This window comes from Rhinopithecus roxellana, chromosome 12 (genome assembly GCF_007565055.1).
Source record: "Rhinopithecus roxellana isolate Shanxi Qingling chromosome 12, ASM756505v1, whole genome shotgun sequence".
In the NCBI taxonomy this organism is placed as follows: Eukaryota; Metazoa; Chordata; class Mammalia; order Primates; family Cercopithecidae; genus Rhinopithecus; species Rhinopithecus roxellana.
The window spans coordinates 33,202,008-33,274,096 of record NC_044560.1 but is presented as its reverse complement, the minus strand read 5'-3'; the positions used below and the strand labels follow the sequence as shown (position 1 = coordinate 33,274,096).

At 42.2% G+C, this 72,089-nt stretch overlaps 1 protein-coding gene across 2 annotated transcripts; it reads left to right on the top strand.

Moving 5' to 3' along the window:
- The first annotated feature begins 29,043 nt into the window (after window positions 1-29,043).
- LOC104676315 (pregnancy-specific beta-1-glycoprotein 3-like) lies at window positions 29,044-47,263 on the top strand. 2 transcript variants are annotated; one of them, XM_030912987.1, is made up of 7 exons: window positions 29,044-29,166; window positions 30,391-30,750; window positions 36,342-36,620; window positions 39,339-39,617; window positions 39,998-40,252; window positions 45,243-45,327; window positions 47,191-47,263. In XM_030912987.1, exons 1-6 carry the CDS (start codon window positions 29,103-29,105, stop codon window positions 45,275-45,277), a joined length of 1,272 nt encoding a protein of 423 aa, XP_030768847.1. In that variant the 5' UTR covers window positions 29,044-29,102; the 3' UTR covers window positions 45,278-45,327; window positions 47,191-47,263. The 2 variants fall into 2 exon arrangements, with proteins under 2 accessions (XP_030768847.1, XP_010379390.2); XM_010381088.2 differs by lacking the exons at window positions 45,243-45,327; window positions 47,191-47,263 and adding an exon at window positions 43,698-43,765.
- Window positions 47,264-72,089: the final 24,826 nt, after the last annotated feature.

The window sequence follows — 72,089 nt, the reverse complement described above, 5'->3', positions numbered from 1 at the left end:
GTTCATAGCTCTGGGAATGGAATGCAACCCTTGTTGAAAGCCTATAAATGAACACATGAGGGACGCCTGTTCATATGGATAAGATAGGGTTATAAACGCACTTACCTTGCCATGGCTCTTCTAGGTCTCTTTAGGGTTTAGGCATATTCCCTTCTGAGAATGTTTTGGTTTAACCGGTTGTCTAGCTTCACGTCCTGTTTCCATTGATTGTTTGCAATCAGCTTTTCCTGCATCTGTTATTGCTGATTAATATCTTGCTAATCGTAGGATATGGATGGACTGTGTTTCTGTTTCACGGCTCTGTTACAAATAGCTGACACCCACACTATGTTGTAAATTCTTATCTCTGTATACTGTACTTCTGCATACTGGTGTTATGTTAAAGAATTACTTCATCCCCATGTGACCATCTCGCCTCATAATCAAACGAGCCTAAATCCCTCAGTAACCTACCCTGGCCCTCACTAAACTTAATAATAAATGCTGGTATATCCAGTGCATTGGTCGCATCACAGGACCAGAAGGCAATGACCCCCCCGGACCCAGCTTTCACTATCACTATGTGTGTGTGTGTTTTATTTCTTGACCTGCCAATCTGCCTGGGAACAAAGAAAGAGGACTATTGCAATGTGGGCTGCTGGCCAGATCCCGCAATATAATCCCAGCTACTTTGGATGCTGAGGTGGGAGAATCACTTGAACCCGGAAGATGGAGACTGCAGTGAGCCAAGATCGTGTCACTGTGATACAGCCTGTACCACAGAGTGAGACCTCATTTAAAAAATGAAAAGGGGGGTGGTGCCAAGATGGCCAATAGGAACAGCACCAGCCTCCACCTCCCACCATGAGCAACACAGAAGATGCGTGATTTCTGCATTTCCAACAGAGGCTCTGGGTTCATCTCACTGGGGCATTTTGGACAGTGGATGCAGGACATTGGGTGCAGCCCAATGAATGAGAGCAGAAACAGGGTGAGGCATTGTCTCATCCGGGATGCACAAGGGGGAAGGGAATTCCCTTTCCTAGCCAAGGGAAACTGTGACACACAACACCTGGAAAATCAGGTCACTCCCATCCTAGTACTGTACTTTACCAAGGGTCTTAGCAAATGGCACACCAGGAGATCATATCCTGCACCTGGCTCAGAGGGTCCCATGCCCACGGAGGCTCCCTCAATGCTAGCACAGCAGTCTGAGATCTAATTGCAAGGTGGCAGCGAGGCTGGGGGAGGGGCGCCTGTCATTGCTGAGGTTTAAGTAGGTAAACAAAGCATCCAGGAAGCTTGAACTAGGTGGAGCCCACTGCAGCTCAAGGAGGCCTGCCTGCCTCTGTAGACTCCACCTCTGGGGACAGGGCATAGCCAAACAAAAGGCAGCAGAAACCACTGCACATGTAAATGTCCCTATCTGACAGTTTTGAAGAGAGTAGTGGTTCTCCTAGCACGGAGTTTGGGATCTGAGAACAGACAGACTGCCTGCTCAAGTCGGTCCCTGACTCCTGAGTAGCCTAATTGGGAGACATCCCCACTAAGGACACACTGACACCGCACAACTCACATGGCCAGGTACACCTCTGAGATGAAGCTTCCAGAGGAATGATCTGAGAGCAACATTGGCTGCTCAGCAATATTCACTCTTCTGTAGCTTCCGCTGCTGATACCCAGGCAATAAGGGTCTGGAGTGGACCTCAAGCAAGCTCCAAGAGACCTACAGCTGAGCGTCCTGACTGTTAGAAGGGAAACTAACAAACAGAAAGGACATCCACACCAAAACCCCATCTGTACATCACCATCATCAAAGACCAACAGTAGATAAAACCACAAAGATGAGGAAAAAGCAGTGCAGAAATGCTGAAAATTCTAAAAATCAGAGTACCTCTCCCCCTCCAAAGGAACGCAGCTCCTTGCTAGCAACGGAACAAAGCTGGACAGAGAATGACTTTGACGAGTTGAGAGAAGAAGGCTTCAGACAATCAAACTTCTCCGAGTTAAAGGAGGAAGTACAAACCAAGTGCAATGAAACTAAAAACCTTGAAAAAAGATTTGACGAATGACTAACTAGAATAACCCATGTGGAGAAGTCCTTAAACGACCTGATAGAAATGAAAACCATGAAATGAGAACTACGTGACAAAGGCACAGGCTTCAGTAACCAACTCAATCAACTGGTAGAAAGGGTATCAGTTATTGAAGGTCAAATGAATGAGATGAAGCGAGGAGAGAAGTTTAGAGAAAAAAGAGTAAAAAGAAATGAACAAAGGCTCCAGAAAATTTGGGACTATGTGAAAAGACCAAATCTACATCTGATTTGTGTACCTGAAAGTGACTAGGAGAATGGAACAAGTTGGAAAACACTCTGGAGGGTATTATCCAGGAGAACTTCCCCAACCTAGCAAGGTAGACCAACATTCAAATTCAGGAAATACAGAGAACGCCACAAAGACACTCCTGGAGAAGACACATAATTGTCAGATTCACCAAAGTTGAAATGAAGGAAACAATGTTAAGGGCAGTCAGAGAGAAAGTTCGGGTTACCCACAAAAGGAAGCCATCAGATTAACAGCAGATCTCTCGGCAGAAACTCTACAAGCCAGAAGAGAGTGGGGGCAATATTCAACATTCTTAAAGAAAACAATTTTCATCCCAGAATTTCTTATCCAGCCAAACTAAGCTTCATAAATGAAGGAGAAATAAAATCCTTTACAGACAAGCAAATGCTGAGAGATTTTGTCACCAACAGGCCTGCCCTACAAGAGCTCCTGAATGAAGCCCTAGACATGGAAAGGAACAATCAGTATCAGTCACTGCAAAAACATGCCAAATGTAAAGGCCATTGATGCTAGGAGGAAACTACATCAACTAACGAGCAAAATAACCAGCTAAGATCACAATGAAAGGATCAAGTTCACACATAACAATATTAACCTTAAATGCAAATGGGCTAAATCATCCAATTAAAAGACACAGACAGGAAAATTGGATAAAGAGTCAAGACCCATCAGCATGCTGTATTCAGAAGACCCAGCTCAAGTGCAGAGACACACATATTTATAATCCCAAAGGATTATAAATCATGCTGCTATACAGACACATGCACACATATATTTATTGTGGCGTTATTCACAATAGGAAAGACTTGGAACCAACCCAAATGTCTATCAATGACAGACTGGATTAAGAAAATGTGGCACATATACACCATGGAATACTATGCAGCCATAAAAAAGGATGAGTTCGTGTCCTTTGTAGGGACATGGATGCAGCTGGAAACCATCATTCTCAGCAAACTATCGTAAGAACAGAAAACCAAATACCACATGTTCTCACTCATAGGTGGGAATTGAACAATGAGATCACTTGTACACAGGAAGGGGATCATCACACACTGGGGCCTATTATGCGGAGGGGGGAGTGGGGAGGGATAGCATTAGGAGATATGCCTAATGAAAATGACGAGTTAATGGGTGCAGCACACCAACATGGCACATGTATACATATGTAACAAACCTACACATTGTGCACAGGTACCCTAGAACTTAAAGTATATATATTAAAAAAAGGATGGGTTCATGTCCTTTGTAGGGACATGGATGCAGCTGGAAACCATCATTCTCAGCAAGCTATCACAAGAACAGAAAACCAAATACCACATGTTCTCATTCATAGGTGGGAATTGAACAATGAGAACACTTTGACACACGACGGGGAACATCACACACCGGGGTCTGTTGTGGGGTGGGTTAAGGGGGAGGGATAGCATTAGGAGATACATTAGGTAAATGACGAGTTAACGGGTGCATCACACCAACATGGCACATGTATATACATGTAACAAACCTGCACGTTGCACACATGTACCCTAGAACATGAAGTATAAAAAAAATTTTTTAAAGACAAAGGAAATTAAAACACAAAAAAAAAAAAAAAAAAGAAAAGAAATGATAGAAGCTCAAAATTACGGTAATTGAGACTAATGATAATTCTTTAAGTTTTGGTCATATTCTCACCTAAGTGAGAGTACAGACACTCCAAAAAAGAACGACACATGCTAGATGTCATATACTCCCACTGAAAACTTCAGGAAGCAGATAGCTCTCAAAACAGATCATATTTTTCTGTAAAAAGAAGATCCCAGTCTACATGAGTGAGCATAATAAGGAAGTCCCCTCTGCTTTAATGTTTACCAAAAAAAAAAAATGACCTGAAGCACTCTGATGTTAACCAATTGATTTATTTCTATGGCTTTGTTTACTGATCCGCATTTGACAAAACCCACTGTTTTGTTATTGTATTGCCCAGGGGGAGTCATCACTGTATCTGTAGAGGGAGAGCTGCCACAAATCATAAATGACAAATAAAAGCCAATTACATATATAACTAAATTAGTTATAATTTTGTCTTGTCACACATGTTCACAGCAAGCAATGGCCAGAGGAGTCTCTCAGGCTGTATCATTCTCACCCTGACCCTCAAGCCTTTTTCTTTCACTTACAAGGACCTTTATGATGACATTGGGAGGCACCCAGATAATCCAGAATAAGTTTTCCATCTCGAGATACTCAACTACATCACCGTTGAACAGTGCTTTTTCCAAGAAACTAAATGTATGTGTTTCAAGTGTTACGATGTGGATCTTTTTTTTTTTTTTAAGAGAGAGTTTCACTCATGTTGCCCCAGCTGGAGTACAGTGGGGTGATCGCAGCTCACTGCAACTTCCACCTTTCAGGCTCAAATGATTCTCCTGCCTTGCCCCCCCAACTAGCTGGGATTACAGGTACCTGCCACCACGCTCAGCTAATTTTTGCATTTATTTATTTATTTATTTATTTATTTTTTTGAGACGGAGTCTCACTCTGTCACCTAGGCTGGAGTGCAGTGGCCGGATCTCAGCTCACTGCAAGCTCCGCCTTCCAGATTTATGCCATTCTCCTGCCTCAGCCTCCCCAGTAGCCGTGATTACAGGCGTCTGCCACCTCGCCCGGCTAGTTTTTTGTATTTTTTAGTAGAGACGGGGTTTCACAGCGTTAGCCAGGATGGTCTCAATCTCCTGACCTTGTGATCCGCCCGTCTCGGCCTCCCAAAGTGCTGGGATTACAGGCTTGAGCCACTGTGCCCGGCCTAATTTTTGCATTTTTAGTAGAAACAGGGTTTCACCATGTTGGCAAAGCTGGTCTCAAACTCCTGACCTCATGATTTGCCTATCTCATTTTCCCAAAGTGCTGGGATTAAAGGCGTGAGCCACTGCACCCAGCCCAGATGTGGACATTTTTAAGAGGCCATTATTCTGTCTCATACAGGTCACTTTCATAAACATCACCCACAACAAAAATATGTTTTGCCTTCCTTCCATGTCTCATTTTTCTGTCTGCACAAACCACAGTGAAACATACTAGTTCTGCTAAGAAGTGGCTGGATGACCCTAGGACACTCGTTTGACCTCCCTCAGCTTCTCTCCTCATCTGTGGTGTAAGGCTGACTCTTACTGCATCAGAAAAAGGCAGTGGAAGAGTAAATTGACATGTGTAAGACATTAGTCACAGAGCCTGGTATCTGATGAGCCCTGGGTAAACATTCCTTTCAGTCCTTTCCTTTCATCATCCCATTTTTTTGCCGTCACCCATTTTCTCCTTCAACTCCTTTCTCTTTAGTAACTTTCTCAGTCTAACCTGCCAATTAAAGAAGCCACACTATCCATTCTCTCATGACACTGATGGTGTGTTCTTGTGATAGAGTCTGCTATCCACTCAAGGCAATGAGTATTATTTATATAAAGAGGTCTGCTTGCAACAAGAAATCCTTTTTATGTTTGCACAAAATGTATACACGATTTCTCCTAACTTACACATACCAGTATCAATTCAACCCTGTTATTTCATACATGAACTTCATTATTTTATTCTTCGGTCTTTCTCTGTACACCTTAAAAATTAGGACAGTATAAAAACAAAAATAATGGCCTGGGCCAGAAGAGGGTAAACCTTTAGCAAGGTGAATGTTTTCTTTTTCAAGATGAATGTTATCTGAAAGGCAGCCCTGAAGCCCATTTCTGGGTTTGGCTTACATCAAAGCCATTCAACTCTAATACACATTCTTAGATTCCCAGGATATAATCATTGTCACGGAAGCCACACCCACTCTGAGCATTCCTACTGTTGGGTAAAGGAATGTTTACAGAATGTTGTGCATGAGTACTCCTTCTAAATTCTTCTACTTCTGGAAGTTAAACTTCCCCACTAACAAGCTTTATCTCCAGCTGGCCTGCCATGACGCTGACTGGAAAGTACCTCCACAGTCTGGATGGCCAAGGTGGCACTTTTGCCTATTCCCATAATTATAATAGCTCACACTGATGCAGCACTCCCTATGCAACAGGCACTATCCTAAGAGATTTTCATGTAGCTACAGTCCTGACAAAAAATCTTAAGAGCCACCATCTCCATTTTTACAGATTAAAAACCCAACAACAACAACAAAAAAAAACTGTGGCAGAGAAGTATTGCCCACTGTCACCTAACTCCATAATTTAACCTCATCCTCCACTTCATCTGGTAAGAGGGCACTCTAAGATTTACAAGGTCTCCTGAGTGACATCCACCTTCAAAAATGATTTTTGTTGCATTTACTTTCAGGATTTGACAGCCAGCATTTTGTTTTCTGTCTCATCCTTCACTTATGCGCCTGTTCCCTAACACTACACTCACAACTGCACAGCCTTGCATAAAAACTAGCTTTTAGAAACCTCAATCTTTTTTGGAAAAAAGAAAGGCCAGGTACCAAGTCTCACAAAAGGTCATTTTTTATTTTATTGTCAACTATTTGCATGGACATTCTCTGGTCATAAACAACTGTACTAGAAACAGAAAATGTAAAGAGAAGAAAGTAGGAGGAGGGTGAGTTTCTAGATAGACACACAGGGAAAAGATTCCAAATCCAGAAAAATTCATAAAATGGACCCAGGGAGTGTGACTTTGAGTGATGACAGTGCCACTTGTCACGTTCCATGGCTGTTAATCTCTTCCTTCTCAACCTGCCCTTCCTAGTCTTGCTTTCTTAGACCAAAACAAACAACCTGGGAGCTGGGGTCAGATCAGAGCACACAGCACTGAATGGTAGGGTTGGGAAAGGCAGAAATGGAAGAAGAGTGTTTGACTCATGAAGACCTGACTCACCTAGGTACACATTAACTAGGCAGGCAACAGATTATTGAAGGGCTTTACAGGACTCATGGTGGTTATCCAGAATGACTGACTGAGGCAAGGGTCTTGAACGATCGAGTTTTAGTGAGCCAGAGCTTGACGCTGCACCCTGGGAAAACATGAGTATCAAAAAACCTCAGTGGCTTGTGTTCTCTCTGAAGAGGTTTCAGGAGGCTTAGTATTTATACATTTGATTAAAAGAGAGAGGGCAGATAGGAAGAGATGGAGTGGGCAGGAAAACAACTGATCTAATCTTGTCTTTCTTCTGTGCCTCAGAAAATATTATCAGAATGAGAGTTAAAATAATTCAGTTTAAGGGCTAGATTTTGATTGCTCACCTAAAGTTACAATCAGCATGTCTTTCTTTTACAAAGAAATATATATCTTGAAAGGTTTGAAGCCAAGAAAAAACAATTTGTTCAGGCAATCATCCGGAGATGCCTGAGATCTTTGACTGTCCTCCTGTTTACCCATTCTTTTTTCCCTTCTTCTTCTTCTTCTTTTTTTTTTAAGAGACACAATCTTGCTCTGTCGCCTAGACTAGAGTGTACCCACTGCAGCCTTGAACTCCTGGACTGAAGCGGTCCTCCTACTTTAGCCTCCAAAGTGACTGAGATTATAGGCATGCAACACTGCACCTGGCTAATTTGATTTATTTTGTTTTGTAAAGATGTGGTCTCCCTTTGTTGCTTAGGCTGGTCTTAAACTCCTGGTTTCAAGTGGTCCTCCTGCCTTGGACTCTCAGGCTGGGATTACAGGCCTGTGCAAGCACCCCTGGTGCCACAATTCTTCAAAAGTTCTCAGAGAAAGCATTGTAGAAGTCCCCTGAGGCTGTATGTTTCATCTGATCCTACATGACTAGGAAGACTCATTCTTAAGAAACCATGTCCTATGGATAATGGATGAAGACAAATCAGAAAAAGGGAAAGGGAAGTCACAGTAACAAAGGGACAGTATAGTCTTGGAACCTTATTAAAGTCACACAACTGCTGCTTCAATTAGAGCAATTTGCTTGGCAAACATCGCTCTAACTCTGTCAGGTGTATGTTGGCTCACCTGTAATGTCTGGAGCAGTGTATAGACTAGGTTTCCTAGAGTTTCTGAAGCACCTTCCAATTGCAATGGCAATCTGACACAATTTTCTGAATTGCAGTCTGAACCCAGTGTTCATATGCACCTTTTGTATAATCTACTCATCAGCAGGCACAAAGGTTGTCTATGTATAAATTGCTATGATTTCTCCAGAGGTTTACATAAGTTGTCTAGTTTCAGCTTGCAAAGTTTAATCTACACATCTGACAAAACGCTAATATCCAGAATCTACAAGAAACTTAAACGAATTTACAAGAAAAAAAAAAACCATCAAAAAGTGGGCAAAGCAGATTAACAGACACTTCTCAAAATAAGACGTTTATGTGACCAACAAACAAATGAAAAAAAAAGGTCATCATCACTGGTCATTAGAGACATGCAAATCAAAATCACAGTGAGATACCATCTCACACCAGTTAGAGTGGTGATCATTAAAAGGTCAGGAAACAACAGATGCTGGAGAGGATATGGAGAAATAGGAGCTTTTCTGTGCAGCTGGAGAGGATATGGAGAAACAGCAGCTTTTACACTGCTGGTGGGAGTGTAAATTAGTTCAACCATTGTGAAAGACAGTGTGGTGATTCCTCAAGGATCTAGAAGAAGAAATACCATTTGACCCAGTAATCCCATTACTGGGTATATATTCAAAAGATTAAAGATCATTCGACTATAAAGACACATGCACACATATGTTTATTGTGACACTATTCACAATAGCAAAGAATTGGAACCAACCGAAATGCCTATCAATGATAGACTGAATAAAGAAAACATGGTACATATACACCATGGCTTTTGATGAAGCCATAATAAAGGATGAGTTCATGTCCTTTGCAGGGACATGGATGAAGCTGGAAACTATCATTCTCAGCAAACTAACACAGGAACAGAAAACTAAACACCACATGTTCTCACTCATAAGTGGGAGTTGAACAATGAGAACACGTGGACACACGGAGGGGAACATCATACACTGGGGCCTGTTGAGGGGTGCGGGGCTGGGGAGGGATTGCATTAGGAAAAATACCTAATGTAGATGATGGGCTAATGGGTGCAGCAAAACACCATGGCACGTGTATACCTATGTAACAAACCTGCAGGTTCTGCACATGTATCCCAGAACTTAAAAGTGCAATCTTAAAAAAAGATACAAATTTTCAAACCAATCCCAATGATCTTTTCCCCCAGCTCAACAAAATAAAATATGTACTCTCAGGAATAGGCTTAGGAAAGCAAAAGGCTCTTGTTGCCAGTGCCCTATCCAAGCAATAAGACTTGGGATGGCAAAAGTCCATGATGGATGGGACTTCTTATGACAAGCCCTCCTGGGAGCTTAACACATTTGGAAAACAAAAGAAAAAATAAAAAACCCTCAGGTTCTCAGCCATGTTAAGGCTGGTCAACTAATGTGACTCAAAAATGATTCCTCCTCCTGATAGTGGAGACCAAGAGTGAGTGCTCTGACTCCATCACAAATCAAGCCCTCAAGGACATATGACAAGATGAGAGAAAAGTTTATCCAGTACCTCCCTTTATGAACAACACTGAAAGAAAGAGATAAAGGAAAAGACTATTCCTGGGGGGAAATAGATTAAGCAATCAAAATATTCATATCCCAACATCGCTAAAAAGTACACCAGAATTACTACACCAGGACTAGTCCAACACAAATCTTCTCCCATTGATCAAAATTTGGTGGAGGAAACAGTGATTTTTATCCTCCAACTTGAAAGAATGCACAGAAAGAAGCCAGGAAACTTGAGACTAATACATTTTTACCCTTTAGCTGGCTGATTATTTTTCTGCATTACTGCATGTCCAAAACGAGGTTATGGCAGTAAATCACGTTTTAGTGGTAATACAGGTCATGGGAGAAAGAAAGGAAGTTCAGTTAGCAAAGCTGGTCTTGTGTCAGTGAAACCTTACAGGTAGCAGCCCTCAGAGAAAAATCAATGCTAAATTTTTTTATCTTTAAAGTATCAGATTCAGTCCATTTCTCTCAGATCCAGATAAGGGAAGACATGCCTGCATTACTAATGATTCTCTATGATGTAGATTTTTTTCCACAAAAGGCAACTGTGCAGGGCCACTTCTATTTGCTGGCCCTCTGACAGACATGTCAAAATTTGTCAAAGGAATATATCGTGGCTTAAAAATATTTTTATTTTCTTCAACTAACTGGTGTTTCTAGAAGTGGAATTGGATGTTCTGCTGTTACAGAACTTTAGCCAATTTAAAGGCCTGCTTCACCATAAGGTAGAGCTCCTGTTAGATTTGGATTTGACCAAGTGAAAGGGTTTTGGACATTAGACAGGGTGAAGAGTTGGTCAAATCCAAAGGAAGAATGATAAAAACCAAAAACAACAAATAGCGATTGCACTATTTACATACTGTTGAACACTCAAAGCATAAGGAGAGGTTACAATGAAGTCGTAATAAGCCTTATCCTGCAGCTACCAAATTCTAAAACAAAGCCCCAAACTAGCTCCTTAGTTGAGCAGGCAAAGCTGTACTCTGCTATCCATTGTGACAGGAGCAGGAAGCTCATGTTCCTTTTAGGAAGTGAGCAAAGCTCCATAAGGAGAGGAGTTCCATGAAAAAACAAAACTCATATCTCAAACAAAAAAATTGGAGAAAGCAGGGACCTCAAGAAAAACTACAATCCAATTCTCCGAAAGTCACACAATTGGTCAGAACTAAAGCTCTATAGATGGTACTTAGCATGAACAATAGAAGAAGCCCTGCAGGTCAAAGGTTCTAAACTCCATTAAGAGGACCCCTTCATGGTTGGTAAAATGTTAACTAAATTGAGTGCCTGATTCAAGTTTCTGAATCAATTGAGGTTTATTGGACCAGAGCTTGAGGGCATACCCTGGAAAAACACAAGTTGTAGAAACCCTCTATGGCTTGTTATGTCTTTGTGGAGGTTTTCAGGATGCCTGGCATTTATATGTGTTCTCAAAGGAGGGAAGACAGGTAGGAAGAGACAAGTAGGGGAAAGAATATTTGGTCTCATCTTGTCTTTATTCTGTACATAGAAAGAAAATGTATTATCAGTGTAAAATCTAACAGACTTCAGTTTTAGGAACTAGACTTAGATTGCACACCTCAAGTTACAGTTGATGTGACCTTGTTTTATGAGAGAATGTACATCTGAAGATGAAGATGAAAATGAAGAGGAAAAACCTGTTATGCCCTGGGGACCTTTTTGTTTGTACCTCATATAATGCTCACAATGACCCTTTAATCAGTTACTATTATCCCTCTATCCCAAAACATCGAAGAACTTGTCCTTTATCTCAGAGCCCATTAACGGTGGAACCAGGACTCAGACTCACATATGTTTGAATCTAAAACTCATGCTTCCAGCAAAAGAAACTATCAACGAGTGAACAGACAACCTAAGAAATGAGAGAAAATATTTAGAAACTATGCATCTGACAAAGGTCTGATATCCAGTATCTATACGAAACTTATAACATGCTGGCAAAGTTGCAGAGAAAATGGAATGCTTGTACACTGTTGGTGGCAGTGTCAATTAGTTCAACCATTGTGGAAAGCAGTGTGACAATTCCTCAAAGAGCTAAAAACAGAACTACCATTTGACCCAGCAATCTCATTACTGGTTATATACCCAGAGGAATATAAATCATTCTACCATAAAGACGCATGCACACAAATTTTCATTGCAGCACTATTTGCTAGAGAAAAGACATAGAATCAACCTAAATGTCAATCAATGGAACCTGGATTTTTTTAATGTGGTACATATACACCATGGAATGCTATGTATCCATAAAAAAAATGAGATCTTGACTATTGCAGGAACATAAATGAAGCTAGAGGATAATATCCTTAGCAAATTAATGCAAGAACCAAAAACGAAATATTGTATATATAAGTTGGCCCTAAATAATGAGAACACATGGACGAGATGGGAGCAACACACATCAGGACCCACTAGAGGGTGGAGGGTGGGAGACAAAACAAGAGAAGAAGAAATAATTATTGAATATTAGGCTTAGTACCTAATTGATGATATAATCTGTACATCAAACCCCCGTGACATGGGTTTACCTACATAACAGAACTACACGTGTACCCCTGAAACTAAAATAAGCTTTTTTTAAAAAAAAAAAAACACAATGAATTTCAAACATCAACAATTTATTCTCTAATCCTTCTCCAATCAAAACTTTAAGATTTGTTTTGACAAGAAAACTTTTAATGAGGAGAATATATTAGTTTCTTTTATCTAAAATAATAATAAAATAAAACTCATATTTCACTCTACACAATTGTACCTACCAGAATTCAAAGAAAGGAAAGTTGGCTGCTTCTAACAGAAATCACCATACAGATGTCAATGAAGAGACAGGGTCTGAAATGGGCCTTAGGACAAAAACAATTAAGGAGGTTGAGTGTCTCAGTTCGACCAGCAGACACTGACCCAGTGACGGATGAACAAATATACCCAGACACAAATATCCTGGGCTGGGCTAGGAGCCACTCACCCATACCCAGAAAGTTCCTGAAAAGAGTTAGCAGCAGTGGCCCCAATCAGCCAGCTAAGTTTGCATTTATTTAGTACAGATTAAATGACAAACGTCTTGAGTCAACACCACTAGAGGGTAATTGACATTGCCGACCTCCTGAAGATAATCAAAGGTTGTTCTTAAGATCACCTGAATACACTCCTCTACAATCCTAACTATCTACACTTTTTAAGAGAATTCAGCTGCCTTCAGCCAACTCTTTTACTGAAGCTATGCAACCTCCCTGGCCTTCCAAGAAGGTTTGTGACTATTTCCTATAACTATCTTTATAATTTTTCCTCTAAAATCGTTACCACCACCCTGACTGAACTCCCACATCTCCAGCTTTCCTGTTTCTTGTATCTGTCTCAAACAACAACAACAACAAAAAGATTTCTTCCCACTTGTTCCCAAAGCTCTATGTCTCACTTACCATTTTTGGGAACCATGGGTTAAGTGATACAATTTGCATTAGGTCCCTTTATTGAGCCTGCAAAACCGAGGTTCCAGTGGCTTTAAGCACCTGTTTGAACACTTTTAGATACTGCTCCTGTTGTGCTGATAACTGTTGTCCTGTGATAAAAGCCTACCCTGAACAATTCCCTCGAAATTGGAGATCCCAAGCAGGCACCGATGACCTATTGACTTACTGAATTATCGACTTACTAGCTTGCCAACGGCACAGTCTTCTCCTTAGTTTTCAAAGTTTCTGTCATGATTATTTCCAGGTATACCTCAGACCTGGGAACCAACATGCCAGGTCCTCACACAGGGCACCAACTCTCTGGCTCTAACCAGCAGACCCTGACCCAGCAATGGATGAACAAATACACTCGAATACAAATATCCAGTGAAAGAGCAGGCTAGGTGGCCAAGTCACTCATGGATACCTAGAAGGGTCAGGTAAAGAGTTAACAGCAGTGGCCCTGATCAGCCAGTGAAGTTCGCATTTATTTAGTACAGATTAAATGGCAAAGTTCTTGAGTAAGCACCACTACAAGGTAACTGACATTGCTGACCTCCTCAAGAGTAGTTCCCCCAGCACAAGGTTAAATGTTGGTTTTAGGACCCCTGAGGAAACAAGCTATTTAGATAAACTCCTCTACATTCCTATGTATCAATGCTCTAAGCTTTTAAGATAATTCAGCTGCCTTCAGCCAAACATTTTACTGAACCACTGCAAACCCCTAGACTTCCAAGAAGTTTTGTGACTATTTCCTATAACTATCTTTACAATTTTTCTTCTAAAATATTTCCCACCACCTTGACTGAAGTCCCACAGTTGAGAAGACAGGGAAGGGCATCAGACAAGCAAGAAAAATTTGAACAAGTTTGGCCATAAGAAAGTAAAATGTTGGTCAGGTCTTTCAACACAGATCAAAAAAAAGGAGAGATTCGGGCCATGCTATGAGGACACTGAATGGCAGCCTACGTAATGGGAACTTCATCCTACAGATAAGAAAAGTCACTGGAAAGCTTTGAGAAGGTCACAAACATGACAAACAGCATTTCCAGGAAAATTACTCTGACCAGTAGTAGGCAAGAGAAGTTGGGAAATGATCTTCAACTTTGGACACTTAATAGAAATATCTAAAAGATGTATATTTCTTTTCTTTGCTTTTCATGTTTAATTTTGAAATAATTTCAGACTTTCTAAAGTGTTCCAAAAATAGGCAAAGTCCTCATATGCTTTTCATTCAACTTCCCCAAATATTAACGTTATAGATATACACCTAATAATCAAAATCAATAAATGATTATTAACACTGTAAAATGAATGCCTGTACAGACCTTATCCAAATCCCCTCGATGTTCTAATGTCCTTTTTCTGGACCAGGATCCAATCTAGTATCACACAATGCTCTTCATTGTACTTTTCTCTCAGTCTCCTTTAATCTGGGAAAGTTAGGATTGACCTTTAAGAGCTTTACATTTTTGAAGAGTATTGGTTACTTATTTTGTAGCATGACCCTCAGTTTGGACTTTTCTAATATTTTCTCATGATTAAACTCAGGTTATACAGTTTGTAGAAGAATACCACAGGGATGATGCTACACATTCTCCATCCATTATAATAGAATGCCCTAAGATGTCATTGCAGCAGTACGAGGGGCAGAGAAAACTCCTCAGACACCGAGTTACAGAAGGAAGGGTTTTATTCAGCCAGGGCCATTGGCAAGACTTCAGTCTCAAGAGCCGAGCTCCCTGAGTAATCAATTCCTGTCCATTTTAAGGGCTCACAACTCTATGGGGGTACATGTGAGAGGGTCGTGATTGATTGAGCAAGCAGGGAGTATGTAACTGGGGCTGTTTGCACTAGTAATTAGATTGGAACAAAACAAGATAGGGATTTTCACAGTGCAGTTCTATACAATGTCTGTAATCTATAAGATAACAGAACCAATTAGGTCAGGGGTCGATCTTTACCAGTCCCAGGGTGCGGTGCTGGGCTGTCTGCCTGTGGATTTCATTTCTGCCTTTTAGTTTTTACTTCTTCTTTCTTTGGAGGCAGAAACTGAACATAAGACAATATGAGAGGTGGTCTCCTCTCTTATTCCCCCCTTTTGAGACTCTCACTCATTTTGTTAGTGGGAGTTCTCACTTCCATTTTCACTACCCATGTCTTCTTGCAAGACAGATCAATAGTGATTCATATAGTAGATTTGTGCTGAGGCATTTTGGTGAACTAAGGTAGCAATGAAACTTTTTATCATTCAAAGAAGTACAGGCATCAAACAAGGGAGCAGTAGGCAGGTTCCTATTATTATTATAACTCCTATTATAAGAGTTTTAAATCCTCCTAGCTCTGGGAACCATTTTCCAAACATGGCCCCAGGGTCAAATCCATGCCACACTTGCATGGGACATGTGCCAGAGTTTTGTCATATCTCTAACTATGTCTTCAACTACTTGCCCTTGATTATCTATGTGGAGGCAGCAATTAGTAAGGTTAAATTTCCTGCAGATCTCTCCTTCAGCTGGTAGCAAGTAGTTGAAAATTAATCTATTTTGATAGACAGCATTTCTCATCAGAGTTTCTTGCCAGGCCATAATAGTCAAGTCACTGCCGGTTTTATCAGTGATTATTTCTAAGACAGCTTGTAACGGTATGATTCAGTTGATTATGTAAATGGGGTCCAGTATCCCCATGAGCCGTCTTGTGCAGGCCCATAATATTGTGATTCTCTCAGGGGGCCATTCATCATCTTTCCAATTTCCTATACCTTTGCTTCTCTTTCCATGGGAAGCCTAGACAGGGAAGCCCAGGAGTTTGACTGTTTTTATGGGCAGAAGGAAGAAAGATGGTTTAATAGTGCCAATAACACAACTATCTGCCCACTGGTCAGGTAATTTGGCATAAGCTCAATGCCCACATATCCAATACAATCTAGTAGGGGCTGTCCAGTCCCGGTGGGACTCCAGGTGGGTCCATACAGTTTGCAACTTTGGGAATTTGCTAAATGGATTCCTCTCTATTTGATTTGAACTCCACCAAGTGACTGTTTTTGTGGTACCATTATATGGTTTCTGTCCCAGACAACTAAGTCGTCCTACAGGGTGAGTGAATTCTTTTCCTTCTCTAGCTATCAAATAATTGAGGATTTTAGGACCCAGAAATTATCACGGTGATTCTTTTGAGCTGGAAATTCATCAGGAACTAGGTCTGTAGGCACTAATTCTTGGGTTTCCCATGGCCATTGATCTCCCATTACAGTTACTCCACATACATGACACGAAGTGACATTGAGAGACTGGGCTACATGCTCAGCTAATTGCAAAAACAAATTTCTTGTTTTTTTCAGGAATTTCTGGTACTGGTACATTTGGTTCATCATAGAAAGTTTGAAACACTGGCTCAGGAGAACGTTTGTAAACTTCTCCTCAAACCAATATATTTACTCGAGGATCCAATCTGGCCCTGTCAATTCCTAAGGTCACACACTTCTCTTTTTTCCAACAAGGATCAAGAGTATTGGTTATTACTAGCTCTAGGGGGTTACATTGTCCCTTAGTACAGGAAGGGCCATTTTTTCCTTTCTGAAAGTAGACTGGATCCTTTTCATCATTATTTTTTTCTTTTATCCAAGTGACCTAAGTGACACAAGACCAGTATTTACATTTATTTCCACACAGTCCTAATTTATGACAGATGTACTTATTTTCTGCCATATAGCCTCTTTTCTAATTAAGACAACCACACCTTATTCCTAACTTATTACTATTAATGATAGCACAGGTATCAAATTTTAAGGTGACTTGTTTGGGCACCCTTTTTTTTCTTCTGTTTTGGCTAACACTTTACTCATATCGCTTATGAGTCCCCACCAGTCCTCAGTCCTTAATCTTATTTTAAAAACTGTGGTCATGGGAGGGTCAGATGGGTCATAACACACATCAGGTTTGTCATTTCCTGGGCTACATACCTTGTATAGAATAACATTATACAAACAAGTTCTTTTTAGAGTTCCAGTACACTTATAATAACTGTAAAATAACAGGACCTTAGCAATCTTTTGTCCTACCTCAGTGCTTTGATGTATACACTGGGAGCAGCCCTCAGTCTGAGGAAGGTCAGTTGAAGTCCTTACTGTACAAGTCCAAATTTTAAGGAAAATGAGTCCCGCGATGAGTTTCCTCATGCTTCGGCTGTGCATGGACCAGCCAGCTTCCGGGTGTGACTGGAAGAGGGCTTGTCATCTTCTTCAGAGTCACTTTGCAGGGGTTGGGAAAGCTGCTCCCGTCCACGTACCACTTACAGTCTACTGATGTTTAAAGATGGTCTCAGAGTTTGGGCCTGCTGGAATAAACTGAGTCCAATACCTCTACACAGTTATGTTCAACTGAGCTCTCTGATACAGGGAACAAGGTGGTGGGGTTTAGGGTGTTGCAAACTTCAACAGTTACGTGGGGATTTTCACATAGCAAGCTTTGGTACTTGGTTAATCTAGCATTTTTTAACCAATGATGTCCTTTGGTATTTACTAAAGTTACCACAGCATGGGGGGGCTTCATATTCAGGTTTTGCCTAAGGGTTAGTTTATCTGCTTCTTGTGCTAACGGGGCCTTTGCTGCTAGGGCCCTTAGACCTGGGGGCCAGCCTTTGTTAACTCTGTCTAGTTGTTTTGAGAGATAGGCCACTGGCCTTGGCCAGGCCCCACAGTCTGGGTTAAAACTCCAACTGCCACTTTTTCTCTTTCTGACACATAGAGTGTAAAGAATTTTGTCAGGTCAGGTAGCCTCAGGGCTGGGGCTGACTTGAGTTTTTCTTTTAACTCATGAAAAGCTTGTTGCTATTGGTTGTAATAGATGTAGTTTATCTAATCTACATTTTTATTAACTGTCACCTACTAAAATATTGACTCAAATTCTGCAGCTATTTGATTTCAAACTTTAAATTGATCTGGTATTCCTCTTGGGACTCCAATTGTGTCTAAATAGACATGAAAGTTGAAAGACCCATAAAGGGCTTCTCTCACTTTATGATGTCTTATTATTATTATTATTTTTCCTTCTGGTTGATGAAATGCCAGGGTGAAAGGGATAGCCAATTGGACTAAAGTACAAGTGCCACTCCAGTTATTCAGCAGAGTGCCTAGTAAAGGTCCACCACAATACCACCACACATCCCCTCAGGGATGAACAAGGGCTAACTGATTGATAAGCTCTTGATAATTCTTAAGCTCACTGCATCCTTTCAAGTCCCCAAGGAATGCTAAGTTTCCTCCCTGTCATGAGAGACATGAAGTGAACTTAGTGCTGGGAGACAGAAGCTGGATAGCCCTCAGGGGCTGACCCGCAGGGTCTTTGGGATATAGCAGAGAGAGCTTGGCATGACTTATTACTCCAGGCTGTAGAATCCTGGAAAAGAGCTATCATGCAACCTACGCCTGGTCGACTGGAGGACCACCTTAGTGGAAGGGGGACAATCTGGGCCTCTGGCCTGCCATGTGCACAAGCATAACAATTGTTTTTGTTTAATGTGCAGATGGAATATTTGACCCGTTTTAACCAGGTATTTGCATCTTGGTATCCTGTCTTAATTGCTAAAGATTTTTTTAAGTCTTTAACTTCTATGATCCTCTAGTAAAATGAATGTGTGGTTTTAGGGAAATTACAAAAACCAGTTGGGGCAGTCCATCCTTGCTCTTTAGTGGTCCACAGAACATTGGACCAACTATGACATGAAAGCTGTACATCGGGGGCAACACTCCTGGTTGGCACTGGGGTCTTTATGGAAATCTCCCCAAATTAAATGGTCCTAGTTTACTAATGTCTAGTCTGAGGAGAGTCAGGAGGGACAGAAGTACTTTTCTGAAGTAGAAAGCTGTCTTTGACTTGACAAGTCCTCACAGGGTGTAACAAAGCAAGCATTAAATGCAGTAGTTTGAGGCGAAATTGACTTGGTTATATTGTTAACTAGATGGTCAGCAATAGAACGAGGAAAGAAGAAAGAGTAATAGAATAGATGGAAATAGTTAAATTTTTCTTAGCTTTAGTTTGGTAGGGTTTTCATCAGGCCTCTGAGCCCAAGCCTAGCCATCGCATCGCCTGTGACTTGCACTTGTACACCCAGATGGCCTGAAGTAACTGAAGAATCACAAAAGAAGTGAAAATGCCCTGCCCTGCCTTAACTGATGACATTCTACCACAAAAGAAGTGAAAATGGCCGGTCCTTGTCTTAAGTGATGACATTATCTTGTGTAATTCCTTTTCCTGGCTCTTCCTTTCTCAAAAAGCTCCCCCACTGAGCACCTTGTGACTGCCACTCCTGGCCACCAGAGAACAACCACCCTTTGATTGTAATTTTCCTTTACGTACCCAAATCATATAAAACAGCCCCACCCTTATCTCCCTTCGCGGATTCTCTTTTCGGGCTCAGCCCGCCAGCACCCAGGTGAAATAAACAGCTTTATTGCTCACACAAAGCGTGTTTGGTGGTCTCTTCACACGGACGCGCATGACAGTTTTCCCCTGGGACTATGGCCGACGACTCTGGAGGGGTTGGCGCTTTCTTTACTCGCGTGTGATGAGTCCATCCTTTTTTTTTTTTTTTTTTTTTTTTTCTGTATGAACAGCAGTCTTGGTGGTTAGCATCACAAGGTAGGGTCTTTCCCAGGCTGGCTCGAGTTTTTTTTCTTTCCACCTTTCGATGAGAATGTGATCTTCAGGCTGGTGTTGGTTTACTGGAAATTCTAGGGGTGGTAGATGTGCTAAAAGACTTCTAGGTTTTCTTTTTTGTGTGTGAGAAAGGAAAGTGGAAGATAAATCAAGTATATAATTTCTAAGAAATTGACCTTTTGTTTTAAATGTGGCGACCTTGGCAGTGGACTTTATAGTCCTTAGTGCCTTTTTACTGAGAAATTTCCTTTAGCACCTATTTTTATTAGTTTTTAAACCAAAGAAAGCCAAATACCATTTTACATTTAACAATGCTTCTCGTATGATTTTTATACTAGATAAGCTAAATTTTATCTTTATATTAGTGTGTTATTAATGTTAAAACTAATTTTAATAAAACCTTGTAGACATATTTATTTAATTTTTAATGTTTGACCATAAGGTAAGATTTTATAGACTCTTTTTAATCTTTTATAATTTTTGCTAAAGAGCAGGCTGGTGCTTTAAGGAAAACTTGCTATGCTTTTACTTTAGTGTCCAGTTCACAGAAAACCTAGATGATACTTCTTTAACTTTAGCTAATATATTTACACAATGTTCTTTACAATTAACGTTTTAAAACTTGCTTAAACTTTCAAAACAATAATTTTTAACTTTTTAATGTAGGTAAAAATGTACATTTCTTGTACCTCCTTATAATCCTTTTACCAAAGATATATTTTGCCTTTCTTATACACCTTGCACATAAACTGGTTTTTTTTTTTATTTAACAGTTTTACATTCAGGGGACTACTTTTAAATTATACAATATTTTTGCATAAATTCTTTTCTTAACACACTTTTTTTTATAACCTTCCTTTTTTTTTTCCCACGACTTTTACAGGAAAATTTTTTTTTTACATGCCTTCACTTTCAGACTTGTTACAAACATTTCTTTCTTACTTTAAACAACCAGTTAATTTATTTGAGAACAAGAGTTTACCATATAACACTCTTTTTATATAAATTCCGCCCCACCTTTTTTTCTTTTTTTTTTTTTCCTGAAGATGATAACCATTCCTTTCCAAAGTGAACCTTTTTTTTTTTTTTTTTTTATGTCTGTGGACTAGACCGTCTAAGGCCACAAGATTAGAAGTTACTATAATACATGTCACACTGTTAACTTTTAGCAAACTTTACTTTTGTTGAAAACCTTGTAAGTTTGGGATTTTAATTATCCTTTGCTATTAATAAGACCTTGTTTTGTCCAAATTACAATTGCTATGATGGCTTTTAAAGGAACAGGGTACACTTTTTTTTGTAACTACTTATGTATCTCTCTCTTTCTTTCTTTCTTTCTCTCTTTGACTTTCCTTTTGCCTCTCTCTCTTCCTCTCTCTGCCTCTCTCTCTCTCTCTCTCTTTCTCTCTCTCTCTCTCTCTCCTTGACTCCCTTTTTGTCTGTCTCTTCCTCTCTCTCTCTTTGCCTCTTTTCCTCTCTGTCTCTTTCCTTTCTCTCTCTCTGCTGGTCTTTCCTTGCCTCTGCCAGCCGCTTATGCTGCTCTTCTCTCAACCACTGTGTGTTGGGGGCGGGGGATCTAAAATAAGCTGGTTTGGGTTCCCTGGCTTACAGGTTACTTTGTGCCATATCTTTGAAACAAGGGACCTGTCCAGGCTTCCTTCTAATGGCCAACCTACCTCTAATGCTGGCCAGTCTATCTTACACAAAGTTTTAAGTTTTCCTGGTGTCAGAGTACTCCACAGTCTCCCTTAAATCCTTTTTTTTTGAAATGTTTCAACATGATTCCTAGTGCGGTGGGCTTACTTTGTGCCTCACCCATGTTTCCTCTAGGCAAAACACCATGCTCACAACACACGCACACCACAAAACAAAAAATGGGTAAAATGGGCACACACACTTTTGTAGTTTACACCAAATCAAAATCAAAACCAAAATCTGAGTATCCAGAAATCCAAGCCAGGTCAAAATCAAACCAAAGTGTCAAGCAATACAAGTCAAATCAAAAACAAAAGCCAAAGTGTTGGTACAGGCACACCGTGGGTGATCAGGCCACGCTTCCACTCAAATGGAGTGGGCAAGTTCCCAAGACCAGTCCTGTCAAGCAATTCAAACCAAGTCAAAACCAAAACCAAAAACAAAGGGCCGATAAAGGCAGGCCATGGGTGATGAGGCCAGGCTTCCACTCAAATGGAGTGGGCAAGTTCCCAAGACTGGTCCTGTCAAGCAATTCAAACCAAATCAAAACCAAAACCAAAGTGCCAATAAAGGCACACCACGGGTGATCAGGCCACGCTTCCACTCAAATGGAGTGGGCAAGTTTCAAAAATAGTCTTAACAAGTTTTAGATGTCCAGACTCCAAGTGCCCCTTCCTTTCAGGTGTTTAGCGACTGCGTTGATCCTCCTTGGGGGCCTGCCACACACTGCTCTGACAAGGCATCCCACCAGGGCAAATGCCTACCCAGGAGAGCTCTCAGGATCCGTGTGGAACGGGCTGGTCGGAGTCCTCCGCAGGCATGTTCCACAGGGCAGGCTTAAGCCACCTAAGGAGCTGCCTACACCATCCACCATTCACCTTGCTTCCCGGTCAGGGAACCAAGATATGTAGCAGGATGAGCGGCAGACAAAACTCCTCAGACACCGAGTTACAGAAGGAAGGGATTTATTCGGCTGGGGGCATCAGCAAGACTTCAGTCTCAAGAGCCGAGCTCCCTGAGTAACAATTCCTGTCCCTTTTAAGGGCTCACAACTCTAAGGGGGTGCATGTGAGAGGGTCATGATTGATTGAGCAAGCAGAGGGTACGTGACTGGGGGCTTCAAAATCTATGGAAATGACTTTCACTTAATCAGCAATTGGATGCCCCAGAAGGCATGTTTAGAGGTGACACCACATACCTGCCTGTACCTCACAGCAGAAAGGGTGTGGGTTTTCCAAGGGTCTTAACCATGAACTGGAAACGTCTGTAACTGTGAAAGGGAATGACACCCACTAGGTTACATTAAAAAATTGATGTAGGGAATTCTGTAGATATTGGGAGAAAAAAATACACAATGTAAACCCAAACCCCATTCTGATTCCCTCATCATCTTAGGGCCATCTTGTCTATCTATGAATGGTAGTATAGAGATTTTTGTATATTTTCAAAATTGTATACTGTTGGATCATTTTTAAAATAGAAATAAATCCCAAACTGGATGAGGTAACTGGACACTGCTGGAGTCTCACTTTTGGTCAGGAGAGCTGAAAACATTCTGCTCCCCCTGACCTGGATACTGTGTGACCTAGGGACCTAAATGCTCTCTTATTACGGAGAAAGAAGATGTTTTGAACATTCTCATCATTCACCCATTCACCTCTCACACCCGTTGACCTCTCAAACCTCTTCCCCACTCCTGGATTTCATTCTCAATTTACTGAGCTCCATTTCTGTCCCTCATGCATTCCAACATGTGGTGGGTCCAGGTGGTGGCTTCTGCCCATGGTTTTGTAAAAAACAAAAAACAAATAAACAAACAAAAACAATGATAAAGACTTTCAAAATTGCTTTGCCTGAATCCTCCTTAAACTAACCTTCACCTGCAGCACCATGATCATACCAGCAGAATTTGGACACGCTTTCTGGTAATCAGATGCTTTCCATCTCTCATTAGGAAATGTGACTCTCTCCACCCTGCATAAAAATTTCCCAGTAGAACTCAACACAGAGATACTGCCTGTGTGTTCCCAAAGGAAATGGATTCTATAAGAACATGTGAAAGCTGCAATTATAGAAAAGACCATGTAAAACATACATTATGTAGATGATTCTCACCATTCCTTTAAGAGATACATTGTAAAACATGACATTAATAATTATTCTAGAAGAATAAAGCATGCATACTGTTTTCTTAAATTAATTTTAATAATATCGTTCCTCCCATGTGCCCAGGCTGGGCCTCTGAACAAAATTCTCCATCTTCAGTGCCAATGCCTGAGAGGATGACATGGACTTAGGCCTGATATACAGCCATTGCTGTCCACCCTGCCCTTGCTGCAGGACAGTATCAGCCCAGGGCCCAAATTTCCTGCTGAAGAGCTGAGAGAGAAAATGGAATATCCAAAGCCTCTTACCTTTCTCCAGTCCACTGGAATGGGTACCAGTGCAGTCCATTTGACCCTGAGGACACCCACCTGCTGGTCTTTGGCTTCTAAGAGTCAGACCTCACTGGCTTCTCTGGGTCCCAGCTGCTTTCACTCTGCTGAGCCCTGCTCTTTCCCATGGGGGTCACTCCCCTTCCAGGCTTGTCCTCCAGCTCCAGCTGACAGGTCAGCCAAACCAGAGCCAAGAGAATGAACAAAGATTTCAATATCTAGTATATGCAGCAGAGATCTAAACTGTACAAGAAAATAAAGAAGTAGAGATGCACACAGCTCCCCTGACAACATTGTGTCCCAAAGCAATGTCTTTTGTGCCCCTCATTAAGGAGCTCAGTGTCCCTCACCACATAGGCAAGTGCTTCCAGCGTCTCTCAATTCCTCCACGGGAGGCAACACACATTTTAACACAGTACCTCAGCAAAGGAAGTGGAGATAATTTACCTAATTGTGATAAAGTTCCTGAAAAGATCCCTAGACTGCAAAATTCCCCTCCGAAAGATGACAGAAAAGCTTTCCAATTGCAAAACATTGGCCTCCTTGCTTTTAAAAAAGTACCCTTGAAAAAGCCAAAACAATTTTGCAAAAATAAATTGCAGAACTTGAACTTTCTTATTTGAAATTTCACAAAACATTACAAGTACTAAAAACAGAAGCTGCTGGCATAAAAACACAAATAGTGACCAAAGGGATAGAATTGAGAGTCCAGAAATAAACTCTCACCCTTATAGTTCATTGCTCCTGCATAAGGGTGTCAAGATAATTTAATGAAGGAACAATCATCCTCTCAAATAACGGTGCAGAAACAACTAGATAACCACATGCAAAAGAATAAACTTAGAGAACTATGCTTCCAACCATATCAAACAATTATCTAAAAATGGATCAGTGAGTTAATTATAAGATATATAACCATAAAAACATCTTAGAAACAGACATGGGGTAAAACTTAATGACCTCAAATGTGCAATAGATTCTCAGGTATGACCCAAATGCATGAGAAACAAAAAGGAAAAATAGATAAACTGGGCTGAAGATGCAAGCCTTTTATGCATCAAAGGATATTATCAAGAAAATAAAAAGACCAAACACAGAATGACACATAATAGTTGCAAATCACATAGACAATGGTTTCATGCCCAGAATATATAAAGAACTCCTATAACTCGATAACAAAAAGGCAAACCACCAATTTATATAAATGGGCAAAGGACTCAAATAGACATTTCTTCAAAGAAGATATGTAAATCATCAAGAGGGACATGAAAAAAACTCAACATCATTAGGAATTAGGAAAATACAAAGTCAAAGCCACAATGAGATCTCACACTACACCTACAAATATGGCTACCATTCTTTTCAAATGTTAAATAACAAGTGAAAGCCTTATGTAGAATTTGGATTCCTCATACATTGCTGGTGAGATTATAAAAACGTACAGCAACTAGGAGAAACAGTTGTGCTGTTCCTCAAGAAGCTAATCATAGAATTCTCATATGAAACAGCATCCATTCCTAGCTATATACCCAAAGAATTGAAACCAGGGACTCAAACAGGTACTCGCATGGGAATGCTGATCGCAGCATTACTCACAAAAGATAAAACATGAAAACAATCCAAGTGTTCATCAACACATGAATAAACAAATGTGGTCACACATACAAGAGAATGTTAATCTGCCATAAAGAGGAATGAAGCTCTGACATACACTGGAACATGCATCGACTTTGGAAACATTATGCTAAATGAAATATGTCAGAAACTAAATAACATATATACATAAAATTCCATCTGTATGAAACATCAAGAATAGGCAGATTCATAGAGACAGAGTAGAGATGATCAAGGTCTAGGGTGGAAAATACAGGGAGTTATTGTTTCAAAGATACAAAGTTTCAGTTTAAAAAGATAAAGTTTTCTAGGAAAAATAGTGGTGATGGTAACTTAACACTGTGTATGTGGTAATTCCACTTGAGTGGACATTTTAAAGTGGCTAAAATAGCACATTATTCACAGAACTGTGAAAAATCCATTTCTCTTATTTAATTCACCAAGGCTAAGGTGTTGGTTATGGCAGCTGAAGTCCATGAATACATCATCTGACCCAGTGTTTTCCATGAAACTTATCAGTTTTTCAATCAAGTTAGCTCGAAGCTCCTGTCCCCAGAAGAACCAGAGGTCCCAAAACAAGAGCTCCAGCAGGGGCTCAACCAGCACAGGTCCCATAGGGCAGCCTCGATGTCAGGCCCTGGATGGCATGTGAGGCTATAGTGATACAACCACAACGTGAAAGTGTAAGTGTTTTTACTACTTACAGACACTGGGGAGCACTCGGCACACCTGGAGACCACAGATAGAGAGGTCAGCAAGCCCAGGCAGGGAGGAGACAAGAACAGGCAAGCCAAAGACTTTAGTAAGTCCAGGTGTTATCTGACAGGTTTCCAGCAGGGAGCTTTAATGGATGTGTTTAAAGCGAGCAGCAAACACTGGGACAAGGAGATCATGCTGTGACTGAGAAGCGGTCACTTTAAATGTGAGGGCAAATGTCAGAATTATCAGTTTAAAGAAAGTACATGGAGAGAGAGGAGCCCAGCACACCAAGCAGGAGAGATACCTCTAAGATTTTATCTCTGGCGACGAACTGGAGAAACTTGAACCAGATACAGTATTGAAAACTACCATGGTGAGCAAGGCCTGCCTCTGATGTGAGGCAAATAAATTTACACCTTAAAAAATGAATGCCAAGGCAACGTGACACTATGAGCACTCATGACATCCAGGGACACCAGCAGGGTGTGGTACTTCGCCCTAGAGTCAGAATGTTGGGTTCTGGTCCCTGGGAGTGAGAAAATGAAAATGACTTGTCCCTGCTCCCCTGGCACTGATCCTCCCGCCCTGCTGCTCCCTCTTCTGCTCCCAAGCCCATATGCAGTGCTCAGCCCCAGACATCACTGCCCCCAGAGTATACACAGTGTCGCCTACTGCACACAAACTCACAGGTGACAAAAATCTGCGTTCAGGACATCCGATCGTGAAAGAGGGAGAACAGTGAACGTAGAGCCACAGAGACTGGGACTCACGGGGCTGGAAGGCGATGGAGCTGTAACATATGTGTGACCTCGCGTGAAATGTGCAGATCCTTGTGGAATAAAACACGCAGCCTGGCCTGGGACTTCGGCCAACCACACTTCCCTTCCAGTCCACCAGAGGGCGGCAGAGTCCCTCCAGCCTGAAGCCTTCCCAGGGAATGCAGACCTCCCTCAGCAGAACCCATAGCCAAGCAGGGTCCACCCTCACCAGGGTCACCTGGCCCGAATCCTCAACATCCTCCATGCTCCCCACACGGACTGTGTCAGCTCCTCCCTGACCTGGCGGCCGCCAACCTAACAACACTCCCTCTGCAGGCAGCTCCTGCCCCACACACCTGCTCCTTCCCTGGGCTCAGTTAAAATGATATTTCCCAGGGGAGCGCTGGTGCACGCGACGCCACACTGCGTGCTTTCCCCTGGTGACCTCCCTCCATCCTCATCAACTCTTTCTGTCACTGCTCCTAAACCTTTGCCCCTGCTTCATCTGTCCTGTTCTCTGGGGCATCCCAGGCCAAGCCTAGCGCTGACACAGAACAGCGGCTGCCTGAGGGCCCACAACATCCCGGGAATCAGTCAGGCACCCTGTGACCTGCCTGCCCGCTGCACCCCGTGGGGCTCAGAGCATGTGTGATGGTCACATACAGGCAAGATCCAGGATGTGGACACCTACCCGCGGCTGTCCCTTGGGAAGACAGACCTCTCCTGTGTCCCTGCCGGGGGAAGGGGGTATTATTGCTCTTTGTTCCAGAACACAACTCACACCCACCCACCCTCTCCTGGGTGAGCAACATCCCTCCAAACAGATTCTCTGACGACTGCCTGTTCCTCCTCTACAGAGAGCAGCTTGGCTATGTCAAAACCCACAGGACAGACCCCTGGGTATGTCAGCACATGGAGGGCTGAGTCCATCACGACCACGGAGTAAGTCGGGATGAATCTCTCCAGCTCTGAACCCCTGCTCTGTCCCAGGCTCTCCTTCCTGTGTCTCAACGAGCCATGTACCATGGGGTTCCTGGGTAACTCCCCACTTCCTCCTGCACCACCACGGGGAAGGTGTGGTAATCACAGGACAATCAGCTGGGCAGAGAAGAGAGGACACCAAAGATGGTCAGGAAGAAATGAGAAACCCTGAGCCCCAGCTCAGGCACCAGACCCCAGGGAGCAATAGAGTGACTGAGAACTGTCCCTTTGACCGTGGGACTCACAGACCCCACTGAGCAACCAGCACAGGCCTCTCCTCCCAAGAGGCATGAGAGATTCACCCTGGACACCTCCAGGAAGGACAGTCTCCTCTGGGATGCCCAGGTTCTGAATGTCCATCCTTGGAAGCTGCAGCCAAACTAGACACAATTAGAGAAACGAAGGGTCCCTGTCACCAGGCGACACACAGCTCACCCACAGAACAATGGGGTGTCCCTGTGACAGGGATCTGGTGCAGCTCCAGCCTCCTGCACTGAAGGGGAGAGCCAGATGGGGATGAAAGAGGGCAAAGGACGTGAATGTGCACCCGACCCAGAGCCATGGGGACAGCAGGAGGCTGAGGCCCAGAACTGTGCTGGCCAACCTACAGGGTATGTGTGTGATTGTGTGTGTCTGTGTGTGTCTCTTTTGTGTGTGTGTTTGTGTTTCTGCACATAGTGTCTGCCGAGGTTTGGTGACAGAATCACTGCTGAAAAAGGCAGAGGCCTCCGCAATTCCCGGGGACCTGACACACAGACAAAAGGAAAAAGAGAAGGAGGGACAAGGAGGCAGGACTGAGAGGGGAGGGGACAGAGAGGTGTCCTGGGCACAGACCCCACCCATGAGCCTGAGAAGTGCTCCTGCCCCAGGAGGAGGCTCAGCACAGAAGGAGGAAGGACAGCACAGCTGACAGCCATGCTCAGTAAGTTTCTGGATCCCAGGATAATCTCCACAGAGGAGAACACACAGGCAGCACAGGCCATGGTGCCCCTCTCAGCGCCTCCCTGCACACTGCACATCACTTGGAAGGAGCTCCTGCTCACAGGTGAGGAGAGAACTTCCTGTGAGAGGACAGGAGGAGGAAATAGAATGATTGGATGGGGTTTCCTGGAGAGGATGGGGTTCTAAAAAATAAAAGTCAGCACTTTGGGAGGCTGAGGTGTGTGGATCATGAGTTTAGGAGATCAACACCAGTCTGGTCAACACAGTGAAGCCCCGTCTCTACTAAAAATACAAAAAATTAACCAGGTGTGGTGGTGTGCTCCTGTAATCCTAGCTACTTGGGAGGCTGAGACAGAAGAATTGCATGAACCCGGGAGGCAGACGTTGCAGTGAGCCGAGATTACGCCACAGCACGCCAGCCTGGGCGACAGTATGAGACTCCGTCTCAAAAAAAAAAAAAAAAAAAAAAAAAGAGGAAAGAGGGCTCTGTTGGAGCCTGGATAGGGGAAAATATACCAGTGAGGAACAGGTGTCAAAACAGGAAAATCACATTGAACTGGAATTGGTAAGAGGTAGGAAAATCTCAAGTGTTCTCTTTTCCTGGTTAATCATCACTGGCCACTACATTTTGGAAAATGATAATAATAACTATTATCAGATGACACTTCAAATGAAAATATAAGCAGGGCATGAAACACTGTCTTCAGCAAAAAACCTCAACCATTGGGTAAAGAAAAAAAAAAATACCCCGGGCATGGAAGGTCCTTGGAACTCTCACATTCACAGGAGTCTGCAGCCTGTCCCAGGCACTGGGGTACAAACAAGATCACAAACGTCCCTGTCCTCATGGAGCTCATGCTCTCCTGGGCAGGAAGACAGACATGCAAAATGATCTGGAATGTGAGGTCAGGTGTTGACAAGAGCTCTGGAGGGAGCAGAGCACAGAAAGGTCAGAAATGGAAGACCCAGGGTCTCTGAAGGAGGTGTCAGGAAAGTAGTCTAATGATGCCCTGATGTGAACAGGACCTGAGGGCAGTGTGGAGGGAGCCATGCAGACCCCTGGGGAAGAGGATTCCAAGGAGAAAAATGCCGAGTTCAGAAGGGTTGAAGGAATGGGGGTCGTGCCGCTGACCTTGACCCAGTAGGACAGTAGCACACAAACACACAATCACACACACACAAAACAGGGGTGTGTGTATGTGTGTGTGTTTTTGTGTGTATGTCTTCAAGGCTGAAGATTGAAGAGATCGTCTCAGGACCCAGGGCCCCATCTTTTCACCCCAATACATAGGTCTCAATATTGACTGATGCTCTCTCCACCTCCTAGCATCACTTTTAATCTTCTGGAACGCGCCCACCACTGCTCAAGTCACGACTGAAGCTCAGCCAACCAAAGTCTCTGAGGGGAAGGATGTTCTTCTACTTGTCCACAATTTGCCCCAGAATGTTGTTGGCTACATCTGGTACAAAGGGCAAATAATGGACCTCCGCCATTACATTACAGCATATACAATCGACAATGAAACAATTATATTTGGGCCTGCATACAGTGGACGAGAAAAAATATATTCCAATGCATCCCTGCTGATCCCAAATGTCACCAAGCAGGACATAGGATCCTACACCATAAAAATCATAAAGCGAGGTGATGAGACTAAAGGAGTAACTGGACACTTCACCTTATACCGTGAGTGATTCCACATGATCCCTGGGTGTTGGGGGGTGGGAGTCACTTCTACTTTGCACACACAGGATGATCAGGCCTGGACTGTGCCTGTGTCCCACTCTGCATTATGTCCCATGTTGGGGTTTTGGCATTTAGTGCAGGACACACACAGAGGAGACAAACTTCAGCAGATCAGAATTCCTTTCCTGCCTCCAGACCCTGCAGACACTTGCTGCACAGGAAGGACAGTCTGATGGGGGGTGCTCAGCAGGAGGAGATCAGTCTCAGCCAAGCACCTCATGCCCTTTTCATAAACTTGACCCTGAGAAAGACCCTGGAGAACTGAGCAGGGCTTTGCTAAGAGGCCCCCTGAGATACTCTCAGAGAAGTTCACCCCAAGAAGCCTCAACTTCAGACCCCTGTCCCTAAATCCTTACTCCAGATAAAGCTGAGGAGCCTCTGCCAGGGCTGGGTTGTGGCAGGGCTTACTGGGACCGGGGATTCACCAGCTGTCTGAGGACTGTGTCTCCTGGAGCTGCTCACCAGCCAGGGCTCAGCCCTCAGAGCCTCATCTAGGCAAGGACAGAGCTTTCTTCACCGGAGACTCAGAGTGGAGAGGACAGAAAGACAAGCTTTGTAGGCCATCAGCCAACTGCCTTGTGAGGTTTAGGACACTCCATAGAAAATATAATGTCCCCGAAGCAGAAACAGAAGAGAGAAAATGTACCTGGCAGCAGCTTGTCCACAGGGATCTGACCTAAAGCTGTTCTCCCATGGAAGTGAATAATAATAAATGCTGTTTGTGTGAACACCTCCACTGTGCCAAGCATTAGGTCAGGTGACTGTGGAGAATTTACAATTTATTCACAGATAGCATGAAAAGCCACAGTCCATTTGCCATTTAGCTTATTTGACTGAGTGAAAACTGAGGCACAGGAAGGCACAGTCACTGAACCAGAGTCACACAAACACAAAAGGCAGATCAGGGTCACATGAGGTCTGTCTGCAGCCACAGGGCCATCCTCTGCTCCAGCAGAAGTGAGGGCTTATTCGATTACAAGGACCCCATAGTCATTTTTTGGCTCAAATCCTCTCTTCTTAGGCATCCAAAACTCATAGGAGTGAGAGCAAATGGTCAGCTGATTAGTCTGTACTCCAGAACTAAATCACCTGCCTCAATTGTCAGAGTCAGTGCAAAAAATATCCAGGCATCCCCCCGCTCAGATCTTAACCCCTATCACTGAACCTGAAATTCTGTGTTTCCCAAAGTGTCCATGTCATTGGCATGACAGGATAAAAGAGAGGACCTTGTTTTCGTTCCCCACTCACACCCTGCACCAGCACAGGACCAGTGAGAGACACACACTCAGGTGCTCTCACATAGCCAATGAAGGAATTGAATGAAGAAAAAAATGATCCATAACCTCTTTAGAGACTGGATCTTGGATGCAGAAACTTAGGAAGTTCTAGCCACACCTGTCCCTTGTCCATCAGAGGCTGACACCCATGTTTCATCCCCCCACTACCTCTTGTCCCTAAAGGCATCCCACCTCATGTGTAACTCTGAAGCTCTTTGGCCCCTGTAGGGTTTTCAGGGCTTCCTGGTACTGGACTGTGGAAATGTGGGCACCTGGTCCCTGGGGTCTCTGAAGTCACTGTAGGCCCCACTGTTCACTGCCGTGCTGCCTCTGTCTCTCTCTGCTTCTCTGTGTCTCTCAACTTCCTCCCACTTCATTCTAACTGGCAAGCCCTGTCCTGCACAGCTTCTTCCTCCACGTCTAGGCCTTCCCCAGACACTTCCTCTAATTAGCCTTACTGTTCTGTTCCCTTCCTGTTAACACTGTGGCCTGGCCCACCTCCCAGGAAAGGCACAAAAATCACCTGGAGTTTCCACTCCTGCCAGGCTTCATTTTGAGCCAATGTCCCCAGGTCACTAAGAGAATGAGCTTTCACTGTATCCCCATCCAGGGCTCTGTCCCTGAGGCTGTTCTGTGGACAAGACCATGGGACAGGGATAGGCAGCTCCTCCATCCACTCTTATAATTTCCAGACAAGTTCTTCTGGCCTCCGGCACAAGCAAAACCAATTTATCCCAATAGTGATTTGTAGTAAAGAAAGATTTTAATGAGTCCAAGTCTGCCAAACAGGAGGATGGAGGATTATTATTACTCAAATCAACCTCACTAGTGGATCAGAGGTTAGAGATTTTCAAGGATAGTTTCAGGGGCACAGGACTATAAAATGGGTACTGCTGATTGTTTGGGGATGGAATCATGCGTGCGGAGGGAAATGATCTGTTTGTGCTTGAATCTGACTCTAGGCAGGGACCACGTGACTGGCTGAGCCATTAGTCAAGGGTATGGATGAGGTCATCTGGTTACCAGAATGCAAAGAATGAGAAACATCTCAAAAGACCAATCTCAGTTCTACAATAGTGATGTTATCTATAGGAGCAATTAGTTACAAATTTTGTAAACTCTGGCCAAATGACATTTGAGCAGTAAGTGGTTATAGAAACTGTGCCTTCATTTTAGCAGAATTCAGTTCCCTCCTATAATCTTACTCTCATGGTCTTTCACCAGTTTTACAAAGGCAATCTCTGGGCAAAAGAAGGGTATTAGTGTTATGGAGGAACTATTATCATTGTTTCTTCAAAGTTAAACCATCAACTAAATTCCTCCCATGGTTAGCCTGGCCTATGTCCAGGAATGAGTGAGGACAGCCAGCCTGAGACTAGATGCCAGATGGAGTCAGCCATGCTAGTTTGCTGTCACTGTTGGAATCTTTGCACTGACTCACCAGGGTGTCAGAGGCTGGACAGGGCTGCAGTCTCCAAAGCCCATGGGCTGATTTCACCCATTTCACTCATGACTCCATCCTCAACCTACTATGGAGCTTACATTCCCAGTCAGTTTCTAGAGACTTCTGGTTTCCTGTCAGGCATACAACAAGCTTGAAATTTGTCACTCGGTTCTAACAGTAAGTAAACAGCTGAACAAACTCAAAGGTCAACAACTCGTTAAAATCCCTCAGAGATGGGCAGGCACAGTGGCTCACGCCTGTAATCCCGGCATTTTGGGAATCTGAGGCGGGTGGATCACGAGGTCAGGGGATCGAGACCATCCTGGCAAACATGGTGAAACCCCATCTCTACTAAAAATACAACAAATTAGCCGGGCGTGGTGGCGGGCACCTGTAGTCCCAGCTACACGGGAGGCTGAGGTAGGAGGATGGCATGAACCCGGGAGGTGTAGCTTGCAGTGAGCCAAGATCGTGCCAGTGCACTCTAGCCTGGGCAACAAAGTGAGACTCTGTCTCAGAAAAAAAAAAAAATGCTGTTAGAGAAATGAAGAATGCTTTTGATGCTTACTGGTAGACTGCACACAGCTGAGGAAAGAATCCCTAGCTTGAGGATGTGTCAATAGAAACTTCCGCATTGAAACAGGAAAGTTCAAAAAGAGTGGGGGAAAAAAGTGGAACAACATATTCTACTTCATATTTAATATTTTGCATTGACAAGAGCAATTTTTTAAATTTTGTAGTTGTGGGATGATTACCGAGGCTGTAACATACATGTAATGGGAATACTAGTAGTTTCAGGGACCTGTTGGAGGTGGCCAGGGGGTGCTGTCTGATGGTTTTACTGCCTGTGCCGCATACAGTTGTTTTCTTCGTGTGGGGGACACATGAGCCATTGGCGTATCACTTAGACTCTTCCTAATTCACACAAACTTAAACTCTAGTTGTATTTCTTGAGGTTAAGAGAAAATGAAGAAAGCATTTCACATACCTGTTTTGGGCTCCTCCCCATTTTTCCTAACTCTGCAGAGAAATTAGAAACGGAGTTCTTTCTATATTTACCATCATGACACAAATCACTTCTTTTAATTCTGCATCATTCCTTCCTTTATGCACTTGACACACTGACCAGTTCCGTCCTTTTAACGGGACTTTCTCTACTTAAGGACTTGCTAATTTCAAGTCACGTATGGCATCTTTCTTTGAGCATAAGGTGATCCTGCTGGAATTCACCCCACATCTAAACCTTAATTGGGTATCAAGACATATACTACTACCAGCAATTGATCTTGGATGTTTGGACCATCAGTAAAAACTTCCCCTTATGACAACATTTTAATGTCTCCTCCAAATTTTGTTTTGTTTTGTTACTAGATCAGAACATAACATGACGTCTAAACTCCTGACAACTTTTTATGGGAAAATTACAGTATTACAAATTGAGCATCCTAAATCTGGAAATCCAAAATCTGAAATGCTCCCCAATCCAACACTTCTGACCACTGATGTGATGCTAAAAAGAAGTGCTCACAGGAGCATTTTGGATTTTAAATTTTTCAGATTTGGGATGCTAACCCAGTACATCTACTGCAAATGGTCCAAAATAAAAAAAAAGTTAGCAATCCAAAACACCTGGTTGTAAGCTTTTTGCATAAGGAACACTTTGCATGAACTATAGGCATGAAGCTATATAGGAGATGTCTAGATTCTCCTCATCCTGCATAACTGAAAGCGCACCCCCCCCGGAAAAATGCCCTATTTTCCCAAACCCAGCTCCTGGAAACCACTATTCTACTCTCTGACTCACTCTGGAATCCACTGAGATGAGATGCATAGAGTAGTCAAACTCATACAATCAGAGAGTAGAATATCTAATGAGAGAAAGTATCTGCAAGACTTCTTCCCAAATATTGGTCTAATAGCCACCAAACACAAATGGTCCATGAGGGCTAGACTTCCATCATCAGTTCATATTCGCCCTTTCCATCAGTCAGTTTTGCATTTGCAAGCATCCACATGTATTTCTAGAAAGATCCACATGATCCTCACCTGCCTTCTACAGGGGGAAGGGAACATCATGGACACAGAACAGGGAACATGGTCTTGGTCCAAAGCTATCAGCTCTTGCTTGTCCCCTTCAATCTTTGTAGGTCATTCCTTGGACTCTGCTCTATCTTTGGAGGTCACTGGTTCAAGTCAGTCATTATAAGACAGCTGGGAAAACTGCCCCACCTTGTGGCTCCACTGCCTGATGACTGAACTGACCTCCAGGCTTGACTCTGGTCTCCCCTGTGTTATTTCTGCTGCTGTGCCCAGTCCCAGGCCAGGCTTCCCAGTACCCAAAGAGTTTAAGGACAATGGGAAGTTCAATTATCCATCTCTAGGATGTCCTTGAAAGGGAAGCTGCAGAGAAAACATACCTTGGGGGGCAAAGTAAGACTGAAACTAGGAAGATTCCAGCACTGCATGCTCCAGGTGAGGACCACAGGGTGGACCAGGCAGGCAGTTAGAGACAGAAGGACTCAGAGAGGCACCAGGGGCTGTGACTGCTGGTCCCATATCTTTCTATGACCCAATGCTGCTGCTCAATTCACACTTGAGAAAGAGTGTGCTTCTCCCACATACAGAAGGAAGCCTCACAATCTCTGAGCCCTCAGATTGCCATGCATCTGTCTTGTAACACACACACCTGCCATGGGCTTTTAAGGACTTGGTTCGGCTAAGAAGTGGGAAATGCCATCTCTGATTGAAAAATGTCTTTGGAGGAATGAAAGGTGCCACACAGGGCAATCTTCTCTCTGTTATCTGCACAGTGGAGACTCCCAAGCCCTACATATCCAGCAGCAACTTAAACCCCAGGGAGGGCACGGAGACTGTGATCTTATCCTGTGATCCTGACACTGAGGATGCAAGCTACCTGTGGTGGATAAATGGTCAGAGCCTCCCTATCAGTCGCAAGTTGCAGCTGTCCGAGAACAACAGGACCCTCACTCTATATGGTGTCAGAAAAAATACTGCAGGACCCTATGAATGTGAAATGAAGAGCCCAGTGAGTTCCAGCCGGAGTGACCCAGTCACCCTGAATCTCATCTGTGAGTATCTTCTCTTCCTCTGTGAGCCAGGCTGCCATCCCAAATACACATGGCCAGAGGCCAGGCCTCTCAATCCCTCTCAGGTGCAAGTACAGAGACCTTTACCCCTGGACATCAAAGCTGGCCATGACTACTGAGAGTAGGCTTAGGTTTGACCAACAATTGGAGAGAAGAGGCTGCTCCTGTCACGGGAAACTCAGGGTCCACAGCTTATGATGGGAGAAACAGGTCAATGTCTCAGGCTCCAGATCAGTGAACACAGCAGGGATTTGGCTGGGACTTCAGTGTTGTGACTTAGCTCACAGGGTCACTGTGGCCCTTCCACAGACCAGGATTTTCCCTTCCCTCTCACAACATCAGCTGTGACTTTATTCTCTTTGCTCCAGATGGTCTGGATGCCCCACTATTTCTTCCTCATACACCTATTAGCACACAGGGGAAGTCCCCAAGCTCTCCTGCCTCCCAGACTCTCACCCACTGGCAGAGCATTCTTGGCTGATTGATGGGAAGTTCCAGCAATCAGCACAAGTGTTCTTTATCCCCCCAATCACTAAAACATATACAGGGGTCTATGTCTGTTTCATCCATAACTCAGCCACTGGTGGAACAAATCTCATAATCAAGAGGATCATAGTCCCTGGTTAGTGGATCCCTGGAGCTTTGGCAACATGTTTTCCAGTGAAGTCTATCTGGCTATCAGGGAAGAGCCACCTGCCCTCTGCTAAGGGAGAGGGAAAATCAAAAACCCAGGACAGGGAATATGTTTCTGCTTCAAAAACACCAGCTTTTGCCTGTCCCCTTCACTCTTTCTAGTTTATTCTTTAGACTATACAGCAACAGTGAACAATCTGAAAGGAAATTAAGAAAAGAATTTCAATTCACATTAACATCAAAAGCAATAAAATATTTTGGAATAAGTTTAACCAAAAAGGTCAAAGGGTTATACCCTGAAAACTCCAAAACATTACTGAAAGAAACTAAAGACGACATCAATATGTGGAAAGACATTTCATTCTCACGGATTGGAAGAATCAATATAGTTAGGAAGACAATGCTACCCAAAGTGAGCTGCAGATTCAATGCAACCACTACCAGAATCCCAGTAACATTTCTTGCAGAATTACAAAAATCTGTCCTAAATCTGACCTGACAAGCTCTTATTAATGACTGCCACAACAGAGACACTGAGAAAAAGATGCAACCATGAAAAGGTGGAAAATTTTGATGACATAGAAAATAGCAATCAGCTTCTCTCACATCCCAAAGACTTCAAAAATATACAAGCGCAGCATGGCCAGTATGGAATTGAGCAAAAACTAATCACCAAGCTAGAAACATGGTGAGAGAAAAAAATAAAAGGGCAGGAATGTATTTGGCCTGCCACCTCCCACTTTGGCATACTAATCTGATGCTGAAAAGAAATGCTCACTGGAGCATTTCAGATTTTGAATCTTTCAGATTTGGGAAGCTAAACCAGTAAGTATATGACAAATAGTTCAGAATGAAAAAATGTCAGAAATCCAAAACACTTTTTGTTGTAAGTCTTATGTATAAGAAATACTCAGTCTGTGTGAACTATAGGCATCGAGCTGTACAGCAGATCTCTAGAACCTCCCCATCTTGCATAACTGAAACTGCACACACATGAACAACTTCTGATTCTCCCCACTCCCAGCTCCTGGCAACCAGCAGTTTCTTCTCAGATTCACTCTGGAATCCACTTACATGAGGTCCCTAGAGTAGTCAAACCCATGGAATCAGAGAGCAGAGTGTCCAGTGAAAGAAAATATTTGCAAAAATTCTCCCCGAATTTGTCTCATAGCCATGAAACACACATGGTCCATGAGGACCAAATTTCCAGCAGTTCATTCCCACCCTTTCCACCAGTCAGCTCTGCATTTTCAAATCTCCACATGTATTTCTGGAAAGATCCACATAGTCCTCACCTGCCCTCTGCAGAAGGAGAGGAAACTTAAAGAACCCAGAACAGGGAACATGGTTCTGTTCTAAAGCCACCAGCTCCTGCCTGTCCCCTTCACTCTTTCTACATCATTGCTTGCACTCTGCTCTGTCTTTGGAGGTCACTGGCTCAAGTAAGTCATCATGAAACACCTGCAAAAACACTGCACCACCTCGTGCCTCCACTGCCTGATGACTGAACTGACCTCCAGACTTGACTCTGGTCTACCCTGTCTTCTTTCTGCTGAAACATCCAGTCCCAGGCCAGGCTGTTCAGTATCTTCAGAGTTTCAGGACAATGGGAAGTCCCATTATTACTCAACTCTAGAATGTCCTTGGCAATGGAAGCTGCAGAGAAATCACATCTAGGGGGGCAAAGTAGGATGGAATTTGAAAGGGGCCCAGCAGTTGCACATTCCAGGTAAGGAACCCAAGGTGAGCCAGCCAGACAGCTGATTAGAGAGGGACTGGGAGGGGCACCAGGGGCTGTGACTCCCACTGACGTGTCTGTCCATGACCCAACACTGCTGATCAATTCACAATTGAGAAAGTCTGTGCTTCCGTAAGACAGAGCAGGCGGCCTCACAGTCTTTGAGCCCTTAGATCATCATGCATCTGTCTTGTGACACACGCAACAGCTATTGACTCTCAAGGACGCGGGTGGGCTTAGAGGTGGGAGATGCCAACTGTGATTGAAGGATGCCTGTGGAGGAATCAAAGCTGTCACACAGGACAAACTTCTCTCTGTTATCCACACAGCAGAGCTGCCCAAGCCTTACATCACCAGCAAAAACTTCAACCCCATGGAGAATAAGAATGTTGTAGCCTTAACATGTGAACCTAAGACTCAGGGCTACACCTACTTGTGGAGGGTAAATGGTCAGAGCCTCCCAGTCAGTCCCAGGCTAAAGCAACCCGGTAAAAACAGGATCCTCATTCTAGCCAATGTCACAGGAAATGACACAGGACCCTATGAATGTGAAATATGGGACCAAGTTGGTAGCATCCCCAGTGACCCAGTCCCCCTGGATGTCCCTTGTATCTTTGGTTCCTCTGTGGGCCAGGCCACCAGATAAAATCCAAATGACCAGAGGCCAGGCATCTCAGTCTCTCTCAGGTCCAAGTACAGACACTTTTATTTCTGAACACCTGAGCTGGCCATGACTCCCTGCCCTGGGAAAATCTGGGTAGGCACAGCCTCAACCAACAATACAATGGGAGGGGATGCTTTTGTCATGGGAGACTTGACATCTATGGCCTGTGATGGGAGAAACAGGTGAATACCTCAGGCCTCGTCTCAGTGAAGACAGAAGGGGTTTGGCTGGGCCTTGAGGGTGTGTCTTGACTCAGAGGGACACAGTGTCCCTTTAAGAGATCAGGAGCATCCCCTTCCCTCGGCTTTGTTCTCTTTACTCCAGATGGTCCACAAGTCCCCAGGATTTTCTCTCCATTGACCTATTACCGTTCAGGAAAAACCCTCCAGTTGTCCTGCTTCGCTGACTCTAACCCACCAGCAGAGTATTCTTGGACGATTGATGGGAAATTTCTGCAATCAGGACAAAAACTCTCTATCCCCCAAATTACTACAGAGCATAGCGGGCTCTATGGTTGCTCTGCTCGTAACTCAGCCACAGGCAGAGAACGTTCTGCATTCAAGAGGATCAAAGTCTTTGGTAAGTGGATCCCTGCATCATTGTCAATAGGGTTTTAGGTGGAGTCTATTTGGCTTTCAGAGAAGAGTCAGGAAAACATTTTTATTCCCAGCCTGTGTCCCATGGGCAGAAGCAAATCCTAAATTGTCCCCCTGTACCCTCCCAATTTGTCTCTACAGACTCTCTTCTCCTTGTTTTTCTGTTTTCTCATGGTTGACCTTGTGTCCAGCCTGGGAAAGGTAGGGAGTGGGCTTTGTCAGCCCTGAGCCCTATGTGGTGGAAGAGGCTTCACAGAGGGACAAGAAGGAGAGTCCTCAAGATCCAGTTGCTTCTTGCTGTCACCAACACATCCCTGTCCACCACCACGTCTTTGTTTTCTTTTACCTACTCCATGAGCTACAAGGAACATCTGAGGTTTTGAAACAAGCTCACATTTTTCCCCCAAATGAGAGGAGGAAGCCCCTTGGATGAGAGAGGAGCAGCTCAGACTGCTCCCTGCTCTGCTCTGGCCTTCACTGGTGACTGGTCCTGCCTGACTCCACCTGGGGTAAGACCAGCATGTGTGGAGAAAGAGCCCTGGTGGCCTGTCCTGAATGCGGCTAAATCGAGCTGCCATTTGAAGTGAAGCCTAGGCTGCAGGGAAATAAGAAAAGGAGCCTCGGGGCAGACTCTTGAGCTGTGTCCTGGCTCTGAAGTCACCGGGTGTATGAGACTGTGGGCACTGCATGTGGGACACAGCACAGAGGACAGTGAGTGATGCACACTTGGAGAAATAGGGAGATTCACCTCTGGGGCTCTGCATGACAGGAAAGGGGCAATGCCAAAAAGTGTGTATTTATAGAGTGTAAGACTACCAGGACACTTTATATATATCTAATATAAGATTTATCATTAACTATTTCTAAGTGTGTAATTTAGTGTTGTGTAACCATCACACTATCCATTTCCAGAACTTTTTCCTTTTACCATATTAAACCTCTGTACCCTATAAACAGTAACTCTCACTTCTTCTCCCCCTATCCCTTAGCACATACCATTCTACTTTCACCATTCTACTTTCTGTCTCTGTGTAGCTGGCTATTCTATCTTTTATAAATGGAATTATAGAATAATTATTCTTTCATGTCTGGCTTATTTCAGTTAGCATAATGTCTTCAAGGTTCATCCACTTTGCATGGTGGATTGGAATTTTATTCCTTGTTAAGGTTGAATAACATTTCGATGTATAGATATACCTCATTGGCCCACACACTTATCTTTCAATGGACTTTCTGTTGTTTCCATTTTTTGGCTATTGTGTGTAATGCTTCTCTGAACATCAATGTGCAAATATTTGTTCAAATTTCCTTCCATTCTATAGGCAGTATGTCCAGAAGTGGAATTGCTGGATCGAATGGTAATTTATTGTTTAATTTTTTGAGAAACAGCCACACCACTTTTTACAGTGGCTATAACATTTCCCATTCCCATCAGCAATGCGCTAGAGCTCCAACTTTTCCATTTATTTGAAAACACTTGTTGTTTTGTGTTGCTGTCATTGTTGTTTATCAAAGGCATCCTAAAGTGTGTGAAGTGGTGTCACATTGTGGTTTTGATTTGCATATCTCTATGTATTCATGATGCTGAGGAACTCTGCATGGGCTTATCGGATATTTGCATATCTTTCTTGGAGAAAACTCTATTTCAATCCTTTGTTCATTTTTTAATCAGGTTTTTGGATGTTTGCTGTTGTCGACTTGTAGTTTTTCATGTATTCTGGAAATTAATTTCTTATCACACTTATAATTTGCAAATATTTTTCTCATTTCATGGGTTGCCTTTTTACTTTCTTGATAATGTTCTTCAATATATAAAAGATTTTGATTTTTATGAAGTCTAGTTTATCCATTTTATTTGTTGCCTATGCTTTTGTTTTTACAACCCAGAAATCATTGTGAAATCCAATATCATGAAGCTTTTCTCCTATGTTTTCTTCTAAGAGTTGTGTAGATTTTGCTCTTACATTTAGATCTTTGATCTATTGTGGGTTAATTTTTGTATATGGTGTTAGGTAAAGGTTCCACTCATTCTTGCCCTTGGATATCCAGCTTTCCCAATATCATTTGGTGAGAACACTGTCCTTTCCCCATTGAACGATCTTGGCACACTCGATGAAAATCGTTTGTCCATATATGCAAGTATTTCTTTCTGGGCTCTCTGTTCTATCTCATTAATTTCTATGTCCTCCTTTATGCCAGTACCACACGGTATTGGTTACTGGGGCTTTGTAGTAAATGCTGAAATTAGGAAGTGTGAGTCCTCCAGCCTCATTCTTCCTCTTCAAAGTTGTTTGTCTATTTAGAGTCATGAGATTTAATATAAATTTTAGGACGGATTTTTCTTTTACTGCAAAAATGTCACTGAGATTCTAAAGGAGTTGTATAGAATCTGCAGCTCACTTTGGGTAGCATTGTCCTCCTAACAATAGTGAGTCTTCTAATTCATGAAAACAAAATGTCTTTCAATTTATTGAAGTCATCATTAAGCAATATTTTATGGATTTCAGGTATAATCATTTCACCGCTTTGGTTAAACTTATTCCTAAATATTTTGTTCTTTTTGATATTAATACAAATTAAGTTGTTTTTGTTAATTTCCCTTCACATTGTTCATGGTTAGTGTATTGAAATATGACTGATGTTTGAATGTTGATTTTATATTGTGGAACATTACTGAATTCATTTATTAATTCTAATAGGTTTGTTCCATCTTTAGGATTTTCTACATATAAGTTCAAGTTATCTGCTAACAGAAATAATTTTACCCCTTTCTTCCAATTTGAATGTCCTTTTAAAAATTCTTGCCCGATTTTTCTGACTAGACTTTTCAATACCATATTGAATAGAAGTGTCAAAAGCAGCATCTTTGTCTTGTTCCTGCTCATGCAGGGAAAGCTTTCAGTCTTTCTCCATTGAGTATGTTAGGATTGGGTTTTTCACATATTACCTTTATGTTGACGTGGTTTCCTTCCATTCTTAGTTAGAATGCTCTTATTATGAAAAAATGCTGAATTTCATCAAATGCTTATATTGATTCAATCTTATTACTGATTATAGTTCTATTCATATTTTTGTGTTTTTCTAGGAATTTATCTATTTCATCTAGGTTATCCAATTTATTGGCATACTATTTTTTACAGTACTTTCATAATCATCATTTTATTAGAATTGGTAGTAATCACTTCACTTCATTTTCTTTTTTCTTTTTCTTTACATTTTTTTCTTTTTTCTTTTCTTTTTTTTAAGAGAGAGAGACAGGCTCTCACTTTGTAGGCCAGCCCAGGCTGAAATATAGTGGTGTGATTATGGCTTACTGCAACCTCAACCTCCTGGGCTCAAGAAATTCTCCTTCTTCAGCCTCCCAAGATACTAGGACTACAGATGCAGGCCACCATGCCCAGCTAATTGGTTTTTAAATTATTTTGTAGAGGGAGGGTCTCCCCAGGTTACCTATGCTGGTCCAAACATCTGGCCTCAAGAAATCCTCCCAATGTGACCTTCCAAAGTGCTAGGATTAAAAGATGACCCACCATGCTCAGACTCCATTTTCATTTCTGATTTTAGTAATTTTAATTTTCTCTCTTTTTTTCTTAGTCAGTCTAGTTAATGGTCGTCAATTTTGTTGATTTTACTTTGAAGAATCAACATTGGTTTCATTAATTTACTCTATTCTTTTTCCATTCTCCATTTTCTTTTTATCCACTCTAATCCATATTGTGTCCTTCAATCACTGTGCTCGGGTTTAATTTGCTCTTCTTTCATATCCTGAAGTAGAAGAGAGCTTGCTTCATACCATTCTTTTAAAGGTTTCATGCAGTCAATGAAACAAGATGCCACACACAGACGAACCAATGTCAGCTGCTATATTACTACCATCATCATTAGCCTTGAAGTCAAATAGTCCTAGAATCAAATCTCAGATTCACCTATTACTAGCCATATGACACCGGGAGAGATTTTACACTACTGTAAGCTTGTGTCTTTTCATTGGCAAAATGGAAATAATGTCTACCTGACAGGGTTACTGTGTGAATTAAATGAGGTACAGGTAAAGTATTTAACACAGGACCTGGCACATAGGATGTGCCCCTCAACAGTACCTATTTCCATATATATATAGAAAAAGAGGTACCACGTAAAACACTAGAACATGGTTACTGAGTACTTGTGGGAGAGAAAGGAAAAAAGCTAAGTGCAAAGAATCAAGCCTGGTATGTTACTTTTTACCAACTGAGATGCATCCAGGTTGGGAATGGACATATGAGATAATTTATCATGGAAGACACCTGTGAGGGAATGTGGAGCAGGCATGAAGGTAGTATGGGAGAACCCACAGACCACTATGCAAAGCTGACTCCTGTGTAAAAGAAAGAGAAGGAAGTTTTAGGTATCAATGCAGTTCTAAGAGAGTTTTTGCCAGGCTGATGGGGAGTCCTCCAACCAGTCACCCATTAAAGTTAAAGAGAGCCTGAGAGAACTAGGCTTGCTTTCATGGTCTTGCTGGGAGCCTGTGGGAAGGAAGCTTTCTGTGCAAAGGAGGTGGTGAATTTGAAATGCACTGACCTGGGCCTTCTGTCAATCATGTCCCTGCCATGGAGACCTGGCAGGGTCTTATTCATGGTTGCCACAACAAAGACACTGGGAAAAAGATGCAATTATGAAAAGATGGGAAGGTCTAAAGTTCTAATGACATAGAAAATAGCAATCCGCCTTTCTCACATCTGAAAGTTTTCTAAATATCTGAGTGCAGCAGAGAATTGACAGAGGACTGATCACCAACCTAGAAACATGGCGAGAGGGGAAAAAAACTGCAAGAATATAATCATCTTCCATCAACTTTCCAAGAGAAATAATGTATTCCTTGAAAAAACAATTATAGAGTACCTCATGTTACATGCTGGTTCCTGAGGCTCCCCCCTGTAAAATAACATCACCTCCATTCCTTTTTTTCTTTTCTTTTCTTTCCATGACAGCTCGTTCAGGATTAGGACGTCCACCCTGGCCTTAATCCGATATAGCAGCTGTGATGTCATTTCTGTATTTCGGGAAGACTGGCAGGTATGATGGGCTTTTCTTTTGTCCCATTTCCTGAAGGGCTGACTGCCATGCTTGGGAGAGGGAGACTTATTTGCCTGTATCCGGGACTGGATCTCCTAATTCCTCCACCAAACTCCTGCTTCTCAGTACTAATTCCTGCAGTTCCCTTTCTACCTGGCCTTTATGCTCCCTGTATCCCACTATCTTTTAGACATAATTATCTCCAGCCTCTGCTCGTTCAAATGAGAAACACAATTTCACATTGTGAAACCCTCTTCATTATTTTTCACATCTCTCAATAGTGTAATTCTCTCCATTTTCATAAAGCTCAATCACTTCCTAAACTGTTGCTTGACTTGTTGTCTCCAGACTTTGAAACCTTCCTTGCGTAGGACTGCCTCATTACATTTCTAAAATCTAGTTAATTCACTTAATCAGGAATCTCCAGGCATCTACTCTAGCCTATTTGGTAAGTTCACATTTCTTCTATTTACTAATCCTTCTCACTTCCTTTACCTCTACTTCCTAGTATAATTCCTCCATCCTAATTAGAACTGTCTTCCTACACATCTCAGCCCCTTCACCAACATAGACATAACATTCTTAGTTCCAATGCTATGCCTAAAAACAGGGTGAACTCCCCTCCACCATCTGCACTACAGACTTAACCAAACCCTTCATCACAAGTAATCTCTGACCTCATGCAGAACAAAGACTTTAGGATTAGCCTGTGAACCTGAGACTCAGAACAAACCTATGTGTGCTTGAGACCTTTTCCTGATGACCAATTCACGTGTTCCAAAAAGATACAGAAATGAAGAAGGCAAGGTCCCTACCCCAGGGGACATAAAGCCTAAGACAGGAAATGAGACCTGAAAATAATCATGATACCAAAATAGGAAAAAAGTGAAGGCCACAAGAAACCAGAGAAATCTGATGGGAAATATAGCTACACATTGGAATCAGTGGAAAACATTTTTAAAAGTGGATGCTCAAGCCCCACGTATTAGTTTCAGTTTAAAGGTCTGGCGAGGGACCCAGGCACTGGTACTTTTTAAGTCTTTCCTGACACTAGAAACATGTAAAGAGGATGGAGAACTCTTGTTGTAATAGGTAGAACTTAAAACTAAATCAAAGATTTTCAGGTAGAAGTACTGGCATTAACTAAGGACCTTTTTCAATGTACATAAGACTATACTTTTTTGGCCCTAATTATTAATGGGCTACATGAAGAACTCAGTAATCCAGTTGGAAAACAGAAGCTGAATGTAAAAGTCACCTTAACTGATATGTTAAAGTATATATAAAGCATTTTCAAATTAGTGATAAGTGATGCTAAACCTTCTCTAAATAATATTTATGGGAATGTTAATAATATGAGTATTCTAGACTGGGCGTGGTGGCTCACGCCTGTAATCCCAGCAATTTGGGAGGCCGAGACGGCAGATCATGAGCTCTGGAGATCGAGACCATCCTGGCTAACATGGTGAAACCCCGGCTCTACTAAATATACAAAAACAAAATTAGCCGGGCGTAGTGGCAGGCGCCTGTAGTCCCAGCTACTCTGGAGGGTGAGGCAGGAAATGGCGTGAACCTGGGAGTCGGAGCTTGCAGTGAGCAGACATCGTGCCACTGCACTCTAGCCTGGGCGACAGGGTGAGACCCCATCTCAAAAAAATAAAAATAAAAATGAAAAAATTAAAAAAAATTAGTATTCTAAAAACTATATGAAATTTCTGGAAATCGAATATGTTATCAGCCATAGTGTCATATGTCACTGAAGTAACTACATTTCTATGTGAGCTGTGTCTTTACCACAATCAACCTAATAAAAATCTCATTAGATTTTTAACCATAGTCATTTTAAATCTTTGTCATTCCCAGACAGTTGCTTTGATTCTTCCTTGAAGTACTTATAATCAGCTACAGTCCAAAATTGCTTTTTCTTTGAGGAGATATATGGAAAAGACTCTGACAACGACTCTTGAATACAAGTTTCTGATAACTTCAAGATCATACCACTGGACTCTGCGAACTTTCAAAATTTTAATGAACAGTCTGATACCTTCATGAAATTCAACACAAAGAGGAAAAAAAAAAACCTCGGTTTTATTGGACTAAATAATGAAAACGATAGTGTTTTCATAATTTTTTATTTGAGAATGTGCTGATTCTTTGAATGTTTTAATCTCCAGATTTGTGAACTTTCTCTTTTAAGCTATTTATACTTTACAGCAATTTGGTAAAGTATACTTTTGTAAACAAAAATGGAAACATTTGCTTTTGCTCCGAATCTGAGTGCCCCCGAATTGGGAAACTATTCATGAGTATTCATATGCTTATGGTAATAAAGTTATTTGCACAATTTCAGTAAGAATCTACTCTCTGTATAACAGGACACATTTGAAAACATTGGTTATATTACTAAGGCTTTGACTGGGATGTTCTATTTGAGAATATACATAGAATAAACCCATAGGAAATGCAGGGAAAATCTGAAGTTGGCCTTGGTTTGGCTTCCTAGTCTCAAGAGGTATTTGAAAGTTTAATCTGAGAGTCTTATAAAACTTCCAGCAAAGCAAAGTTTAAAAAGATCCTCTATGGTCCCTTGCTACTCTTGCTGCACTTAGGTAAAAAATCTAGGCAAGTTCGGTGAGACTCAACCTATTTTGCAAACAAATTCATCCTACTGGGATTATGCTTGGTAAAAATAGAGACCCCTATATAGAGACAAATTATTTTGAAAAGAAAAACTGTAGTACACGTGTTGCCATATTGAACCACTGTTCATTATCTTTGAGTATTTATAATCCATTGGTAGACTGGACTGGACCCTGAATTCTTTTAGTTCTTCCAATTCATTTTTCTCCAATGAAATCATTAAGAACAGGAACAACTCTGTTCCTGAAGCCATATAAGCTAGAGGTGGACAACTCAATGTAAATTTCATGGGAAAACCCTTGTGTCTGAGGTGTGGGCCCTTCAGAGCTCACCAAATGTTCAACACCATAACTTAGAGACACTTAAACTGCAAACCACGACAGCAAGTTGATGACATTACACTGTGGACAGCTTTTCTCAAGATGTCAGAACAAGACTATCAATCATGATGAGACTCTTACCTCTCTTAATGTGTCCTTGCTTATGCCTGTCTCCTATGCTTTCCAGAATAATGCTGTACTTAGGATTTCACAAGAAGTAGCTTCTGAGAGTAAGTTAACAGTGTCAGATATATCATGTCAAAAACACTTTTTTTCTAAGATGGAGTTCCTCTCTTGTTGCCTACACTGGAGTGCAATGGCATAATCTTGGCTCACCACAACCTCCGTCCCCTAGGTTCAAGTGATTCTCCTGCTTCAGTCTCCCTAGTAGCAGCGATTATAGGCATGCGCCATGACCCCAGGCTAATTATGTATTTTTAGTAGACGGGGTTTCTACATGTTGGTCAGGCTGGTCTCGAACTCCTGACCTCAGGTGATCCACACGCCTTGGCTTCCCAAAGTGCTGGGATTACAGGTGTGAGCCACCACACCTGCCCCGCACATTTTTATATAACAAGAGATCCTTTAGTCCACCCAAAGACTGCCCTTAGCTGCATCTTTAACACAACATTTTCCTCAAATGTATGGAGTTATTTTTTAGGCTTCTACTTCTATACTTGCACATTCTTCTCACTCCCTGTTTTAATTTAACATAGACATGCAATGCTAGAAAATAGAATTGCTCTCTACCAGCTAAAGAAGTGGGAGCCTGTGCAGTTTCTGACACTTCTTGTTGCACATGGATAAATACATCGGGTATTATAGAGACTCAGTTGTAAAAATCAACAAATGTGCTGCCTGGTTAAAATGACTAGACTCTTCTGGCTTCTTCTTTGATCTATTCTATTGTAGTTGGTTTGCACTTTGCCTAAGGTGCATATTCCAAACTCTTGATATTTTCATCCTGATAGTCATACTGGTAGTCTCCCTCATGTGGTGCAATCCACAAACATTTTTATTTGCGTGCAAATATTTGTGTGCAGCCATCCTTCAAATATCAAATTGTGTCTCTTGGGCTGGAATTCAAAAACTCAAGGAAATGTGTGGTTTATGGGCCGGATGCAGTGGCTCACATCTGTAATCCCAGCACTTTGGGAGGCCAAGGCAGGCGGATCACAAGGTGAAGAGGTCGAGGGCAGCCTCATCAATATGGTGAAACCCTGTCTCTACTAAAAATACAAAAATTATTTGGGTGTGGTGGTGCGCACCTGTAGCCCTGTAGGGAGACCCTCTGAAATCAATGCTATGGAATAAAAGATGAAATGCTCCTGATTACTGTAAATACAAAATTGCATGCAGGATTGTGTAAAGACAATGCCAGGATGGGCTGCCAGAATGAGCCAAAAGCGCGTGATGTACTTCCCCCTGCAGAGAGCCTATAAATGGACGTGTAGTCAGGGAGGTTTCACAACACCAAGATTCCTATCCCAGAAAAACAGAATTTCATAGCTCTGGGAATGGAATGCAACCCTTATGGAGAGCCTATTAATGGACACTTGAGGGGCACCTGTTCATATGGATAAGATAGTGTTATAAATGCATTTATCTTGCTACGGCTCTTCTAGGTCTCTTTAGGGTTTAGGCATACTCCCTTCTGAGAATTTTTTGGTTTAACCGGTTGTCTAGCTACATATCCTGTTTCTATTGATTGTTTGCAACCAGCTTTTCCTGCAACTGTTACTGCTGATTAATATCTTGCTAATCATAGAACATAGATAGACTGTGTTTCTGTTTTACAGCTGTGTTAGAAATTGCTGATGCCCACACTATGTTGTAAATTCTTATCTCTGTGTACTGTACTTCTGCATACCGATGTTATGTTAAAGAATTACTTCATCCCCATGTGACCATCTTACCTCATAATCAAACGACCCTGAATCCCTCACTAACCTACCCCTGCCCTCACTAAACTTAATAATAAATGCTGGTATATCCAGTGTATTGGTGGCATCACAGGACCAGAAGGCAATGACCCCCCTGGATCCAGCTTTCACTATCATGTGTGTGTGTTTTATTTCTTGACCTGCCAATCCGCCTGGGAACAAAGGAAGAGGCCTGTTGCATTGTGGGCTGCTGGTCAGATCCCGCAATTTATCCCAGCTACTTTGGATGCTGAGGTGGGAGAATCACTTGAACCCGGAAGATGGAGGCTGCAGTGAGCCGAGATCATGTCACTGCAATGCAGCCTGTGCCACAGAGCGAGACTCCATTTAAAAAAAAGAAAAGGGGGGGTGGTGCCAACATGGCCAAATAGGAACAGCACCAGCCTCCAGATCCCAGTGTAGGCAACACAGAAGATGGGTGATTTCTGCATTTCCAGCAGAGGTACCAGGTTAATCTCACTGGGGCATCTTGGACAGTGGGTGCAGGACAGTGGGTGCAGCCCAACAAATGAGAGTGGAAGCAGGGTGAGGCATCACCTCACTTGGGAAGTGCAAGGGAGAAGAGAATGCCCTTTCCTAGCCAAGGTAAATCATGACACACAACACCTGGAAAATCAGGTCACTCCTATCCTAGTACTGTACTTTACCAAGGGTCTTAGCAAACAGCACACCAGGAGATCATATCCTGCACCTGACGCAGAGGGTCCCATGCCCATGGAGGCTCCCTCATTGCTAGCACAGCAGTCTGAGATCTAACTGCAAGGCAGCAGCAAGGGTGGAGTAGGGGCACCTGCCATTGCTGAGGTTTAAGTAGGTAAACAAACTGGCCAGGAAGCGTGAACCGGGTGGAGCCCATCGCAGCTCATGGAGGCCTCCCTGCCTCTGTAGACTCCACCTCTGGGGACAGGGCATAGCCAAACAAAAGGCAGCAGAAACCTCTGCAGATGTAAATGTCCGTATCTGACAGCTTTGAAGAGAGTAGTGGTTCTCCCAGCATGGAGTTTGGGATCTGAGAACATACAGACTGCCTGCTCAAGTGGGTCCCTGACTCCTGAGTAGCCTAATTGGGAGACATCTCCACTAGGTGCCAACTGACACCCCACACCTCACAAGGCTGGGTACACCTTTGAGATGAGCTTCCAGAGGAATGATCAGAGAACAACATTGGCTGTTCAGCAATATTCACTCTTCTGCAGCTTCCGCTGCTGACACCCAGGCAAAAAGGGTCTGGAGTGGACCTCAAGCAAATTCCAACCGACCTGTAGCTGAGGGTCCTGACTGTTAGAAGGGAAACTAACAAAACAGAAAGGACATCCACACCAAAACCTCATCTGTACGTCACCATCATTAAAGACCAACGATAGATAAAACCACAAAGATGGGGAAAAACAGTGCAGAAATGCTGAAAATTCTAAAACTCGGAGCACCTCTCCCCTTCCAAAGGAAAACAGCTCCTTGCCAGCAACAGAACAAAGCTGGACAGAGAATGACTTTGACTAGTTGAGAGAAGAAGGCTTCAGACAATCAAACTTCTCCGAGCTAAAGGAGGAAGTACAAACCAAGCGCAAAGAAACTAGGAGCCTTGAAAAAAGATTTGATGAATGGCTAACTAGAATAACCAATGTAGAGAAGTCCTTAAACAACCTGATAGAAATGAAAACCATGAAACGAGAACTACGTGACAAATGTACAAGCTTCAGTAACCAACTCGATCACTGGTAGAAAGAGTATGAGTTATTGAAAGTCAAATGAATGAAATAAAGCGACAGGAGAAGTTTAGAGAAAAAAGAGTAAAAAGAAATGAACAAAGCCTCCAGAAATTTTGGGACTCTGTGAAAAGACCAAATCTACATCAGATTCCTGTACCTGAAAATGACTAGTACAATGGAACAAGTTGGAAAACAGTCTGCAGGATATTATCCAGGAGAACTTCCCCAACTTAGGAAGGCAGACCAACATTCAAATTCAGGAAATACAGAGAACGCCACAAAGATACTCCTCGAGAAGAACAACTCCAAGACACATATTTGTCAGATTCACCAAAGTTGAAATGAAGGAAAAAATGTTAAGGGCAGCTAGAGAGAAAGTTCTGGTTACCCACAAAGGGAAGCCATCAAACTAACAGTGGATCTCTCGGCAGAAACTCTACAAGCCAGAAGAGAGTGGGGGCCAATATTCGACATTCCTAAAGAAAATAATTTTCATCCCAGAATTTCTTATCCAGCCAAACGAAGATTCATAAGTGAAGGAAAATAAAATCCTTTTCAGACAAGCAAATGCTGAGAGATTTTGTCACCAACAGGCCTGCCCTACAAGAGCACCTGAAGGAAGCACTAAACATAGAAAGGAACAATCAGTACCAGTCACTGCAAAAACATGCCAAAATGTAAAAATCATCGACGCTAGGAGGAAACTGCATCAACTAACGAGCAAAATAACCAGCTAATATCACAATGAAAGGATCAAGTTCACACATAACAATATTAATCTTAAATGTAGATGGGCTAAATGGTCCAATTAAAAGACACAGACTGGAAAATTGGAGAAAGAGTCAAGACCCATCAGCGTGCTGTATTCAGAAGACCTAGCTCATGTGCAGAGACACACATATTTATAATCCCAAAGGATTATAAATTGTGCTGCTACAAAGACACATGCACACATATGTTTATTGGGGCACTATTCACAATAGGGAAGACTTGGAACCCACCCAAATGTCTATCAATGACAGACTGGATTAAGAACATGTGACACATATACACCATGGAATACTATGCAGCCATAAAACAGCATGAGTTCGTGTCCTTTTTAGGGACATGGAGGCAGTTGGAAACCATCATTCTCAGCAAACTATTGTAAGAATAGAAAACCAAATACCGCATGTTCTTACTCATAGGTGGGAATTGAACAATGAGAACACTTGGACACACGACGGGGAACATCACACACTGGGGTCTGTTGTGGGGTGGGTGGAGGGGAAAGGAAAGCATTAGGAGATATAATGAATGTAAATGACGAGTTAACGGGTGCAGCACACCAACATGGCACATGTATACATATGAAAGAAACCTGCATGTGGTACACATGTACCCTAGAACATAAAGTATAAAAAGAATTTTTAAAAGCCAAAGGAAATTAAAAAGAAAAGAAAAGAAATGATGGAAGCCCAAAATTACAGTCATTGAGACTAATGATTATTCTTTAAGTTTTCGTCATATTCTCACCTAAGTGAGAGTACAGAGACTCCAAAATACAACCACACATGCTAGATGTTATACACTCCCACTGAAAATTTAAGGAAGCAGCTCTCACAACATATCATATTTTTCTGTAAAAGAAGATTCCAGTCTACCTGAGTGAGCATAATCAGGAAGTCCCCTCTGTTTTAACATTAACCAAAAAAAGTAACCTGAAGTACTCTGACGTTAACCAATCAATTTATTTCTATGGCTTTGTTTACTGATCCGCATTTGACAAAACCCACTGTTATGTTATTGTATTGCCCGGGGGGAGTCATCACTGTATCTGTAGAGGGAGAGCTGCCACTAATCATAAATCACAAATAAAAGCCAATTACATATATAACTAAATTAGTTGTAATTTTGTCTTGTCATACATGTTCACAGCAAGCAATGGCCAGTGGAGTCTCTCAGGCTGTATCATTCTCACCCTGACCTTCCTGCCTCTGTCTTTCACTTACTATGACCTTTATGATGACACTGGTTGCTACCCAGATAATCGAGAATAAGCTTTCCATCTGAAGATAATCAACTGCATCACCATTGAACAGTGCATTTTCCAAGAAAATAAAGGCATATGTTTCAAGTTTTAGGATGTGGATTTTTTTTTTTTTTTTTTGAAACAGAGCTTCACTCATGTTACCCCGGCTGGAGTGCAGTAGGGTGATCTCAGCTCACTGTAACCTCCACCTCCCAGGTTCAAATGATTCTCCTGCCTCAGCCTCCCAAGTAGCTGGGATTACAGGTGCCCGCCACCACGCCAAGCTAATTTTTGCATTTATAGTAGAAACAGGGTTTCACCATTTTGGCAAGGTTGGTATGGTCTCAAATTCCTGAGCTCGTGATTTGCCCATCTCATCTTCCCAAAGTGCTGGGATTACAGGCGTGAGCCACCGCACCCTGCCCGGATGTGGACATTTTTAAGTGGCCATTACTCTGTCTCATACAGGTCACTTTCATACACATTACCCGCAACAAAAATACGTTTTTTCTTCCTTCCATGTCACACTTTTCTGTCTGCACAAACCACAGTGAAACATACTAGCCCTGCTATGAAGTGGCTGGATGACCCTAGGCTACTCGTTTGACCTCCCTCAGCCTCTTTCCTCATCTGCAGTGTAAGGTTGACTCTTACTGCATCAGAAAATGATAGTGGAAGAGTAAATTAACATGTGAAAGACGTTAGTCACAGAGCCTGGTACCTGATAAGCCCTCCATAAACATTCATTTCAGTTCTTTCCTTTCACCATCCCATTTTTCTTGCCCTCAACCATCTTCTCCTTCAACTCCTTTCTCTTCAGTAACTTTCTCAGTCTAACCTGCCAATTAAATAAGCCACTCTACTCATTCTGTCATGACTCTGATGGTGTGTTCTTGTGATAGAGTCTTCTATGCACTAAAGGCAATGAGTATTATTTTTATGGAGAGGTCTGCTTGCAACAAGAAATCCTTTTATGTTCGCACAAAATGTATACACGATTTCTCCTAACTTACATATACCAGTCTCAATTCAACCTGTTGTTTCATACATGCACTTCATTATTTTATTCTTCAGTATTTCTCCTTACACCTTAAAAATTAGCATAGTACAAAAACAAAAATAATGGTCTGGGCCGGAAGAGGGTATTCCTTTAGCAAGGTGAATGTTTTCTTTTTCAAGATGAATGCTATCTGCAAGGAAGCCCTGAAGCCCATTTCTGGGTTTGGCTTACATCAAAGCCATTCAACTCTAATACACATTCTTAGACTCCCAGGAGATAATGATTGTCATGGAAGCCACACCTACTCTGAGCATTCCTACTGTTGGGTAAAGGAATGTTTACAGAATGTTGTGCATGAGTTACTCCTCCTAAATTCTTCTACTCCTGGAAATTAAGCTTCCCCACTAACCAGCTTTATCTCCAGCTGGCCTGCCTGACTGAAAAGTACCTCCACACTCTGCATCTCCAGGGTGGCACTTTTGCCTATTCCCATAATTATAATAGCTCACACACTGATGCAGCACTCACTATGCAACAGGCACTATCCTAAGAGCTTTTCATGTAGCTACAGTCCTGACAAAAAAATCCTAAGTGCCACCATCCCCATTTTTAAAGATTAAAAAAAAAAAAAAAAACTGTGGCAGAGAAGTATGTGCCCACTGTCACCTCACTTCATAATTTAACCTCATCCTCCACTTCATCTGGTAAGAGGGCACTCTAAGATTTACAAGGTCTCCTGAGTGACATCCACCTTCAAAAATGATTTTTGTCCCATTTACTTTCAGGATTTGACAGCCAGCATTTTGTTTTCTGTCTCATCCTTTACTTATGCACCTGTTCCCTAACACTACACTCACAACTGCACAGCCCTGCATAAAAACTAGCTTTTAGAAACCTCAATCTTTTTTGGAAAAAAGAAAGGCCAGGTACCAAGTCTCACAAAAGGTCATTTTTTATTCTATTGTCAACTATTTTCATGGCCATTCTCTGGATATAAACAAGTGCACTAGAAACAGAAAATGTAAAGAGAAGAAAGTAGGAGGAGTGTGTTTCTAGATAGACACACAGGGAAAAGATTCCAAATCCAGAAGAATTCATAAATTGCACCCAGGGAATGTGGCTTTGAGCGATGACAGCTCCACTTGCCATGTTCCATGGCTGTTGACCTCTTACTTCCTTCTCAACCTGCCCTTCGTGGTCTTGCTTTCTTAGACCAATACAAACAACCTGGGAGCTGGGGTCAGATCAGAGCACACAGCACTGAGTGGTAGGGTTGGGAAAGGCAGAAATGGAAGAAGAGTGTTTGATTCATGAAGACCTGACTCACCTAGGTACACATCAAGTAGGCAGGCAACAGATTACTGAAAGGCTTTCCAGGACTCATGGTGGTTTTCCAGAATGACTGACTGAGGCAAGGGTCTTGAACGATCGAGTTTTATTGAGTGAGAGCTTGACACTGCACCCTGGGAAAACATGAGTTTCAGAAAACCTCGGTGGCTTGTGTTCTCTCTGAAGAGGTTTCAGGAAGCTTAGTATTTATACATTTGATTAAAAGAGAGAAGGCAGATAGGAAGAGATGGAGTGGGCAGGAAAACAATTGATCTAATCTTGTCTTTCTTCTGTGTCTCAGAAAATAAATATTATCAGAATGAGAGTTAAAATAATTCAGTTTAAGGGCTAGATTTTGATTGCTCACCTAAAGTTACAATCAGCATGTCTTTCTTTTACAAAGAAATATATATCTTGAAAGGTTTGAAGCCAAGAAAAAACAATTTGTTCAGGCAATCATCCGGAGATGCCTGAGATCTTTGACTGTCCTCCTGTTTACCCATTCTTTTTTCCCTTCTTCTTCTTCTTTTTTTTTTAAGAGACACAATCTTGCTCTGTCGCCTAGACTAGAGTGTACCCACTGCAGCCTTGAACTCCTGGACTGAAGCGGTCCTCCTACTTTAGCCTCCAAGGTGTCTGAGATTATAGGCATGCACCACTGCACCTGACTAATTTGATTTATTTTGTTTTGTAAAGATGTGGTCTCCCTTTGTTGCTTAGGCTGGTCTTAAACTCCTGGTTTCAAGTGGTCCTCCTGCCTTGGACTCTCAGGCTGGGATTACAGGCCTGTGCAAGCACCCCTGGTGCCACAATTCTTCAAAAGCTCTCAGAGAAAGCATTGTAGAAGACCCCTAAGGCTGTATGTTTCATCTGATCCTACATGACTAGGAAGGCTCATTCTTAAGAAATCATTTCCTATGGATAAGGGATGAAGACAAATCAGAAAAAGGGAAAGGGAAGTCACAGTAACAAAGGGACAGTATAGTCTTGGAACCTTATTAAAGTCACACAACTGCTGCTTCAATTAGAGCAATTTGTTTGGCAAACATCGCTCTAACTCTGTCAGATGTATGTTGGCTCACCTGTATTGTCTGGAGCAGTCTATAGACTAGGTTTCCTAGAGTTTCTGACGCAGCTTCCAAATGCAATGGCAATCTGACACATTTTTCTGAATTGCAGTCTGAACCCAGTGTTCATGTGTACCTTTTGTGTAGTCTACTCATCAGCAGGCACAAAGGTTGTTTATGTATAAATTGCTATGATTTCTCCAGAGGTTTACATAAGTGTCTAGTTTTAGCTTGCAAGGTTTAGTCTACACATCTGACAAAAGACTAATATCCAGAATCTACAAGAAACTTAAACGAATTTACAAGAAAAAAAACAAACAACCCATCAAAAACTAGGTGAAGCAGATGAACAGACACTTCTCAAAATAAGATGTTTATGTGACCAACAAACATATGCAGAAAAGGTCATCATCACTGGTCATTAGAGACATGCAAATCAAAACCACAATGAGATACCATCTCATACCAGTTAGAGTGGTGATCATTAAAAGGTCAGGAAACAACAGATGCTGGAGAGGATATGGAGAAATAGGAATGCTTTTACACTGCTGGTGGGAGTGTAAATTAGTTCAACCATTGTGGAAGACTGTGTGGCGATTCCTCAAGGATCTAGAAGAAGAAATACCATTTGACCCAGTAATCCCATTACTGGGTACATATCCAAAAGATTAAAGATCATTCTACTATAAAGACACATGCACACATATGTTTATTGTGACACTATTCACAATAACAAAGAATTGGAACCAACTGAAATGCCTATCAACGATAGACTGAATTAAAAAAAAGTAGTCCATATACACCATGGAATTTGATACAGCCATAATAAAGGATGAGTTCATGTCCTTTGCAGGGACATGGATGAAGCTGGAAACTATCATTCTCAGCAAACTAACACAGGAACAGAAAACCAAACACCACATGTTCTCACTCATAAGTGGGAGTTGAACAATGAGAACACAAACACCTAACGTAGAGGACGGGCTAATGGGTGCAGTAAAACACCATGGCATGTGTATACCTATGTAACAAACCTGCAGGTTCTGCACATGTATCCCAGAACTTAAAAGTGCAATCTTAAAAAAAGATAAAATTTTAAAACAAATCCCAATGTTCTTTTCCCCCACCTCAAAAAAATAAAATATGTACTCTCAGGAATAGGCTTAGGAAAGTAAAAGGCTCTTGTTGCCACTGCCCTATCCAAGCAATAAGACTTGGGATGACAAAAGGCCATGATGGATGGGACTTCTTATGACAAGCCCTCCTGGGAGCTTAACACATTTGTAAAGCAAAAGAAAAAATAAAAAACCCTCAGGTTCTCAGCCATGTTAAGGCTGGTCAACTAATGTGACTCAAAAATGATTCCTCCCCCTGATGGTGGAGACCAAGAGTGAGTGCTCTGACTCGGTCACAAATCAAGTCCTCAAGGACATATGACAAGATGAGAGAAAAGTTTATCCAGTACCTCCCTTTATGAACAACACTGAAAGAAAGAGATAAAGGAAAAGACTATTCCTGGGGGGAAATAGATTAAGCAATCAAAATATTTGTACCCCAACATCGCTAAAAAATACACCAGAATTACTACACCAGGACTAGTCCAACACAAATCTTCTCCTATTGATCAAAATTTGGTGGAGGAAACAGTGATTTTTATCCTCCAACTTGAAAGAATGCACAGAAAGAAACCAGGAAACTTGAGACTAATACATTTTTACCCTTTAGCTGGCTGATTATTTTTCTGCATTACTGCATGTCCAAAACGAGGTTATGGCAGTAAATCACGTTTTAGTGGTAATACAGGTCATGGGAGAAAGAAAGGAAGTTCAGTTAGCAAAGCTGGTCTTGTGTCAGTGAAACCTTGCAGGTAGTAGCCCTCAGAGAAAAACCAATGCTAAATTTTTTTTATGTTTAAAGTATCAGATTCAGTCCATTTCTCTCAGATCCAGATAAGGGAAGACAAGCCTGCATTACTAATGATTCTCTATGATGTAGATTTTTTTTTCCAAAAAGGCAACTGTGCAGGTCCACTTCTATTTGCTGGCCCTCTGACAGACACATCAAAATTTGTCAAAGGAATATATCGTGGCTTAAAAATATTTTTATTTTCTTCAACTAACAAGTGTTTTTAGAGGTGGAATTGGATGTTCTACAGTTACAGAACTTTAGCCAATTTAAAGGCCTGCTTCACCATAATGTAGAGCTCCTGTTAGATTTGGGTTTGACCAAGTGAAAGGGTGTTGGACATTAGACAGTGTGAAGAGTTGGTCAAATCCAAAGGAAGAATGATGAAAACCAAATACCACAACTAGCGATTGCACTATTTACATACTGTTGAACACTCTAAGCATAAGGATAGGTTAGAATGAAGTCGTAATAAGCCTTATCCTGCAGCTATCAAATTCTAAAACAAAACCTGAAACCAACTCCTTCGTTGAGCAGGTCAAGCTGTAGTTTGCTCTCCATTGTGACAGGAGCAGGAAACTCATGTTCCTTTTAGGAAGAGAGCAAAGCTCCATGAGGAGAGGAGTTCCATGCAAAAATAAAACTCAGATCTCAAACAAAAAAAAATCGGAGAAAGCAGGGACCTCAAGAAAAAGTAGGATCCAATTCTCCGAAAGTCACACAATTGGTCAGAACTAAAGCTCTATAGATGGTACTTAGCATGAACAATAGAAGAAGCCCTGCAGGTCAAAAGTTCTAAACTCCATTAAGAGGACCCCTTCATGGTTGGTAAAATGTTAACTAAATTGAGTGCCTAATTCAAGTTTCTGAATCAATTGAGGTTTATTGGACCAGAGCTTGAGGGCATACCCTGGAAAAACACAAGTTGTAGAAACCCTCTGTGGCTTGTTATGTCTTTGAGGAGGTTTTCAGGAGGCCTGGCATTTATATGTGTTCTTAAAGGAGGGAAGACAGGTAGGAAGAGACAAGTAGGGGGAAGAATATTTGGTCTCATCTTGTCTTTATTCTGTACATAGAAAGAAAAAGCATTATCAGTGTAAAATCTAACAGACTTTAGTTATAGGAGCTAGACTTAGATTGCATACTTCAAGTTACAATTGATGTGACCTTGTTTTATGAGAGAATATACATCTTAAGATAAAGACTAAAATGAAGAGGAAAAAACCTGCTATGCCTTGGGGACCTTTATGTTTGCACCTCATATAATGCTCACAATGAGCCTTTAATCAGTTACTATTATCCCTCTATCCCAAAACATCAATGAAATTGTCCTTTATCTCAGAGCCCATTAACGGTGGAACCAGGACTCAGACTCACATATTTTTGAACTTAAAACTCATGCTTCCAGCAAAAGAAACTATCAACGAGTGAACAGACAGCCTAAGAAATGAGAGAAAATATTTAGAAACTATGCATCTGACAAAGGTCTGACATCCAGCATCTATACAAAACTTAAATAAATCTACAAGAAAAAAACTATTAAAAAGTGGGCAAAGGACATGGAGAGACACGTTTTAAAAGAAGTTATACATGTGGCCAAGAGCACATGAAAAAGTTCAATATCACTGATCATTAGAGAAATATAAATCAAAAGCACAAGACACCATCTCACACCAATCAGAATGGCTAGTATCAAAAAATAAAAGATAACATGCTGGCAAAGTTGCAGAGAAAATGGAATGCTTGTACACTGTTTGTGGCAGTGTCAATTAGTTCAACCATTGTGGAAAGCAGTGTGACAATTCCTCAAAGAGCTGAAAACAGAACTACTATTTGACCCAGCAATCTCATTACTGTTTATATACCCAGAGGAATATAAATCATTCTACCATAAAGACACATGCACACAAATTTTCATTGCAGCATTATTTGCTAGAGAAAAGACATAGAATCAACGTAAATGTCAATCAATGGAACCTGGATTTTTTAAATGTGGTACATATACACCATGAAATGCTATGTATCCATAAAAAAAATGAGATCTTGTCTATTGCAGGAACATAAATGAAGCTAGATGATAATATCCTTAGCAAACTAATGCAAGAACCAGAAAATGAAATATTTCATGTATAAGTTGGCACTAAATAATGAGAACACATGGACGAGATGGGAGCAACACACACCAGGACCCACTTGAGAGTGCAGGGTGGGAGGCAAAACAAGAGAAGAAAAAATAATTATTGAATATTAGGCTTAGTACCTAATTGATGATACAATCTGTACATCAAACCCCTGTGACATGGGTTTACCCACGTAGATAACAGACCTCCACCTGTACCCCTGAAACTAAAGTAAGCGTTTTTTTAAAAAAACACAATGAATTTCAAACATCAACAATTTATTCTCTAATCCCTCTCCAATCAAAATTTTAAGATTTGTTTTGACAAGAAAGCTTTTAATGAGCAGAATAAATTAGTATTTTTTGCTAAAATAATAATAAAATAAAACTAATATTTCACTCTACACAATTGTACCTACCGGAATTCAAAGAAAGGAAAGTTGGCTGCTTCTAACAGAAATAACCATACAGATGTCAATGAAGAGACAGGGTCTGAAATGGGCCTTAGGACAAAAACAATTAAGGAGGTTGAGTGTCTGAGTTCGACCAGCAGACTATGACCCAGTGACGGATGAACAAATATACCCAGACACAAATATCCCGGGCTGGGCTGGGAGCCACTCACCCATACCCAGAAAGTTCCTGAAAAGAGTTAGCAGCAGTGGCCCCAATCAGCCAGCTAAGTTTGCATTTATTTAGTACAGATTAAATGACAAACGTCTTGAGTAAACACCACTAGAGGGTAATTGACATTGCCGACCTCCTGAAGATAATCAAAGGTTGTTCTTAAGATCACCTGAATATTTTTTTTTATTTATTTATTTATTTTTTTTATTATACTTTAAGTTCTAGGGTACATGTGCATAACGTGCAGGTTTGTTACATATGTATACTTATGCCATGTTGGTGTGCTGCACCCATCAACTCGTCAGCACCCATCAATTCATCATTTATATCATGTATAACTCCCCAATGCAATCCCTCCCTCCTCCCCCCTCCCCCCTCCCCACTCCCCATGATAGGCCCCAGTGCGTGATGTTCCCCTTCCCGAGTCCAAGTGAAATTATAGCTATATGTGATTGATTTGGATATATTGGACAAGTTTGCAAGTATTGTAAAAGTTGGGATTCTCTGAATGTATCTCTATTCTCAGCAAGCACAGTCTTGTAAATAAAATTGCCCTGCAGTACAAACCTTACAAAAAAAAAAAAAAAAAAAAAAGATCACCTGAATAAACTCCTCTACAATTCTAAGTATCTACACCTTTTAAGAGAATTCAGCTGCCTTCAGCCAAATCTTTTACTGAAGCTATGCAACCTCCCTGGCCTTCCAAGAAGGTTTGTGACTATTTCCTGTAACTATCTTTATAATTTTTCCTCTAAAATCATTTCCACCACCCTGACTGAACTCCCACATCTACACCTTTCCTGTTTCTTGTATCTGTTTCAAACAACAACAACAACAACAACAACAACAAAAAGGTTTCTTCCCACTTGTTCCCGAAGCTCTATGTCTAGCTTACCTTCTTTTGGGAACCATGAGTTAAGTGATACAATTTGCATTAGGTCCCTTTATTGAGCTTGCAAAACTGAGGTTCCAGTGGCTTTAAGCAGCTGTTTGAATACTTTTAGATACTGCTCCTGTTGTGCTGATAACTATTGTCCTGTGATAAAAGCCTACCCTGAACAATTCCCTCGAAATTGGAGATCCCAAGCGGGCAACGATGACCTACTAACTTACTGACTTATCGACTTACTGGCTTACCAACTGCACAGTCTTCTTCTTAGTTTTCAAAGGTTCTGTCACAATTATTTGCAGGTATACCTCAGACCTGGGCACCAACATGTCAGGTCCTCACATGGGGCACCAACTGTCTGGGTTCAACTGGCAGACCCTGACCCAGCAATGGATGAACAAATACACTCAGACACAAATATCCAGTGAAAGAGCAGGCTAGGTGGCCAAGTCACTCACGGACACCTAGAAGGGTCAGATAAAGAGTTAACAGCAGAGGCTCTGATCACCCAGTGAAGTTCACATTTATTTAGAACAGATTAAATGACAAAGGTCTTGAGTAAACGCCACTACAAGGTAACTGACATTGCTGACCTCCCCGCGAATAGTTCACCCAGCATAAGATTAAATGTTGGTTTTGGGACCCCTGAGTAAAAAAGCTATTTAGATAAACTCCTCCACATTCCTATGTATCAATGCCCTAAGCTTTTAAGATAATTCAGCTGCCTTCACCCAAACCTTTTACTGAACCAATGCAAACCCCTAGACTTTCAAGGAGTTTTGTGACTATTTCCTATAACTATCTTTACAATTTTTCTTCTAAAATATTTCCCACCACCTTGACTGAAGCCCCACAGTTGAGAAGACAAGGAAGGGCATCAGACAAGCAAGAAAAGATTCGAACAAGTTTGGCCATAAGAAAGTAAAATGTTGCTCAGGTCTTTCAACACAGATCAAAAAAAAGGGAGATTCGGGCCATGCTATGAGGACACTGAATGGCACACTATGTAATGGGAACTTTATCCTACAGATAAGAGAAGTCACTGGAAAGCTTTGAGAAAGGTCACATTCTTTGAGAGAAACATGACAAACAGCATTCCCAGGAAGATTACTCTGACCAGCATTAGGCAAGAGAAGTTGGGAAATGATCTTCAACTTTGGAAACTTAATAGAAATATCTAAAAGATCTATATTTCTTTTCATGTTTAATTTTGAAATAATTTCAGACTTTCTAAAGTGTTCCAAAAATAGACAAAGTCTTCATATGCTTTTCATTCAACTTTCCCAAATATTAACGTTATAGATATGCACCTAATAATCAAAATCAATAAATGATTATTAACACTGTAAAATGAATTCCTGTGCAGACCTTATCCAAATCCCCTCTATGTTCTGACTAATGTCTTTTTCTGGACCAGGAGCCAATCTAGTATCACATATTGCTCTTCATTGTACTGTTCTCTCAGTCTCCTTTAATATGGGAAAGTTAGGATTTACCTTTAAGAGCTTCCAGTTTGTACAAGAATACAACAGGGATGATGCTGCACCTTCTCCATCAATTACATTAGAATACCCTAGATGTCATTATCACTGATTACTGGGGACGTTAACTTTGATCACTGGGCTAAAGTTCCTCCATTGCAAAATGACCCTTTTCCTTGCAAGCATTTTTAAACAACCAATCCTCTACACCACGCATCAGCCAAATCAGATATGCTTGAGGGATGGTACAGGGATTGGTAGGGTTTAAATGCTCTACAAGTGACTGTAATCAATATCTGGAAATGCAAACATATGGCTTAGACAGTGAAGATTAGAATCCTGAAAATCAGCTAGGAGATAACTCCTAAGCCTTCCCTTAAAAAAAAAAAATCTAATTCTAAACAAAAGCAAATACATCTGGATTTTGGCATAGACATATGGTAGAGAAATTGAGGAAAAATAGAAATCACCTGATGGGTAAAGAGATGAGCGAGTAGACTGCAGTCCAATTTGAAAAAAAAAAAAAAAAAAAAAAAAAAGGGCAAAATCAGGTGGGGTGACACTTGCTTGTAATTCCAGCATTTTGGGAGTGAAAGTGGGCAGATCCCTTGAGCCCAGAAATTTGAGAAAACCTGGGATTTCACCAGCCTGGGTGAAACCCCATCTCTACAGAAACAAACACAAAACATTAGCTAGGCATGGGGGCACATGCCTGTGATTCCAGCTACTCAGGAGGCTGAGGCAGGAGGATCGCTTGAGCTGACAAGGATGAGGCTACAGTGAATTATGATCTGGCCACTGCACTTCAGCCTGAGTATGAGAGTGAGACACTCGTTTTTCAAATTAAACAAATGAACAGAAAAAAAAATAGTAAAAATAATGTTCTAAGGTCAGATCTAGTACAAAAACTGCATCTTATTCTGTGATGTTTAGATGCCATAATTAAAATAGAACATGGAGGTGTTTCCATATGAATAGCTGACAGATTCTATGCTTTTTATGCAGCTGCATCATATTCTATTCTGTAGATATAAGGTAATCTGTTGAATTAGCATCGTGCTGGTGAAAGTCTAGGTTGTTCCCAATATTTTGCTGTTAAACAACAATACAGTGAATAACCCTGATTAGGTGTAACTTTCATGACTGGTAGTTTGAAAAATTTGTCCCAGTAAAGTTTGGGAGGCAAAAATGTATATATTTTAAATTTTGACATGCATTAAGAAATTTTACTCTCCAAGGTTTGTACATATTTTTATGTTCCAAGAAAAGTAGGGGAGGGTAATATCACCTCAGCTGCTCTCACACAAAAGTCCTGAGTGACAGGACCTTTAGGGACACAGGCACATGGCCATATCTCTGGTGCCCACACAGGGCAGGGGCATCTGGATCCTGGGAAGCTCCTGGAAAGGTGAGGATCCCCTCTAGAGAACACCCTGCTAAGGATCAGAAAGGGGACAAGGAAGTCGAGAGATTACTGCAGGTCTTAAACTAAGGGAAAGTTCAAGTGGAGGGCACTAAGGTTCAAGGAGCAAGCTGAGGTGAGAAAGTGGTAGATACTGATGGAAGGAGAAGGTAAAAAGCTCCAGGGAAGCTAAAGGAGGCACATCAGGGCTCTCCACTCCTCCTCAGCATTGAACTTTGTAGTGGTCATGCTGGTGGGGCTCTGTGAGCTCTAGAATGTTCAACACTATCTGGGGACTCTACCCGCTCAAGGCCAGCAGGACTCCCTCCCCCAGCTCTGACAACCAGCAATGTCTCCAGACTTTGCCAAATGCTTTTCCCAATGAAAAATTTGCCCCTGGCAGAAGCATTAATCTACACTAATCTATAAAAGCAAATCACCACTAAAACTCATCACTTCGTGGTAGAAGAATTACAAGTGTGAGAGGGGTAAAATGGAGGTCTTCAATATCTATTGAGATGACTTTTACTCAATCAACAATTTTATGTCCCAGAAAGCATGTTTAGAGGTGATACCGCATGGTTGCCTGTACCTCAGAGCAGAAAGGGTGTGGGTTTTCCACGGGTCTGTAACCGTGAACTGGAAATGTCTGTAACTGTGAAAGGGAATGACACTCACTGGGTTACGTTAAAAAATTGATGTAGGGAATTCTGTAGATATTGGGAGAAAAAAATACACAACATAAACCCAAACCCCATTCTGATTCTCTCACCATCTTAGGGCCATCTTGTCTATCTATGAATGGTACCATAGGGATTTTTGTATATTTTCAAAATTGTATACTTTTGGCTCATTTTTAAAATAGGAATAAATCCCAAACTGGATGAGGTAACTGGACACTGCTGGAGTCTCACTTTTGGTCAGGAGAGCTGACAACATCCTGCTCCCCCTGGCCTGGACACTGTCTGACTCTGGGGCCTAAATGCTCTCTTTTTATGGAGAAAGAAGATGTTTTGAACATTCTCATCATTCACCCATTCACCTCTCACACCCGTTGACCTCTCAAACCTCTTCCCCATGCCTGGATTTCATTCCCAATTTATTGAGCTCCATTTCTGTCTCTCATCCATTCCAACGTGTGGTGGGTCCAGGTGGTGGTTTCTGCCCATGGTTTTGTAAAAAGCAAACAAACAAAACAAACAAACACACACAAAACAATAAAAAAGACTTTCAAAATTGCTTTGCCTGACATCTCCTTAAACTGACCTCCACCTCCAGCACCATGATCATGCCAGCAGAATTTGGACACGTTTTCTGGTAGTCAGATGATTTCCATCTCTCATAAGGAAACGTGACTCTCTCCACCCTGCAAAAAGATTTCCCAGTAGAAATGAACACAGAGATTCTGCTTGTGTGTTCTGAAAGGAAATGGCTTGTATAAGAGCATGTGGAAGCTACAATTATAGAAAAGACCATGTAAAACCTACATTATGTAGATGATTCTCCCCATTCCTTTAAGGGATACATTGTAAAACATGACATTAATAATTATTCTAGAAGAATAAAGCATGCATACTGTTTTCATAAATTAATTTTGATAAGGTGGTTCCTTCCATGTGCCCAGGGTGGGACTCTGAATAAAATTCTCCATCTTCAGTGGCAATGCCTAAGGGGATGACATGGACTTAGGCCTGATAGGCAGCCATTCCTGTTCAACCTGTTCCTGCTGCAGGACAGTGCCAGCCCAGGGCCCAAATCTCCTGCTGAAGAGCTGAGAGAGAAAATGGAATATCCAAAGCCTCTTACCTTTCTCCAGTCCACTGGAATGGGTACCAGTGTGGTCCATTTGCCCCTGAGGACACCCACCTGCTGGTCTTTGGCTTCTAAGAGTCAGACCTCACTGGCTTCTTGGGGTCTCAGCCGCTTTCACTCTGCTGAGCCATGCTCTTTCCCATGGGGGTCACTCGCCCGCCAGGCATGTCCTCCAGCTCCAGCTGACAGGTCAGCCAAACCAGGGCCAAGAGAATGAACAAAGATTTCAATATCTAGTGTGTCCAGCAGAGATCTAAACTGTACAAAAAAATAAAGAAGTAGAGAGGCACACAGCTCCCCTGACAATATTGTGTCCCAAAGCAATGTATTCTGTGCCTCTCATTAAGGAGCTCACTGTCCCTCACCACATAGGCAAGTGTTCCAGGGTCTCTCAATTCCTCAACGTGAGGCAACGCACATTTTAACACAGTACCTCAGCAAAGGATGTGGTGATAATTTACCTACTTGTGATAAAGTTCCTGAAAAGATCCCTAGACTGCAAAATTTCCCACTGAAAGACAGCAGAAAAGGCCTTCCAACTGGAAAATATTGGCCTCCTTGCTTTTAAAAATGTACCCTTGAAAGAGCCAAAACAATTTTGCCAAAATAAATTGCAGAACTTGAACTTTCTTATTTAAAATCTCACAAAACATTACAAGTACTAAAAACAGAAGCCGCTGGCATAAGAATACAAATAGGGACCAAAGGGATAGAATTGAGAGTCCAGAAATAAACCCTCACCCTTATAGTTCATTTCTCTTGAATAAGGGTGTCAAGATAATTTAATGGAGAAACAATCATCCTCTCAAACAACGGTGCACAAACAACTAGATAACCACATGCAAAACAAGAAACTTAGAGAACTATACTTCCAACCATATCAAACAATTATCTAAAAATGGATGAGTGAGTTAATTATAAGATCTATAACCATAAAAACATCTTAGAAAAAGACATAGGGGTAAAATTTAATGACCTCAAATGTGCCATGGATTCTCAGGTATGACTCAAAGGCATCAGAAAGAAAAAGTAAAAATAGATAAATAGGGCTAAAGATGCAAGCCTTTTGTGCATCAAAGGATATTATCAAGAAAATAAAAAGACCAAACACAGAATGAGACATAACAGTTGCAAATCACATAGACAACGGTTTCATGCCCAGAATATATAAGGAACTGCTACATCTCAATAACAAAGAGACAAACCACCCAATTTATATAAATGGGCAAAGGACGCAAATAGACATTTCTTCAAAGAAGATATGCAAATCATCAAGAGGGACATGAAAAGAAACTCAACATCATTAGTCATTAGGAAAATACAAAGTCAAAGCCACAATGGGATCCCACACTAAACCTACAAATATGGCTACCATTCTTTTAAAATGTTAAATAACAAGTGAAAGCCTTATGTAGAATTTGGAATCCTCATACATTGCTGGTGAGATTATAAAAATGTGCAGCCACTAGGAGAAACGGTTGTGCTGTTCCTCAAGAAGCTAATCATAGAATTCTCACGTGAAACAACATCCATTCCTAGGTATATACCCAAAGAATTGAATCCAGGGACTGAAAGAGGTACTCGCATGGGAATGTTGATTGTAGCATTATTCACAAAAGACAAAATATGAAAACAATCCAAGTGTTCGTCAAAACATGAACAAACAAATGTGGTCACACATACAACAGAATGTTAATCTGCCATAAAGAGGAATGAAGCTCTGACATCCGCTGGAAGATACATGGACTTTGGAAACATTATGCCAAGTGAAATATGTCGGAATCTAGATAACATATATATAAAATTCCATTTCTATGAAACATCAAGAATAGGCAAATTCACAGAGACAGAGTAGAGATGATTGAGGTCTAGGGTGGAAAATACAGGGAGTTATTATAGCTTCAAAGATACAAAATTTCAGTTTAAAATGATAAAAATTTTCTAGGAAAAATAGTGGTGATGGTAACTTAACACTGTGTATGTGGTTAATTCCACTTATTGCACATTTTAAAGTGGATAAAATAGCACATTATTCACAGAACTGTGAAAAATCGATTTCTATTATTTAATTGACCCAGGCTAAGGTGTTTGTTATGACAGCTGAAGCCCATGAATACATCATCTGACCCAGTTTTTCCATGAAACTTATTACTTTTTCAATCAAGTTAGCTGGAAGCTCCTGTCCCCAGAAGAACTGCAGGTCCCAAAACAAGAGCTCCAGCAGCGGTTCAATGAGGAGAGATCCCATAGGGCAGCCTCGATGTCAGACCCTGGATGTCATGTGAGGCTATAGTGATACAACCACAACGTGAAAGTGTTAAATGTTTTTAGTACTTACAGACACTAGGGAGCACTCAGCACACCTGGAGACCACAGATACAGAGGTCAGTGAGCCCAGGCAGGGAAGAGAGAAGACAATGGTAAGCCAATGGCTTCAGTAAGTCCAGGTGTTATCTGACAGGTTTCCAGCAGGGAGTTTTAATGGATGTGTTTAAAGCAAGCAGCAAACACTGGGACCAGGAGATCACGCTGCGATTGAGAAGTGGTCACCTTAAATGTAAGGGCAAATGTCAGAATATCAGTTTAAAGAAAGTAGATCGAGAGAGAGGAGCCCAGTACACCAAGCAGGAGAGATGCCTCTTAGATTTTATCGCTGAACTGCCGCCACTTGAAGCAGATACAGTATTGAAAACTGCCATGGTGAGCAAGGCCTGCCTCTGATGTGAGGTAAATAAATTTACACCTTAAAAAATGAATGCCAAGGCAACACGACACGATGAGCACTCCTGGCATCCAGGGACACCAGCAGGGTGTGGTACTGTGCCCTGGAGTCAGAATCCTGGGTTCTGGTCCCTGGGAGTGAGAAAATGAAAAGGACTTGTCCCTACTCCCCTGACATTGATCCTCCCACCCTGCTGCACCATCTTCTGCTCCCAAGCCCATGTGCAGTGCTCAGCCCCAGACATCACTGCCACCAGGGTATACACAGTGCCACCTACTGCACATAAACACAAACTCACAGAAGCTAACAAAAATCTGTGTTTGGGACATCCAATCGTGAAAGAGGGAGAACAGTGAACGTAGAGCCACAGAGACTGGGACTCACGGGGTTGGAAGGTGATGGAGTTGTAACATAGCATATATGTGACCTTGTTTGAAACGTGCAGATCCTTGTGGAATAAAACACGCAGTCTGGCCTGGGACTTCGGCCACTCACTTCCCTTCCAGTCCACCAGAGGGCGGCAGAGTCCCTCCCACCTGGAGACTTCCCAGGGGATGCAGACCTCCCTCAGCAGAACCCATAGCCAAGCAGGGTCCACCTTCACCAAGGTCACCTCGGCCCAAGTCCTCAATGTCCTCCATGCTCCCCACATGGACTGTGTCAGCTCCTCCCTGACCTGGCGGCGGCCAACCTAACACCACTCCCTCTGCAGGCAGCTCCTGCCCCACACACCTGCTCCTTCCCTGGGATCAGCTAAAAAGACATCTCCCAGGGCAGCGCTGGTGCACGCAACGCCACACTGCGCGCTTTCCCCTGATGACCTCCCTCCATCCTCATCAACTCTTTCTGTCACTGCTCCCTAAATGCCCGCTCTGCTCCATCTGTCCTGTTCTGTGGGGCATCCTAGGCCAAGCCTAGCGCTGACACAGAACAGCAGCTGCCTGAGAGCCCACAGCCTCCCCGGGAATCAGTCAGGCACCCTGTGACCTGCCTGCCCACATGGGGCTCAGAGCGCGTGTGATGGTCACACACAGGCACCACACAGGATGTGGCCACCTACCCCCGGCTGTCCTTTGGGAAGCAGACCTCTCCTGTGTCCCTGCCGGGAGAAGGGGGTATTATTGCTCTTTGCTCTGAGAACACAACCCACCCCCACCCGCCTTCTCAGGTGTGAGCAACGTCCCTCCAGACAGGCTCTCTGGTGACTGCCTGTTCCTCCTCTATCCAGAGCAGCTTGGCCAGGTCAAAACCCTCAGGACCTACTCCTGGATATGTCAGCACATGGAGGGCTGAGCCCATCACGACCACGGAGTAAGTCGGGATGAATCTCTCTAGCTCTGAACCCCTGCTCTGTCCCAGGCTCCCTTTCCTGTATCTCAACAAGCCATGTTCCACGGAGTTCCTGGGTAACGCCCCACTTCCTCCTGCACCACCACGGTGAAGGTGTGGTGACCACAGTACAATCAGATGGCCAGGGAAGAGAGGACACCAAAAATGGTCAGGAAGAGATGAGAAAGCCATTCACCAGTCCCAAGGGAGCAATAGAGTGACTGAGAACTGTCCCTTTGACCATGGGACTCACAGACCCCTCTGAGCGACCAGCACAGGCCTCTCCTCCCAAGAGGTAGGAGAGATTCAGCCTGCACACCTCCAGGAAGGACAGTTTCTTCTGGGACACCCAGGTCCTGAATGTCCATCCTTGGAAGTTGCAGCCAAGCTAGACACATTTAGAGAAATGAAGGGTCCCTCTCACCAGGCAACACACAGCTCACCCATAGCACAATGT

Bases quoted from the DNA above. Each gene is read 5' to 3' on its own strand.
- LOC104676315 (XM_010381088.2), top strand. From the start codon at position 29,103: ATGGTGCCCCTCTCAGCGCCTCCCTGCACACTGCACATCACTTGGAAG. The intron at 30,751-36,341 runs GTGAGTGATTCC...TTATCTGCACAG, and splicing joins TGGACACTTCACCTTATACC to TGGAGACTCCCAAGCCCTAC. The intron at 39,618-39,997 runs GTATCTTTGGTT...TCTTTACTCCAG, and splicing joins AGTCCCCCTGGATGTCCCTT to ATGGTCCACAAGTCCCCAGG.